At 49.5% G+C, this 60,948-nt stretch overlaps 1 protein-coding gene and 1 pseudogene across 1 annotated transcript; one reads left to right on the forward strand and one right to left on the reverse strand.

Annotated features, from left to right (window-relative positions):
* Positions 1–18,178: 18,178 nt before the first annotated feature.
* Positions 18,179–19,669, reverse strand: LOC144168572 (uncharacterized; annotated as a pseudogene).
* Positions 19,670–27,744: 8,075 nt separating this feature from the next.
* On the forward strand, positions 27,745–59,249 carry LOC144168573 (arylsulfatase B-like). Its single transcript, XM_077697526.1, has 13 exons — positions 27,745–27,920; positions 29,616–29,753; positions 32,717–32,822; positions 33,641–33,742; positions 39,939–40,098; positions 41,614–41,726; positions 47,789–47,899; positions 48,142–48,267; positions 48,575–48,698; positions 49,908–50,201; positions 52,015–52,285; positions 56,955–57,132; positions 59,083–59,249. Exons 1-13 carry the CDS (start codon positions 27,745–27,747, stop codon positions 59,233–59,235), a joined length of 2,052 nt encoding a protein of 683 aa, XP_077553652.1. The 3' UTR covers positions 59,236–59,249.
* The last annotated feature ends 1,699 nt before the right edge of the window (positions 59,250–60,948 follow it).

Here is a 60,948-nt window from a genome sequence, read left to right on the forward strand (position 1 = left end):
CTATGCATGTTCATTCTGTTACCCTGCAGTGGTCGACCCACGTTAGTTCATCTCGTGGTCAAAATTGCGAGGTTGAGAACTACCATATATGCTGTCATAATGATGATGTTTCTTTCACTTACTTTGGTGCGGGTAAATTTGTGGTGCGACAGGCTCTGCAATACTCTAGGCATGATCAGTGGTTACATGAGACTTATCGTTTCTTTTCTCTTTTTCTTGCTCTTCTCTTGGTTGGACGCTTTGTTTATAGGCAATTGGTTAAAGATTGTCTGTTTTTGGCGATTGTGAGTGTGTGGAACTACGCTTGTCTCAGGACCCCCCCCCCCTCTCCCCCCTTTGGCGATTGTGAGACTGTGCTTCGTACGCGCTTCATTCGGGGACGCCGTTCGCAAGCCGCTAGTCTCATCGTCTATACACGATAAAGCACAAAACAAACAAAGAAAACATTCCGCGCCAGTGTTTATCAGGACGCGAGGAGGAGCACTTGCGCCAAAGCCCTCGCAATCGTCACGTTAGGCCCCAAATGTGCCATCGGGAAGACAGGAATGCTACAAAGGCGTCGCTATGCGGTGCTTGAGTGACCATTGCAGCACCGCTGCAGGAAGCGAGAAAATCGGCGTGCCTGCGAGTAAAACAGGACGCGCATGCGCGCCGCGCCGGTCTCGACAACAGGCGCTGGGCCTCCAGAGCGCGCATCGGTGGCTTTTGCCACGCGCTCGCGTGGTCTGCAAAATTAAGTCCCCGACTGTACGTCCGTGGATGCCTGTCGAGCACCGGTGATAGCGGACGGCTAGGAGCCACGAGGGAACCGAAAAATAAGCCTAATAACGCTATCACCTTCAAAAGTATCCCTCTAGCAACCATTCGTTTATCCACAGATTGCAGCGAACTAGCCATCATACGTGCGAGCAACTACCAAAGTTGCTCGCACAGCGTTGCGCACTTGTAAAAACAGAAGGCTGGCTTTCATATACACTTAAACGTAATAATAAGGTCAGCTGCTTCGTTGTAAATATGAGCACTTGTAGAAGTAAAAGTAACGCGAACGTAAGCCTTATTTTCTGCCTTTTCTGATTGTATTAGAACAAACAATATTCCTTATTCTTACTAGATACTTCTTTTGTTCTAGAACATTACGTCCACATTTAGATACGAAGTATTCAATTTAAGGGAAGATGTCGATCGAAAATTTTAATATTTCTCGCAAATTTTACCTTTTGTGTTTTCGATTGTATTATCATCTTTGAGCATTCAGGTGTGCCAGTAAAATCTGAAACAAGAACCTAACAGGAATCTACCGAAAAATGCGTCAGTTACTTGCGGCGACATAAAAAAATCTCCAACCACGAAAATCCGAGTATCTCGACTTCTCGAGGCAGGGGTGCTGTCCGCCACTGGCAATCGCTCTGGTGAGTAGAGTTTTCCATACCCTTCTCAGTGTGCTTTTAGAGAGAAACATCCGTCATGCGCTCTAAGGCCTGTTAGCATCTCACGCCACGTCACGTGGCGCTGTAGCTACTGTAGCGACCGCGCCATTGGGTAGTGCGGAGTCCGCCTGCCGTTTCGGCGCCGTGCTGTATCGCTAAGGCCGGGTCACGGTGTAAGAATATTGGGCCGGGTTCAAACTGTTGCCGCAAATGTCGTAATATCTTTAAAGAATTGCGTCATTTCACGTCTCAGCCAACCGAACTGCGTGCCATGCCCTTTTTTTTTTTTTTTGCGTCCATAGACCACATATGCTTTTTGCGTCGGTAGTATAGCCTAACCGATCGAGTTGCGCGACTGTTTTTGAGATTATTATTCGCGCGGTGAATAGCACTTGAAAACATTTCTGCAAGGCTCGGAAACACCGAATCATGCAAGAATGTATAAGGGGAAGGGCGTCGTAGTATGACAAGAACTCAAAACCACCTGACGGCCACAAGGCCAAACCGGAGCCATCTGAGCATCGGCGGAAATCGCAGCTATGGCTCTGGCGGCGAGATCGATGCCACTAGGGACTTCGTGAGCGTTTCTCGAAATACGGATGGAGTTATTGAAAAACAATGAAAGGCGAGTCAGTGATCGTCATTCCTGTACAGTGCTGTGGTATTTCGACGCGTTGACGTTACGTGTGGATGATGTAACCGAAACCTCGCCTTTCGGTGGCTGGCTAACTGCTGAGCCTTTGTCTTTTAAAAACTCGAAAAAATATGTTCACAATAGGAGAAGTGCTCGAGGCCCGAGTTTGATTTCTGGACGTTCTTTTTGTGCACTAAACACACTTTAAACCGTATTCAAGAGCGCTCTGATTAATAAACAGGCCTCAAACTTTCGAATGCGCCTCTAGTTATTTTTACATTGAAAATATCTTTTCTTGTAACTTCACGTGGTTAAGTGTACTGTGTGGTTCACACGAAGCATAATGAGCTATTGCACGATGCTGTACATAAATGCTCTGTTGTTGAAACTGAGAATAAAAGAAAACATTTGTTTTGATGTTGCATATTATCACAAAGAACCAATGCAGCTGTTTAAAAACCAACTGCAGATTTGAAATGCACGAGGAAAGATCTGTGTGGTAAAATTAAATAATTTTCAGGAGTTGAAAAATAAAGAGATCGTGTTTCTGGCGAATTTCATACTCAAAAGGGAATTCATATTCCAGTAATTCGTAATATTTATTGCATTTGCACATAGACTGCTTTAGACCTGCATGCGTGAATCTTTTTTTCTATTGCGATACTATGCCCGTTGGCATAAATACTATGTTACAAGGCATAAATACTATGTTACAAGTGTAGGCAACCACCGTTTCGCGAAGAAACGCAAGGAGGGGGCGGTGGTGGGGTCCCAATATCCACCGATGAAAGTCAGGTGGTCTGCCAGGGTGGAGGCCCGTGCCTCGAAGGTGACGTGTTCTGGCCGTTTCCAGTGAAGGGCACGTCCACAGCAAATGTTCTGTTTCCGGATCTTCGGCTGGAGCCGTGCAAAAGGGCCAGTTCCGTGTGAACGGGGCATGGTAGCGTGGTGGCCACCCCCTGGTAACAGCGGGAGAGAGGGCTACACCAACACGAAGTCTTCGCAGCAAGACCTCCTCCCAGCGAGCGAGTCGACTAGGGAGGTCCGTTCCACACGGTGGAATTAGAGCTCGTGCGGCCCGACGAAGATTTTCTTTCCTTTGGAGAAACTGTCTTGGGGTATCCAGTGTCAGTAAATTCAATGGTCGTAGAACAATTGCAGTGTGGCAGGCACCATCCAATGTGTATATCAGTAACTGATCCTATATATGGCTGTATTTGGTGTCGTACAGACACCTGATTGGGCCGTTAGGTTTGTTCATGCCATATATCGAAGCACCCAGCTTCATATATGGCTGTACTTCGCGCCGTATATGGGTTGGAAGAGTATATAGGGCTGTACTCGGCACGATATATGCGTTGGCCGGGCTATACATGGTTGTAAGTGGCGCCATGTATGGGTTGGCCGCGCCATATTGGGCTCTACGTGAGGCCATATTGCCCATATCTAACGCAACATACAGGCTGACTTCCTGTCTTGAAAAATCAGATGTATGCACTCAAAGACAAGCAAGCCAATGTCATCACAAATAAGGATAAAATAGTCACAGTATCCGAGGAGTTCTATAGGGATCTGTACAGCAGCAGGGACACACAGGATAATGCCGAACGAGAAAGTAGTTCAGAGGAGAAAGACATCCCACCAGTAACGACCGCAGCAATAAGGAAGGCTTTGAACGAAATAAAAGAGGGCAAAGCACCTGGTGAGGATCAGATAACAGCAGACCTCTTGAAGGATGGAGGAGAAATTGTACTTGAAAAACTGGCAAACATGTATACGCAATGCCTAATTACCGCAAGCGTACCGGAATCTTGGAAGAACGCGAACATCATCCTAATCCATAAGAAAGGTGACATGAAGGACTTGAAAAATTACAGGCCGATCAGCTTACTGTCAGTCGTCTACAAGATACTTACCAAAGTAATCGCTAACAGAATTTCTTCAACCTTAGATTTCAGTCAACCTAAAGAACAAGCAGGGTTCCGTAAAGGTTATTCAACAATGGACCATATTCACACGATCAATCAGGTGATAGAGAAGTGCGCTGAGTATACTGAACCCTTATATATAGCCTTCATAAACTATGAGAAAGCATTCGACTCGGTCAAAACCTCAGCAGTCATTCAGGCATTGCGGAATCAGGGGGTAGATGAGCATTATGTAAGAATACTAGACGATATCTACAACGGGTTCACAGCTACCATCATCTTCCATAAGGAGAGCAGTAAAATACTTATAAGGAAGGGCGTCAGACAAGGAGACACCATCTCTCCAATGTTATTCACAGCATGTTTACAAGAAGTATTCAGAACATTGGATTGTGAACAGGTAGGAGTAAGGGTTAATGGAGATTACCTCAGTAACCTCAGATTTCCTGATGACGTTGCCTTGCTAAGTAACTCGGGGGACGAATTGCAAAGCATGCTTTCCGCACTGGACAAACAGTAGAACTGTGGGCCAGAAAATTAATATGCAGAAAACCAAAGAAATGATCGATAACCTCGGGACAGCACAGCGGTTTCGAATAGGTGGCGAGGCAGTGGAAGTGATAAGCGAATATATCTACTTAGGGCAAGTTGTGACCCCGGATCCCAACCATGAGGCAGAGATAATTAAAAGGATAAGAATCGGGTGGAGTGCATACAGACATTCTCAGATAATAAATGGCAGCCTACCATTGTCCTTGAAGAAGAAAGTGTATGACAGCTGCATCTATACCGGTACTCACCTACCGGGCAGAAACGTGGGGGCTCACTAAGAGTGTTCAACTTAAATTGAGAACGACTCAGCGGGCAATGGAGCGAAAGATGATAGGTGTAACATTACGGGACAAGAAGAGAGCGGAGTGGTTCAGGAAATAAACGAGTTTTAAGGACATATTAGTAGAAATTAAGAAGAAATGGACGTGGGCAAGGCATGTAATGCGAAGGCAAGATAACCGTTGGTCAAAAGGGTAACAGAGTGGATCCCTAGAGGAGGTAAGCGTTGCAGGGGGCGGCAAAACGTTGGATGGGCAGATGAGATCAAGAAGTTTCCGGGGATAAATTGGTCGCAGTTAGCCCAGGATCGGGGTAATTGGAGATTAATGGGAGAGGCCTTTGCCCTGCAGTGGGCGTAGATAGGCTGGTGACGACAGGCTGACCCCGCCATATATGACCCTTTTGTCTGCCGTATATGGCAAACAATAGCCATATATGCGGACATTTATATTTATATATGGACACGTAGAATTTATATATGGGCTATATATGGCATTACCATAACGACCCACTCGCCCAAGCTCCACCAAGATATTCAGGGGGGTCAGAGCGAGCTGCCCAGCCATCTTCTAACACCGCCAACTTACGGCACGTTGCGGAGTTTAGGTACGTCCTCACTTGCAGAAATAAGAGCGCGAAACGCCTCACGCTCAAAAACGCGGCGCGGAAAATTCGCTTTCACAGCAACATTCCTCTACTGTGCAAGAAGGGGTCCCAAACCCCATAGAGCTTTCTGTTCGAAAGCTCTCGTTCATCTGTGGCTTGTTTGGTTTTCATCGGGGAGATCGGGTATTTGCAATAGCTTTTTTTTAGTTAAATAAGGGAGCTCTGGCTACGTCGCTTGTAGTATTAGCATGATGGAGCTTGGCTGCAAGATTGGTGCATGACGACCAAGCCTTATCAACGCCAGAATGCTAGCGCCGCATGCCATTCCATTCGTTGCTACCGTGGCTTGCGTAGGGGAGACCGAGGTTACGCGATAGCTTTTCTTGACTCAAATAAGGGGGCTGTGGTTACATCGCTTGCAGTAATAGCATAACTGCCCTCGGATTAAAGACGGGTGCGTAAGAAACAAGCGTTACCACGGCTCAAATTTCTCAAACACGACCAAAGCAAATCACTCGACAATATTCGTTGGCAGCCTCTTTTAGTGTACCAAATGATTGGGACCAGTGTCTGTCGTAGCGGCGCCCGCCGCTACCAGTCGGTGATTGGCGAAAGAAAGGAGGCGACGGCAGTCCCGGCGATAAGAAGCCCGGTCGTTTATTTCGCAGCGGTTTAAATGGCAACTGTGACGTCAGTACCACGTGTTTCCATACATGGACCAGGCACGGTGAATCGGCGCGCCGTGCAGGAGCGCACTTTGAGTAGACGGGAAACACATTCCGGCACCCCCCCCCCTTTTGCAAAATAACAGGGGTTTTGCGCGTGGAATTTAGAACATTCAAACATGAAGAAAACCAAGAACCCTATCGTGGTAACGAACCACGAACAAAAGCTTATTCATCAATACCGTAGCGAACCGGTCGCTTAACCACTCTACCAGACCAGGGGCCCAATTCTCTAAAAAACGGGCGTCGCTTTGAAACGACGGGGTAGGGCCATGCAAATGCATGTGTTCTGGGGTTGGAGCCGTCGCTTTGAGGAGGTGTGCAAGGGCTGTGAGCCGCAGAAAAGCACTGTGGAAAGGGCGCGAAGCGACAAGTGAAGCGATGGGGGCCAGTGGGTGTCACTTCACACCCTCGCCACAGTGCTTTTCTGCGGCTCACAGCCCTTGCACACCTCCTCAAAGCGACGGCTCCAACCCCAGAACACATGCATTTGCATGGCGCTACCCCGTCGTTTCAAAGCGACGCCCCGTCGTTTTAGGGAATTGGGCCCCTGGTCACAGTCACGGAAGCGGAAGGTACTGACGTGGAAATCACAGCCTCTGAATCTGAAGGCACTGAGGCTGCAGTTGAGGCGGTGGATGGCTCCCTTTCCGTCGGAACCAATTCGGCTGACTCGCTTTCGTTTGCAAACTCGTAGCTGCCTTCACGCTTCCCCTGTTGTGGCAAGCGGTTCAGTATTCGTCTGTTACATCGCAGCGTAACCCCTCCCTCGGTTCGTATTATGTAGGAACGTGGAGTAGCGGCTGTCGCTAGCACCGTTCCTCTGGCTTTCACATCCGTTACCCAAACAGAATCACCTGGTGTTAGTTTATCCAACACTCTGGCTCTGTGGCGTTTGTTGTAGTACTGTGCTTGCAACTTTTTGTTGGCTCTGTCTTTGGTCGCAAGAGTAAGCAGCGGTGGCTGCACTGGATCACGGAGCTGCGGTGCCATTGGAACTCTTGTCCGAAGACGCCGGCCCATGAGGATTTCCGCTGGGCTAGAGCCGAGGATGCCTGGAGTTACCGTGTAGGCAAGCAGAGCCAAGTATGGGTCCTTGGATTTGAGTATCAGACGCTTAATCGTTTGAACCATGCGTTCTACTACCCCATTAGCCTGAGAGTACCTATGGCTCGCAGTGACGTGACCAAAGCCATAATCATGGGCAAACTTCTCAAACTCGGTACAAGAAAACTGTGGTCCATTATCTGTCCCCACGGTCTCCGGAATGCCATGACGTGCAAAAATGCTTTTTAGTATTTCTATAACCGCACCGGTTTTTGTTGAGGGAAGAAGGGCTACTTCCGGATACCGCGACAGGTAGTCGACCACGACAAGGTAGTGACAGTTGTTGACAAAACACAAGTCGACCCCAACTCGTTCCCACGCGAAACTCGGCGTTAAGGTTAAAGGGACCCTGCAACAGTTGCCATCGAATACAAGTAATGTATTTTGGGATAAAGTCTATTGTCCCAGACAAGTAATGTATTTTGGGATAAAGTCTATTGTCCCAGAAATCTCCTCCCGCAAGAATTATGAAAATCCGTTCACAATTAACGAAACTACGCGCGATGAGAAATCGCGCATAATCATTCCCTCTCAACTCGACCGCGGACAACGCGACGAAAGCTGCGCGCTCTCTCCCGGAGAGGGGAGCGGCTCGCGGCGTTCTTTTCGGCGGCCTTCGAAATATCACATGCCGGGTAGTTTTCTCCTTTTCTCCGCAACGCGAAGGGGCCTATTTCCGGTCTGGTGCCACAAAAAAGCAGGCATCGGTGCCTGCTCGCAAGTGCGCGCTCGGGCTGGTAGGGCGTTTTTTAAGCAATAAACGTTTGTAGTCGAGTGGTCCCGCTGAAAGGGAAGTATTGAGCTCATCACTCAAACTTCGCGCGCACTCAAAACACAAAAGAAACGGCAAAACTGTGCCTACAGGTTCAGGCATAGAAGAGGTTCGTACACAGCGATGACGACGACGGAAATGGGAGAATCTAGCCGCGAAGTTGACCAGTGACAGCCGATGGGGCAGCCATGGCCTATGTGACGTCCCTTAGGCCATGCCAGGGGTTGCATAATAAGGACAACTGAAGAGAGAGCGGTTGGTTTTTCCGCGTCTTTCACATCGATTTGCACGCTCACCGCTTCACGTGCACGTGTAATATTTGGCTCAAGTATTCTTGGCAGTGTAATCTAAACGACGCGCAGGTTTACTTGCACTGCTCAAAGAGTGTTGCAGGGTCCCTTTAAGATCAACGGCTCACAGTTCTGGGTGACGAATCACGCACAAGTAACACATTCTTTTACTTGCCGTGCGAGTTGTTCGCCGAGGCCTGGCCACCAGAATAATTCTTTCGCCAAAGCTGTTGTCTTTGAGATGCCCTGATGCGCCCACATCCAGCCACGATGACCAAGTAGTGGAACGCTTCTATGAAGATGTGGAATCGGCAATGGTTAAAGTAAAAACACAGTATACCGTAGTTATGGGGGACTTCAATGCCAAAGTAGGCAAGAATCAGGCTGGAGACAAGGCAGTTGGGAACTATGGTCTGGGATGTAGAAATAGCAGGGGGGACCTACTAGTTGAGCTTGCAGAACGGAATAACCAACGCATAATGAATACCTTCATGGGCGTCCGGAAGGGGGGGGGGGGGCAAGGGGGGCAACTGCCCCCCCTTGGAAATTTAGGTATTTTTATACACTACAAAAAAGCTGCACAGCTTGGTTGGCCCATAATTAAAACTTTGCTCTGAAGGACGGAAGAGAGGAGAGAACGACACCGACGTTTTCTCCTTTGTCCCGTCCTTTAGCGCAAAGTTTTTTTAATTATGCACGTGAACCTACTAGCGCAACAATCCACACTACTCAAATGATTAGCACACTCAGGTCCCGCGTATCCGTATGGACCGCCCTTCAGGACTGCGGTCAAGATTGCACTTTAGACACTGACTAACATTGCCGGTCATATGACGGCAGTGAAACAGACTGCCTGTGCTGGCTACTGAAGATAGCGAACAATACTGAGAGGTTTGACGTTTTTTTGTTGTTATTTTTCTAAACTCTAAATTTATGCAGTCTTACCGCAAGAACTTCAGTTTTCGGACAAAGTTGCAGCTATATCTAGCAAAAAATCTTCACCGCTACACCTAGTAGGGAGAGTGTAACATCCTCCCGTGCCGTCCCATCACCTTGTACACCATTTCCTTCGAAATTGCGAAATGTCGGCGCCACCCAAGCCCTGAAACAAAACCTATAAATCAGCCCCTCAAAACGCTTGTATGCCTTTACTGCATTGAAAGCCAGGGAGGCGAGTAGTATCTTTATTGCGTGAGCCATTTCAACAGACTTCATGACACATATCATCTCGCAATTTACGCAGAAAAACCCGAGGCGTCTGCAGCTGCTATTCAAGGAAGATTGACGGAGTGCAGTTCTATGTGTGTGAATGTATTGTACCGTGTGCTGGTGAACAGTGCGCGTGAGTTGAGAACCCTCACGCAGCGAGACTGGCCACTCTTCTTTACAAAGTGACAGTAACTTTTCGCATTTTCTTTAACTTTATTTCTTTGTTCGGTAATAAAATCCAATGTATATCCTCCAAGTCTGGTCCTAATTCGCTGTTAGTACTTTTTGTAACCACAAATAGCGCCTTTTTAGTGCTATCCAACCGTACCCCCCCCCCCCCCGCCCCCACTGCTTATGGATGCCCCCCCTTGCAAAAAGTTCTGCGGACGCTCTTGAATACCTTCTTCTGTAAACGGGAGAGTCGAAAGTGGACCTGGAGGAGCCCGAATGGGGAGCACAAAAATGAAATAAACTTCATATTATGCGATAACCCTGGCGTAGTGCAGGATGTGGAAGTGCTCGGAAGAGTAAGGTGTAGTGACCACCGTATGGTAAGATCTCGAATTAGGCTAGATTTGAGGAGGGACCGCAACAAGCTAGTACGAAAGAAGCCGATAAATGAGCTAACAATAAGACGTAAAGTAGAAGAATTCAGGATCGCGCTGCAGAACCGATATTCCGCCCTTAACGAGGAAGCCGAGCTTACGACACAGGAAGCCAGCGACAACCTTACTCGCATTATCACGGAGTGTGCAGTAGAAGTCGGGGGCACTATGGCTAGACAGGATACTGGCAAACTTTCACAGGAGACGAAAGATCTAATCAGGAAACGGCAAACTATGAGAATCTCTACCGCAGCTGACAGAATAGAACTAGCCGAGATCTCGAAGTTCATCAATAAGCGTAAGACAGCTGACATACGAAAGTATAATATGGAGAGGACCGAATACGCTGTAAAGAATGGAGGTAGCCTGAAAGCAGTGAAGAGACGTCTTTGCGTGGGGAAAAATCAGATGTATGCACTTAAGGATAAGCAAGGCAATGTCATCAATAATAGGGATAAAATAGTCACAGTGGCCGAGGAGTTCTATAGGGATATCTGTACAGTAGCCGGGACATCCAGGATAATGCCGAACGAGACAGTAGTTCAGAGGAGAAAGACATCCCACCAGTAACGACAGAAGAAGTAAGGAAGTATTTGAAAGAAATGAAAGGGGGCAAAGCACCTGGTGAGGATCAGATAACAGCAGACCTCTTGAAGGATGGCGGAGAAATTGTACTTGAAAAACTGGCAAACCTGTATACGCAATGCCTAATGACCGCAATGGTACCGGAATCTTGGATGAACGCGAACATCATCCTAATCCATAAGAAAAGCGACATGAAGGACTTGAAAAATTACAGGCCGATCAGCTTACTGTCAGTCGTCTACAAGGTATTTACCAAGGTAATCGCTAACCGAATCTCTGCAACCTTAGATTTCAGTCAACCTAAAGAACAAGCAGGGTTCCGTAAAGTTTATTCAACAATGGACCATATTCACACGATCAATCAGGTGATAGAGAAGTGCGCTGAGTATACTGAACCCCTATATATAGCCTTCATAGATTATGAGAAAGCATTTGACTCGGTCGAAACCCTAGCAGTCATTCAGGCATTACGGAACCAGGGGGTAGATGAGCATTATGTAAGAATACTAGAGGATATCTACAATGGGTCTACAGCTACCATCATCGTCCATAGGGAGAGCAGTAAAATACCTATAAGGAAGGGTGTCAGAGAAGGAGACACAATCTCTCCAATGTTATTCACAGCATGTTTACAAGAAGTGTTCAGAACGTTGGATTGGGAACAGGTGGAAGTTAGGGTTAATGGAGAATACCTCAGTAACCTCAGATTTGCTGATGACGTTGCCTTGCTAAGTAACTCGGGGGACGAATTGCAAAGCATGCTTTCCGCACTGGGCGAACAGAGTAGAACCATGGGCCTGAAAATTAATATGCAGAAAACTAAAGTAATGATCAATAACCTCGGGACAGCACAGCAGTTTGAGATAGGTGGCGAGGCAGTGGAAGTGGTAAGCGAATATATCTACTTAGGCCAAGTTGTGACCCCAGATCCCAACCATGAGGCAGAGATAATTAGAAGGATCAGAATGGGGTGGAGTGCATATTGCAGACATTCTCAGATAATGAATAGCAGCCTACCATTGTCGCTGAAGAAGAAAGTGTATGACAGCTGCATCTTACCGGTACTCACCTACGGGGCAGAAACTTGGAGGCTCACTAAGAGGGTTCAACTTAAATTGAGAACGACTCAGCGTGCACTGGAGCGGAAAATGATAGGTGTAACACTAAGGGACAAGAAGAGAGCGGAGTGGGTCAGGGAGCAAACTGGTGTTAAAGACATATTAGTAGAAATTAAGAAGAAGAAATGGACGTGGGCAGGGCATGTAATGCGAAGGCAAGAGAGAGATAGAATAAGTAAAGGAAAGGCAGGAATGTTAACCAGGCTACGGCTTAGTATGCTATCCTGCACGGGGGAAAGGGGAAGAATGAGAAAAAAGAGGAAAATAGAAAAAGAAGGGGAAAGGTACTTACAGAACCTTAGACAATGTCTATAGTGTCCTACCGCTGGGCCCACCACTCCACGCTCTGTCCGAAGACAAGATAACCGCTGGTCATTAAGGATAACAGAGTGGATCCCTAGAGAAGGCAAGCGTTGCAGGGGCCGGCAGAAAGTTAGATGGGCAGATGAGATCAAGAAGTTTGCGGGGATAAATTGGTCACAGTTGGCACAGGACCGGGATAATTGGAGAATCGTGGGAGAGGCCTTTGCCCTGCAATGGGCGTAGATAGGCTGATGATGATGATGATTATTATTATTATTATTATTATTATTATTATTATTAATATTATTATTATTATTATTATTATTATTATTATTATTATTATTATTATTATTATTATTATTATTATTATTATTATTATTATTATTTCTTGCGGCAAGATGGCGCCCAGCAAGGATTGCTGTATTCTATGCTCTTGTGTTTTTTATGGTAAACAAAAGTTTTTCCGCTGCCTTTCCTGTAAAAAACGCGTGCACGCGAAGTGTGTTGTGTAGCCGGACGCTGAGCTTCAACTCCTGTGTTCTGGCGCTCGGCCGTTCAAGTGCAACATCTGCGAAACGGCTGAGGCGGCGGCTAGGCCTAGCGGAGCCGGCGACGACTTCGGCACGTCCGCAATCGGGGCTCCTTCCCCCTGCCCCCTTCGACGAGACTCGCCGCCTGTCGTCGAGAAGGCCCCGGCCCCGCCGTCCCAGCCGGTTGACCTTGACGCTGAAGCTGCTGGTCTTCGCGCACTCCTCATCGACGCGCTGGACGGAATTTCTTTCCTCACCGACCAAGTGGCCCGGCTGCGGGAGGACAACGACCTCATGCGCCGGGAAAACGCGCACTCTTTCGACCGTCTCCGTCAGGAGAGGGAGGGAGACCGCGCCCATTATGCGAAGGTGGTCAGTTCCCTGCGTGCGGAGGTGTGCTCCTTGCGTGCCGAATTGCTTCGTCGCCCCCCTGCCTTGCAGGATGAAGTACGTCGCAGCTCGGAAAAGCCTTCTTTCACGCAAGTTGTCTACAAAGAAGTGTTGCCGTCGGCTACGTCGGCTCCGCTGCAGTCGGTGTCTTCGGCTTTTCCGGCACTGCCTCCCACTGCCTCCCCACTTTCCCCGGTGCAATCTGTGTCTGTGCTTGACCGTAACCTTCCTACCATTGAGAAGAAGCGCCGAAGCCGGGCATGTGTAGGTGCATCGGACACATGTGGACTCGTCGTCGTTCCGCAGCCGAAGCGCCCCAAAGCTATGTTCGTCTCAAAGCTTTCCCCATCCACCACCTCTGCTAGTCTTAATGCCCATCTGACAACCTTAGGTGTCTCGTCCTTGAGCTGCCGACGACTGAAGACTAAGTTTGACACGTACGCATCCTTTTATATATCCGTCAGTGAAGAGTTTTTCGTGCGCTTGAATGACCCCGCTGTTTGGCCGAAAGACTGCCTCTTTAAGGAGTTTCGAGGCATGTTTCGCGAAGGCATGCTTCACAGCTCTGAGCTTATCACATAAGAAAAGCAATGATGACTAGTACTTTGGATGTGTTTTATCAGAATGTGCGCGGTCTTCGTACCAAGGCAACTGAGTTCTTTGGTAATGTTCTGTCTTCTTGTTTTCCGTTAATAGCTATCTCTGAAACTTGGTTGTGCCCTGATATCCTGTCCAGTGATTATTTCCCTCAAAATTACCATGTATATCGTAGTGATCGTGCCTTGACGGGAAGCAAACAAAAAGGGGGTGTGGTCCTTCTTGCCGTCGACAAATCTCTCCCGAGTGTGCTTTGTAGTGATATTCAGAATGCAGATGAGTCTGTATGGGTTGAAATTCTTATCTCTAAAACTGAAAAACTTCTTGTTGGGGTTTTTTACATTCCCCCTGATGTAGCTCCTGACGCATTCAATCAGTTAATCTCCTCCATTGAACAGGAGCTTATTACTCATTGCAATCGCAAGGTCCTCCTTCTTGGAGACTTTAACGCTCCTGGCGTTCAGTGAAGCCATTTATCCTGTTCCCACTATAACCACTACATTGAACAGAAGGGTAATAGATTACTAGATTTTTCGTCTTTCACTTCTATGGCACAGCATAATCCCATAGAAAACTGCAGTGGAAACATTTTGGACCTGTGTTTTTCGAATTTTGCTGATGTTAGTGTGTCACCCTCTACTTGTCCTTTAGTTAGACCTGACAGATTTCATCCTCCTCTTTCTATTTCCTGTTCCCTTCCCACAATGCTCCACCATTCCGTAAGTTCCTGCAACACGCAACCTCGCTACGCTTTCGCCCGGGGAGATTACGTTGGGCTGTATGATTACTTTTCTGCTGCCCCTTGGTCGACAGTCATTGACGAAACTGATGTCAATGAACAGGTTGACCGTTTTACTGAGATTGTACTTTTGGGTATGAAGAAATACATCCCGCAATATTTACCAAAGAAGTTCAAATTCCCACACTGGTTTTCTTCTGAATTGCGGGATGCCCTTAAACTCAAAGAACGTGCGCACAGAAAGATGAAGCGCTCTGGTGCGAACCCGTTCGCTCAGGAGTTTCGGCGCCTACGTGCCTTATGCAAAATATTGCACAAGCGTGATCATGCTTCGTACCTGGCGTCAGTAGAAGCTAAAGCAACCCATCAACCGGGAGCCTTCTGGAAGTACATTCATTCAAGATCTAGTAAAACTAAAGAATCTATTCGCTTACTAGACTCCAACGGCAATGAGGTTGCGGAGGTGGCCGACTGCTTTGCTCGTCAGTTTTCTTCTTTTTTTGGAATGAGCGGTGGCAGTGATAACAGTAGCGCCCCTTGTCACCAGGGTGGTAACTCTGGTTGTTTCCAACTGGATGAGAACATCGTGCGGACCAGTATCAAGCGGCTAAAGCCCTCGCTTTCTTGTGGACCAGATGGTATTCCTGCCGCCATTCTAAAAACATATGCAAACATATTCGTTCCTGTGTTGACTTCAATGTTTAATAACTGTCTCCGGTCTGGCACGTTCCCTCGCTCATGGAAAATCTCTCGAGTATTCCCTGTATTCAAGTCAGGCCCAAAAACTGACGCCATAAACTATAGGCCAGTCTCGCTCCTTTGTTCTGCCTCTAAAATATTCGAGTTATCTCTTCATATGGTCTTGTCTTTCTCACTTAAACACGTCCTCATTCCTAATCAACATGGCTTTATGCGTGGTCGTTCAACTTCCACAAACCTCGCGTGCTTCATGGAGCAGGCCGTCCCAGCAATCGTTGGTAGAAGCCAGCTTGATGTGGTCTACTGTGACATGAGCAAGGCCTTTGATGTAGTCAACCACTCGTTATTGCTTGCCAAGCTCATTCTGTTAGATGTCCACGCTTCTTTGGTGGGTCTTATACGTTGCTATCTCCAGCAGCGATATTGCTATGTAAGTGTTAACGGTCAAACTTCATTTAGGTACAAAGCAACCAGTGGTGTACCCCAGGGATCTGTTCTGGGTCTCCTTCTTTTCTCCATTTTCATTAACGATGTTGCTTCTGTAATTCACAATTCTTCTTTGAAATGATATGAAAATCTTTAGAGAAGTGCGTAATATTCATGACTGTAATTATCTTCAGGATGATATTGCGTCATTCCATCGTTGGTGCACCAAAAACGACCTAATTTTGAACCCCTCAAAAACGAAAGTTGTCTCCTATAGTAGAAAAACTCAACAGCTGCAATACTCTTATAAAATTGCAAGCACTGCATTGCCGAGGGTGACTGAAATTCGAGACTTGGGAGTACTATTTGATTCTTCTCTGACTTTCTCTTCCCACGTTACACAAATTACCCGTCACTCTCTTCGATGTCTGGGTGCTGTTTGCAGATATTCTAGAGAGTTTAAAGGTCATCTTCCTTTCTTCAAGTTGTATTCGGCTCTCTGCTTACCTCTTCTCGAATACGGCTCTGTTGTTTGGAATGGAACTTGCAGGTCCAATAGTGACCGTATCGAAAGAGTTCAAAATAAGTTCCTTTCTATCTTTAGGCACCGTTTCCGTCATGTACAAGACGACGTTAACGGCAGCGTGCCTTTTCTGAAAAGTCTTCCTTCCCTTCGGTGTCGACGAATGCGAGCTGATATTACCTTTCTTTATAGACTTCTTCATGGGGATATTTTGTGTGACGACTTGGTTACACTTATCAATGTCAACTTGCCGAACAAACTTTTCCGAACATTTCGAACTTTTAGAACAGATGCTTTAAGTAGAAGACGCTCGTCCATCTGCAGAATACAATGTGCATATAATGAATATTCTGATCGTCTTGATATTTTCCAGAGCTCTTTTTCTTTGTTCTCAAACGACTTGAAAACTGTTGTAGCTTAAGTGCCTTTATGTCATTGCAAATTTATGTGCCGTATTTATTTTAGGCAAATCATGTTCTTGTTTGTTTGGTTTTCACATTTCCTGGTTTTGCGTTGCTTGAATTTCTGTAGGTTTGAGTGCCAGTGCTTGTAATGCTGAGCTTCTTTCAAAGTTGAAACTTCCGAACATTTTGTTATGAAACCTTCGTTTTATGCGTATAACTTATCTCTGTCATGTTCAGTGAGTATTTCCTGTTTTTCACGTGCCTTGAACATTTCGCTGTCCGAGTGTCATGGCTTGCAACGCTAGGTCTCCTGTTTCTTTTCTTTTCTTTTTTTTTTGCTGTTTTGCTTTCTGAGATTACTGTAACTATCTTTACTGTATTGTTTCTTTCATGCATACGGTTTTGGGTGTTGTGTTGTCTTGATTTTAGTTTGTTTTTATGTATTTTTTGTATATGGTGTACCAGTACCAAGACCCTAGGGTTGTTCCTGGGCACCGCAAATAAAGGTTGATTGATTGATTGATTGATTGATTGATTGATTGATTGATTGATTGATTGATTGATTGATTGATTATTATTATTATTATTGATATTATTATTATTATTATTATTATTATGACGCCCATCATGTAGCTTGTATAGTACATCTTTTCTTAGGCATTGAGGTACTACCAATATAGTCCCCTTTAGCAACACGCCATTGCATTTGGCAATTACGGCACGTTCCTGCCAGTACGGAGCTAGGTAGCAAGGAAGTTTTGGTTTTTTTGGCCAGCCTTGGCGACACAACTTCAGCAAGGCTTGACAAACAACATCAGTCTTTTGAGCATCAGGTACTCTGTTAACGAAATTGTCGCCCGTTTGAAGCCCTTGAACACAAGATTTAACAAATGACAAGACTTCCGAGACGGTCAGTTCATCTGCTTTCATCGGCGCTCGTGAAAGCGTCCGCCGTAATCAAGCTTTTGCCGGGAACGTACACAATTTGAAATTGATACCGCATCAACCCCATTCTGAAGCGCTGCACCCTTGGCGTCAACAAATCGATATGCATTTTACCGAGCAACGAGACAAGAGGTTTGTGGTCTCTTTCGAACGTCACATTGATACCTCGTATATACTCGTCAACTCTTTCGGCAGCCCATGTTAAACCTAGTGCTTCCTTTTCGACTTGCGCATAGCGCTGCTCGGTTTTGGTCAATGACCTTGAAGCGAAGGCTATCGGGCGGCGCTCGCCATTACGTTGTTTTTGGAAAAGGACGGCACCGAGACCAAACGAGGAGGCATCCGCCGAAATAATCGTGGGAAGTCGTCGATCTTACATGGCCATACACTTTGCCGAGCAGATAAGAGCTTTCAAGCTATCGAAAGCTGTGTTCCGAGATGGACCCCAAACCCATTCAGTCTCTTTCTGCAAAAGCGTCCGTGTGGGCCAGTGGTTTGCGCTAAGTTCGGCAAAAAGCGGCCTAGGTGATTGGCCATGCCCAGAACACTGCGCAATTGTGAAATAGTCGAGGGCGGATTCAGCTCATTAATGGCTCTGAGTTTGGCCGGATCAGGCTGTCCGCCTTCTTCACTTCGAAAGTGACCCAAAAAGCCCATGCTTCGTGCTCCAAATACACACTTTGCTTTGTTAAGCGTAACGTTAGACTGGACCAGCCTAGCTAAAGCATTCGATAGCCTAGAATCATGTTGCTCTTTGCTGTCGCCAAATATGAGAACATCGTCCATCAGGTTAACGACGCCAGGAAGGCCTACCAGGATTTCAGAGATCTCCGTTGAAAGTACTCTGGGGCTGAAGTAGTTCCAAACGGCAACCGAGGGAAACTACCGCCCAAACGGCGTAATAAACGTGGTTAGTTCTGAGGCCTTGCTGAGTCGCACCTGGTGGGATCCAGAATCTGCGTCTAGTTTGGAAAACCATTTCGCGCCGGCAAGTGAGCCTATAGTGCTTGGTCTACAGTGGGCAACGTATAACTTTCTCTTAGGACAAACTTGTTCAACTGCGTAAGGTCGACACAGATCCTTACGTCTCCCGAGGGCTTTTGTACGGGAACAATGCCGGCACACCACTCGGTGGGCTCTTCGACTGCCCGAGTTACGCCCATTTGTTCCATCTTATTAAGTTCCCGCTTCACAGGTTCCTGAAGCGGTATAGGAATCCTGCGTGGTGCGCTTATTGCAAATGGAACTGCGTCTGGTTTTAGCCTGATTGTATACTCCCTGAGGGCACAAAACCTCGTAGTCAGACTTTTTCTGAACGACAGAGTCAGCGAACTTAATAACTCCTAATGCTTCAAGAGCTGGCAAACCTAGCAGTACATGGTGCAAAGGACTGACGACATAACATGTTTGGCGAGAGGTTTGTCCCTTCCAAACTATAGCGGCCTGAAACTTGCACAGAACATTTAGTCGGGCACCGCTAGCACCTGTCAAGATGTCGTCGGCCTTTTCTAAGCTCGTGGGAAGTCCAGGAAACGATGCTGGAATTACGGACACTTCTGCCCCTGAGTAAACCTTTGCGAAAACAGGCACTGCATTAACCAATACCTGAACGTAACGCGCCTTGGCGCCAGGCGCCTCCACCACGCCTAGAAAAATTTCCCCAGTGTCTTTTTGTACGGACGACACTCGTACCTTTCTCTGGTTGCTGGGAGAAGTCCCTTTGAGGCACACCTTGCAAAAATGTCCCTTTGCGCCGCAGTTGAAGCACTTCTGCGCTCTAGCTGGGCGGTCTGTTCTTAGGTGGGAGTGGCCGCCGCAGAAGATGCACTGTCTTTCGGAACGAACTGCTGGCGGCCGGATGTCCTCACTGCGGTGCGGTTTCGTGCGGTGACCCACTGCGTCGACGTTGACGTCGTCACATGGCTTGCACGGAGTGCTGTCGCGAACCTCCTTGGAGTTGCGAAGCTCTGCTTGTTGCTGCTGAACTGTCTCTTTCAGGCGGGCCTTCACTAGAGCTGTCGCGAGAGATAGCTTCGGGTCCATTTGGAGCGACTCGGAAAGTTTTTCGTCCCGCAGTCCAACGATGAACCGGTCCCGCATGAGGCGCTGTTTTAATTATCCGAAGTCGCATTTTTCCGCCAAGACGTCTAGAGCCGTCATGAACTGGTCAATAGACTCGCCCGGCATCTGGTGCCGCTTGTGAAAGCAAGCGCGTTCGTAGACGACGTTGGTCTCCTTGACGAAGTATTCGTCGAACTTCTTTTTGACCAGCTCAAACTTCTTCAAATCTTCTGCAGAAAGATTGAAGGTAACGAAGATGTCCCTTGCTTGCCGCCCGATGATGTACAGCAGAGTGCGCACTTGCGCCTCCTCCGAGCGCTCATTCAGGCCCGACGCATATCAATAGTCGTCGAAGTGCTGTATCCATGCCGGCCACTCCGAGATAGTCAAACTCCAGCGGTGGTGGTTGCTGAAGGACTTCTGACACCATGTCGTAGCGGCACCCGCCGCTATCAGTCGGTGATCGGCGAAAGAAAGGAGGCGACGGCAGTCCCGGCCACGTCTCGGCGATAGGCAAGCAAGAAGAAACCCCGCCGTTTATTTCGCAGCGGTTTAAGTAGCAACTGTGACGTCAGTACCACGTGCCAGGCACGGTGAATCGGCGCGTCATGCAGGAGCGCACTTTCAGCAGACGGGAAACACATTCCGGCACAGTGTCGCCCCCTGGTGTGGTCGAGCGGTTGCATGCTTGTGTGCTGGCGTTTTGTTTTGAAAGTCCATGGTTCGAATCTTGAAAAAAACCTCGTTTTTTTTGCTATGAGGGTTTCACCGGCTTTCTTTTTTTACAAGGCAAACAAAGGGGGCCAGAGTGCCTTGCCGTTTAACCTACAAGTGACGTTCGACGATAACCTCAGTATCAAGGCAGCCCCGAAATTTGCTTTGGTCACACTTCGAATTCATGAAGGTGCAGTCGGTACATAACACCAAGGTTAAATCAAGTAGCAAGTAAAGTTGTGCTAAGTGCGTCTTCGTTCATCATCCTATCTTATTTTGTTCAGATTTGACGGTAATGACTTGAAATACATTTCGCAGGATGCCACCATTTGCCCGCAAATATTTTTTATAAGGCTAGGGTCTTGTTAAGAGCAGTTCAACAATCGACAATAACTGATCATAAATGACTTCAACTAATGGCATGTTTAATACAGGGGGGGGGGGGGGAAACAACATCTTTACTCGCCGGCTAAAAGGTCACGGTGGCTCTCACTCCCTCGCTAGGAGGGGGGTGCCGGCCGCGACTGCTGGCGTGTGATCGCCGCCAGCGCAAACTGCGCGGCGGCTTTCTGTGTGTCCTTGTCCGTCTCTAGCACCGCACGCGCGAGATGGGGCGGTAGTATATTCGTTCCCGCTTCCGCGTCGTTGCAATCCCACATCATGTGGGTCATGGTCGCCCTCGCGGCCCCGCACACTGCACACTGGTCCGTGATGTATCGTTCGGGCGTGACATGCACGGCCCACACCGGGGTCCACGTCGCTCCCACTTGGAGTTGTCGGAGGAGCGCCGCCTCCTGCCGGGTGAGGTCCGGGTGCGGCGCAGGGTAGCGTTTACGTTGCTCCCTGTGCCATTCCAGGACCCCTCCATACGTTGTAATCGGGGCGGGCTCCTGTTCTTCCACCCCCTCGTCTTCTGCGTTGTCGTTGTCGTCTCTGGCGTCGTTGTTTTCTTTGGCCGCACGAGGTGACGCGGCGCGCCGGCCGACGGGGCGTCCGGTTAGCGCCCTCGCCGCCCTGTCCGCGTCCTCGTTGCGGTTGCGAACGGGTCCCACGCTGCCCATGTGGGCCGGGAACCATCGCAAGGTTATCGGCATCCGCGAGTCCAGGGCTCCGCACACCCTCACTGCGTTCACACACACTTGGTTCCTCGCGAAATTGGCGATTGCCTCCCTCGAGTCACTTAGCACCGTCGTGCATCCTCTGGCGGTTGCCGCCAGCGCTATGGCCGTTTCCTCCGCCTCCGTGGCCGTCTCGACACGCACGCTGCACGCCGCGACGACTCTGCCGGTGGTTGCTTGCACGACCGCCGCCGTGTAGGCATGTCGGCGGTTGTCGGGGTATCGGGCCACGTCGACGTACATGGCGCCGGCGTCGTCATCGTACGTCTCTGCCAGGGTGCGAGCCCTGGCCAGGCGACGCTCATGGTTCTCTGTTGGATCCATGTGCCGTGGGATCGGTGCGACGCGGATGCTGTCGCGGGCCTCGTGCGCCAGCGGCAGCCGCCTCTTGCTCTCCCGCAGCCTCGTTTCGTGTCCTACCGCGACAAGGATGGCCCTGCCCGTGCGCGTCGTTTCCAGTCTGGCTATCTGCGCCGTTGCTTGCGCCTCTATGATCTCGCTCAGCGTGTTGTGCAAGCCTAAGTCGAGCATGTTCTGTGTATTTGTGTGGGTGTATAAGCCCAGCGCAGCTTTGTATGCCCGGCGTATGAGAGCGTCGAGCTTATTGCGTTCGGCCGTGGTCCAGTTGTGAAAGGCGGCCACGTACGCCAGGTGGCTTATGACGAACGACTGGACCAGCCTCAGCGTGCTGCGTTCCTTCATGCCGGCGTGCCTGTTGGCAATCTTCTTGACGAGGCCGAGTGCTCGGCTTGCTTTGATTTGCAGTAGCTTGACGGTGTGAGCGTTGCGTCGGTGTTCGTGGATGTGTAGTCCGAGGACTCTGATGGTCTCTACCTCGGGTATGGCCGACCCGTCGCCTGTGCGCACTTGGGTGTTTGCCGCCTTCCCGTTCTTGGGGCTTCGCGGGGCCTTCAGGATTAGTAGTTCCGACTTGGCGGGGGAGCATTGCAGCCCCGTTCCCTCGAGCTGGTCTTCGACCGCTTTCACCGCGCACTGGAGCGAGTCTTCGATCTCTCCGTCGCTGCCGCCCGGCACCCAGATGGTGATGTCGTCGGCGTAGATTGTGTGGTTGACGTTGGGGGCGGTGCCGAGGCGTTCCGCAACCCCGATCATCACCAGGTTGAACAGCGTCGGAGAGATCACCGCTCCTTGCGGCGTGCCCACGCTGCCCAACGTTTTCGTTGGTAGTTCTAAGTCTCCGGCCACGATGGTCGTTGTGCGTGCCGTGAGAAAGTCTCTAATGTAGGCAAACGTCCTCCTTCCCATGTTGAGGCGGGACACCTGCCGTAGTATGGCATCGTGGCGAACGTTGTCGAAGGCGCCTTTTAGGTCCAGGCCCAGGACGGCGGCGTTGTCGACGGATCTCTTATTATCAATAATATCGTGCTTGAGAAGCAGCATGGCGTCTTGCGTGCTGAGGCCCGCACGGAAGCCGAGCATCGTGTTGGGATAGTGCTCGCCGTCCTCGAGATACCTTTGCCATCGGTTAAGTAGTACATGCTCCAGCACCTTGCCCACACACGACGTGAGCGAGATGGGACGCAGGTTCTCGATGTCTGGCGGCTTGCCCGGCTTGGGTATTAGGACCGTGCGAGCCTCCTTCCACTTGGGGGGTAGGGTGCCGCTCCGCCAGCACGCGTTGTAGAACGTCGTGAGCGCGGTGATGGCCTCGTCGCTCAGGTTTCGTAGTTCCTTGTTGGACACGCCGTCCGGGCCGGCCGCCGACTTGCCGTTGAGCTTTTGCAGGACCGCACGCACCTCCCACTCTTCGATGTCGGCGTCGAGCGCCTCGTTGGGCTCGCCCTCGTAGTCCGGTAGCGGAGTCGGCGGCGTGGCCGGCAGGTACTTAGCGTCCAGTCTGCGCCGCACCTCGTCGTCCCCTAGCTCCCTGCGAGCCTTGAGGAGGGTGCGGGCCAGGACGTGCTGCTGCTCCCCTTTGGTCTTACTCTCGTCGAGGAGGTGGCGCAGCAGCTTCCAAGTCCTACTCTTGTGTAACTGTCCGTCGGCCTCTTGGCATACGGCGTGCCAACGTTGGCGGTTGAGCGCTGCGCAGTGCTTTTCGATTTCCTTGTTAAGGAGCGCCACGCGCTTGCGAAGCGTTTGGTTGCGCTTCTGAGTTCGCCATCGGTGTTTCAACGAGTTGCGCGCCTCGATGAGGTGCGCGAGCCGGCTGTCTACCTCGTTGACTTCGTCCTCGGCTTCGAGCTCGGTGGTGGCCCTCTTTGCTTCCCGGCGGATCGCCTCCGTCCACCTCTCTATGTCGTCTATGACGCTGGGTGCGTTCGCGAGGTTGGTCCGGAATGCGTTCCAGTCTGTGTGCTTGTGTGTGTGCGTTTGGGGCTCGCCCTGCCTTTTAACGGAACGGTTAGCTCGAGGAGACAGTGGTCGCTGCCGAGCGTCTCGGTGGTGTTTCTCCACTTCACCTTCGCGTTGTTACTGAAGGCGAGGTCCGGGTTGGTGTCCCGGTGCACCGACGTCGGGGCGTATCTGGTCGGGATGGAAACGTCGTTGACGAGGTGGTAGCCGGCCGCTTGCGTTTCCGTCAGCAGACTCTTTCCTTTTGCCGTGTCGTGGCCGTAGCCCCATTCCGTGTGCGGCGCGTTAAAGTCGCCGCAGAGCAGCGTCGTGTGGTCTTCGGCAAGCCGCTTGAGCTTCCCCACGATTGTTCCATATCGTTGTTGCGCGTACCGGGGTTTCGCGTATGCGTTGGTGACGTAGACGTGCTCCTTCTTGCTGCCGCGGCCTACCACCAGCTCCACGGTTAGGTGCTCGACGTTCGCGGTGTGCGCGAGCGTATGCTCCAGGCTTGTTATGCCTTTCTTGACGAACGTGCAGACCCCGCCGCTCACTCGGGCTCCGCGTTCCGGGCCCTTGGGGTGTGCTAGGGCGTAGGTGCGGTACCCCGGCAGTGTCGGGGCGTGTTCGCTGTGAGTCTCTTGCAGCAAGATCACGTCCGGTCGGCGTTCCGCTTGCGTTACGTATTGCGCGAGCGTCGCCTTCCTCCCTCGCAGGCCGTTGATGTTCCACTACCATACGAGGAGGTCGTGTTGTTTCGGTTGCGTCGTCGTCGTCGTCATTACGGGGACGGTCTGGGTGACGGTGTTGTTGAGCGCGATCGCGACGTGAGCTTCTTGCACAGGGCCGCTAACATGTTCTCTATCTTGTCGGACCGGGCTTTGAAGCTCGACAGCATCTCCGCCTGGGCCGCTTCCACTGCCGATAGCCGGGTGTTGAGCGTATCAAACTGTCTATTGGTGGCGTCTTGGTAGCTTTGGAGCTCTTCCCTCGTTACGTACTGTTGCCGCGCGTCGTCTCGCGCCTTCGACTTGAGCGCGCGCCTCCTCTTGACGGGCTCGTTCTCGGCTTCCATGTCGTCGTGCATTGCCTCGACGTTTGCGCCTTCGTTTGCGGAAGGGTCGTCATCTTGTGCGTCCTCGACCGGTTCGAGTGGTATCCTCACGCGCGAGCGGGCGGCCGTCGGTGGAGTCGTCCTCCCCGGAGAGGATGTCGGGGTGCTCGTCTCCGGCGACGATGACGGTTGCCATTTCTCGAACACTTTCTCGAGCTTGCGGCACAGCTCCGCGATGGTATCCTCTTGGCGTTCCATTTGGGCCCTTAGTAATGCGTTTTCACGCCTTACACTTTGTAGCTCTCTTTCGAGCGCGGAATCGCGTCCGAGGCCGTTGTTGCCATCGCGGGTCGGCTTGCCCATTGTTCCCGCTCCCGATGTCATCGCCGCCCACGTCACTTCGGTTGGCGGGTGCAGTTGCACTCTCCTATTTTCCATTGTTCCGCTCGCTCGCGTTGACGCGGACATTGGCGTAGCTGCTGACGTCGTTGCCTTAAAGTTGCCGCCCCTCTGGCCCCGCGGTGTCACGAAGGGGGCGTTCCCGCTTTGCAGCTCTGGAAAGTTCTCCGCCGTTTTGCGCGGGGGGGCTTGCTTTTGTTGCTTTACTGCTTCTTTCTGTCGTTGCGCGCGCTCCCCGCGACGCTGCGCCACCACGTGGGGAAGCTTGAAACGGTTCGTGCAGCCCGTGGCGCCCGTTGCGTGAGCCCCGTCGCAGAGTTTGCAATGGGGTCTGCACGTGGCCTCGTGGTTCGGCTCTGGCTCGCGCTTCCCACACGCCAGGCATACCCTGGTCTTCGGGTTGGGGCATACGTCCGCGCGGTGTCCTAGCTTGCCGCAGCAACGGCAGAACTCGTGGTGTTGGCGATATAGGCTACATTTGACTATCATAGCGCCGTACTTGACGGAGTTGGGCACCTTGCTTAATACCTTGTTTAATACAAACGTGTCCAGCAGCGCACCGACGCGGCGGCTAGCGCATGACTATACTAGTACACTATAGCGTGACTTCGCAGGTCTCATGCCCCTCTGACACGGCCGCTTCAATCGCGATCGAGCTCGATCTCGCTCGAACTCAATCCTGGTTTCTAAAGCGCGATCAAGGATTCCGAGCGCGATCGAACGAAAGCGGTGATACTCTCGTCTCACTCAGTAATGGCACAGAAGGTGACAACTTCAACTAACGCCACAAATTGTGTCAAATAACTTGATCCAAATGAGCGTGCGGTAACATTTACATAGTTACGTATACCTACGGCCGCACGTAGTTACCAGACGCCGGCCGCAAGTACATTGTTAGCGCCATCTGGCATACACGAATTCAGAAGGACCGATGGACGCGAAGGCGGTCGAACGTAACAGCGCAGTGTTTTAAAGACGATAGTCTTTCTTGGGCTCCTTAAACCCAGAAATTTTGGTCTGTCTGTATGTCTGTATGTCTGTATGTCTGTCCGTCTGTCTGTCTGTGACTCGATTCGGCCACCCGGCCAAAGCAAAACAATGCCTTCCCATTAGTCTTATATAGTCACAGCTAAATCTACCCGTCTATGTCCGGTGTAAGGTTCATACTTGTCAACATTGTTGAAGAAGAACAAGACATTCCGCAAATATGAGACAGCAAATCAATACAGAAGTGATATTTGCAGTGTTCTTTTATAAAAAAAATCAAACATGCTTGCTTTAGCGAAATTAAATACTTCATCAACTGCAGAAAAAGAATTCACTTCGCCGTCGCCTACTGTCGCTCGCGCCACTATAGCTTCTTGCGCCATTTTAAGAAATCAACCGGCAACAGTTACGCAAGGTTCCACTAGATAGGTTCCACGTTCTGCTTGCAACGCACGTGGAGTAGGGAAACGCGGTTCTATAAAAGTTGAAGTAGGGCGCCTCGATTAACGCGCGTCTTCGCCGTACAGCAGCGTTCGCATCGAGACACCCGGTTTGGAGCAGTGAAACGCGGGAAATTTAAAATGATTTAAGCAAACCTTTGGCGTCTTTACCTTGGGAGGAGCGCGACGCAAGAGGAACAACATGAGAGGTGAGCGGCAAAGCGAAGGGAGGCATTTACTTCGCAATAGCCGATAAAGACTATCGTCTTTTGACGACATTTGCAACGAAAGGAGCAGATACGCGGCCAATTTTTTTTCTTATTTCTCTCGATAGAAGTGCCTAATCTGATTGGTTTTTAACCGAGTTTACGCAAGTAATGTTCAGGATCACACTGGATCCAGCCTTCCCGGGTGCCTGTGATCCCGTACATCGTGCGGTCGAGCTGCAGTGTGTGTCGACTGTGTACCCGGCGGAGCTCCGCGCCGGGATACCGATGGCCGTTGTCATCGCCCTGGTCGACGCTGGCCTCACGGCTGTTTTTTTGACATCTAGAACCGACGCAAGCCACGGTAGCAAGCGACGGTAGCAACGAATGGAATGGCATGCGCCGCTACCATTCTGGCGTTTATAAGGCTTGGTCGTCACGTACCAGTCTTGCAGCCAAGCCCCATCATGCTAATACTACAAGCGATAGAGGCAGAGCTCCCTTATTTAACTCAAAAAAAGCTATCGCGAATACCCGATCTCCCCGATGAAAACCAAACAAGCCACAAATGAATGAGCGCTTTCCAACAGAAATAGCTTGCAATTTGTCTCAAGGCAGCCGATAACCGGAAGTTAAAAAGAAATTGATTCTCTTCTGCTGAAAGGAATGACCCCAAAGGACGAGAAGGACGTTAAATCCGACCGCTGCTGCAGCTTTCCGCTGCTCTCTCGAGCTGCGTCGACGCCGATATCTGGCGAGCGTAGACATCGGCGTTGCTCGCGCGTCAGCTCGCGTCGCCACGCGAGAAAACGCGGAAAGTACGCTGCATGTGGTCGGGCCTTTAACTTCTACTAAATGTGCGTCAGCTCCCCAGCGCCGCAGCCCCCGCCTCGCGCACGGAGTGAAACCATCGGCCGCCGCCCAAAACGAGGAAAAAAAAATCCACGTCGCATGAAGTCACGCACGAAGAGAAAGTGACGTCATGCTGTGACGTCGCCGTTTGAAGGGGGTGTGGTCGGCCTGGGCCCCTACGGGATATGGTTTGGGAATACGCTGCCCGGCGAGGCGTCCGCTGTGATGGCCCGCTTGCAGAAAGAGAAGGCGGAGGACTACGAGAAGGTGGAGTCGAAGCTCCTGCGTAAGTACAGGTTGCCTGCTGAGTCGTTTCCCCAGAAGTTCTGTGAGGCCGAAAGAGCTAAGCGCGAGTCATTTTCGGAGTTCGCCTCTAAGCTGAGGGCCAACGAATGCTTTCGGCGAGCAGGACGAGGTGGTTGAGTACTTCGGTCTAGAACTGTTTTACCGCTGACTACGGGAAAACGTGAGGCACGTGGGTGCAGGAACGGCCGGATGTAAGCACTGTGGGGGCAGGGAAGCTCCGCTCGCCGACGGGTTTGTCGCACATCAAGGCGCACAGGAGCCGAAGAACGGCCAAAGAGATTTGAGGCGGAGGTCTAACAAGTCAAGGCCAAAAGGCGGAACCTCCCAGGAAAACGGCGAAGTGAACGAACTCGTAGACTCGGATAAAGAAACTGGCAGAGAAGACGAGAAGGGCGCAGACCCAGAGGCGCCGCGCGAAAATAAAGTTTTTGAAACACGCAAACAGTCCGCGTGTTATAGGATGTATTCACTGGCGTGGCTCTCATGGGCCAACAATGCGTTTGCGCCGCCAAGAATTTATGCTGCTAAAGCGACGCCGCCAAATCACGTGTCGCCGGTGACGTCGGGAGTCACGAGATGGAGCTACTTGTCCGTGCTGGCCCCCGATAAAGCACAGCACATAAGAACAACAAAAGCTGTTTAATGTTCCAAAACTGTGCCCCACCGTGGGCAAAGGAATACTTCAACACCACATACCGTTATGTCCAGCACCCTGAGAGCAACATATCGTCAGACACGTTTGAAATCGACGCACGACTAGGAAACTTCGGAGCCTACATACGCGTGCAACTGCGCTGTGATGAACCAAGTCGCGCGCTTATGCTGGTGAATGCCGATCGCCCCATCAAGGTCTGTCACCTGTTCAAGTATAACGAGAAAAATATTGATGCCAAAAATTTTGCCGCGTGGAAGCCAAATGCAAATTGTTTGTTCAAAGGTCGCTTGCGATTCGCCGGCGCTTGTGCCGACTGGGGAGTTGCGAGCACGGCACGGCTCGGGAGACGGCTTCTCATGCCGGGTACGCTACCATCCTATCTAAATCGGCGTACACGTGAAGCATTTCTTCAAAACCACTATTTGGTTTTTGTACCCAACCATGGATTAGAGGGCACTTGTGCCGACATCCGTGGTCACAGGCGACTGCAGCGTCAGCCTCTTGCGCGCCGTGTCGCTTTCATTCGAAGCAGCGGTTTCATTCTCCGGTGTCGCGGAGTTCTCGAGCAAGCAGAGCACCACCACATAATTTGAGCGCGATAAATAACATATCTGTTGACGCCACGGTCGAGAATCGGTTGAAACAGGGCAGACGAAGCACGCCTTTTCTGCGATATGCGCGCGCAATGCGCAGGCGCAGGCACTGTGTGCACAGTCATGGCGGTTTCCAGTGTTGCCAAGCAAAGATATCGTCCGTAAACTTTTCATTGAATACCATCTATAACTGTGGCAAGCGAAGACACTTCGCTGCGAGTTGCAAGAACGGCAATCTTTTCTTCTACGTGCTAGACCAGAGTGAGGACAGCAGGCAACTTCCGGTGCCCTACGTACGCGAGCTGATAGTCAACGGCAAACAAAGCCGAGTTCCTCGCGACTCCGCAGCGACGGGTCCACCATTCGAACGTCGCGCCAGATCAGTTGACGGGACAAAATGTTTGGGTTAAACAGGCCGTAGCAGCGCGAAACGTGCGTCTGCCGATTGCTATAGTTAGCATCGGAAGTCCGCTTGGTGAACGGGTCATCCAGGCGGCGGTTTCGCCACGGCTTCTAGAACACTCGTACCTATCCTCGAACAGGTCTGATCAGCTGTTCCTCGAAAAGGGCCTCGTTTTCGAAGAGTTCACGAAAACGCCGGTGAACGAGCGCGCAGCGGAATCTGCAGCCGCCGGCTCGCCGAGCGCGGACGCCGAGATAGCGCAGACGGTCACCATCTCGTAGAGGAAGGGAATGATAGAAAAAGATAACCACGACTCATTAGCTCAGGCTCTCGACATAGGGCAGTACGAGTCCACTCATCGCAATAAAGTATCGGCACCTGTTTCGGCCATCGCAGCGGTCTCAGTAGAGTTCAAATACCCGTGAGGCCTTGGAAACGGCTACCCTCCGGAAGGAGAACCGTTCGCGAGACGACGAGATAGGGCCACTTGAAAGTAACGATGTCTCTACACAGCGCGTCGATTCCGTCCTGCCACCAGCTCACGTAATCGACATCGGCCAACAACCGACGGAGCTCGTAGAGATTCCGGCGTCCCGTGCGGCTGAGCCCAAGTTGGAAACCCAGCGTCAGGCGCCTAGGAGAGAGAACGATAATGCCTTTCAGTGTCCGCTGTCCGATAGTGTTCGTGAAAGGGATTGACGGCAGCAGAGTAAAAAATTCTGCAGAAATTCGGAGAATTATCTACTAATGCGTAGCATCCTTATGCCGCTTGTCTCGAGTGTGAGTTTTTACAGTCAAACTTTTTGACTTTTCTAAATCCTGTCCGACCAATTATCCCCATTTACGCTATTACAACGATTCGAAGCGGAACATTAGCGAATTCTGTATTATTGTGGAAATGCAGGGCGTTATACGGATTGCGATTTTCCGTAATTGCTTAATATTTTTTTCTATTTTTCAGTGTTTCGAAATTTCGTTCCACCAATTATCTCCATCTACGCTGTTATCACAACTACATTTGGAACTTTCGGGGAATCTGCATTGTTGTGGAAATGTAGGGTTTTGCATGGTTAGCCATTTTCGGTATTTTTTTATATTTTTCTTATTGTTTTAGTGTTTCAAAAATTCTTTGTATTATTTATCTAATTTACGATAATATAAGGATGATAGGTGGAACTTCCGCAAAATCTGCATTATTGTTGAAATGCAGGTGGTTATTCTGTTTGCCATTTTCCGTACTTTTCGTATTTTTGTTATTTTTTTAAATTTCGTTCGACCAATATCTCTATTTACGCCATTATAACGACTACAGGTGGAACTTTCTCTAACGTGCCTTATTGCGAAAATGCGGAGCGGTACATGGTCCGCCATTTTTCGGAATTTTTTTTGTATTTCCTAATATTTAGTTTTTTTCAAAATATCAGAATTTCTTTCGACCAATTATCTCCATTTACGGTATTGTAACGATTACAGGAGAAAATTTCACGAAATCTGCATTATTCTGGAAATTCCATGTCTTATACGTCTTGCTATTTCCCGTCATTTTTTTATATTTTTCTTATTTTTTATATTTCAAAATTTCTTGCGACCAATTATCTCTATTTACATTATTACAACGATTACACTTGGAACTTTCCCGAAATCTGCATTATTGTGGAAATTTAGGGCGTTACACGGTTCGCCAGTTTTCGTAATTGTTTTATATTTTTCTTATTTTTCTAGTTTTCGAAAATTTCGTTTGACGAGTTATCTCCATATATGTTGTTATAGCGATTACAGGTTGACTTTTCGCGCTATTTGCATTATTGTGGAAATGCCATACGTTATACGTTTTGACATGATCCGTAATTTTTAAATTTTTTTTTTTTAGTTTTTCCAAATTTCTTGTGACAAATTGTCTCCATTTACGTTATTATAACGATTACATTTGGATTTTTCCCGAAATTTTTATTATTGTGGAAATGCAGGGCGTTACACGGTTTGTCAGTTTTCGTAACTGCTTTATCTCTTTCTTATTTTTTTAGTTTTTCAAAATTTCGTTCTACCAATCATCTTTATTTACGCTATTATAACGATTGGAGGTGGAACTTTCGCGATATCTGCCTTATTGTGGAAATGCTATGCATGCGTTATACGTTTTGACATTTTCCTTTTTGTTTACTTTCTTGTTATTTTTTAGTTTTTCAAAATTTTGTTCAGCCGATTAGCTCCATTTACGTTATTCTAAGGAATAAATTTGGAACATTCGCGAAATCTGCATTTTCGTGGAAATGCAGGATGTTATACACGCTCCTGGCTGTGGGGGTTCTCGGCTAAGCATGCTACGCATTAGAACATCCGGCCAGAGTGGCTGCGAGAGTTCCCGTGCGGACACGCCGAGTGGCAGCGCCAAACGCACTCATTGCGTAAGGCCTCCGCGGAACTCGAGGCCTCCGAGTAGGAATGCGCGCGCCTTACTCGAGCGGTGTAAATGGCGGCAGTTTTCTCCGCGCTCGAGATGTGCCTCACGGAATGACCAATGTCCTCTCAGCCGGTCGCAGCATACTTCAGAGAACGGGAGCACCTAATGTGCGATTGAAAAAGGGAAAGGTCAAAACGATGCCGAAGGCTCAAGTTACGGCTCTCTGCGTGAGGAGTGGCCTCTAGACGCCTGGCTTTCTGAATGGCTTTGTTTTTCCTCATATCGGTTTTGCCCGTTACGGCTGACTTTCTTTTTGTGTTCGACATTTCCACTGATGCGAAATGTCAGCGTTTCAGATTTGTGCGCTTGGCTAAAGCACTGCTGGAATAAAATATAAGTTAGATTAGTTAATTATTCGCGTTTTATTTTTTGTCGCAACCAAAAGCGTTGTAAAGCTGCAGTGTGTATTTGCCTTCGCGCTTGCCGGAGATGTTGTGTTTTGGATGTTGTTCTGTCGCTTGCCTCCCCAGGCCAGACACGTCATTGGAGAACAACTGTTTGTCCAGTGACCGACGCGGTGAAGCTCTAGCACAGTGTGTTCGGCAGAGTCACCTGAGACTGGACGGGCACAGGGTCGGTCGGCCCAAGTCTGCAGCACCTTTTTTCAAGAGCATCCCTCCGGACAACGGTTGCTAGCCCTTATCCATCGGGATCTCCAACCCCCGGTGGAGACGCTGTTACAATTCACAGCGCCGCTACCCTGTGGGCGCGCGCTTAAAGTTCGGTGTAATGCGGGGAAGTAGTCCTGTGCTGCACCAAAGCGCGTCCTTTTAAACAAGTTACGACAAGGTGGTCACCAACGCGTCGGTGCGCACGACGGACCCGGCCGAAGCAGATGAGGTGGCCGCGGCCCTAGCCTTCGCTACGCCTGAAGCGAAGACCGTGGTAACCGACTCCAAGACGGCATAAGCGCGTTACGCGTATAGGTGTTTCCTACTCAACACAGCCAAGCGACGCGTATACGCTTCCCAGTCCACATCCGTAGCTGGACAGACGAAAGCAGACGATTGTTCGTCGCATGCAAGCGGTGTCGCTAGCGCATCCCGTGCTCCTGAACAAGTTGTACCCGGCCGAGCACGACAGCTTGTGCCCGTCCTGCAAGGAGACAAGAAGTACTCTCGCGCACATCTTAGGGGAGTGCACGACGCTCAAGACCCCCGCACCTTCCCTTCCCCCACCCCTATCCCCAACCCCCTCGAACGATACCTTGCTGTCCAGCCATGGCCTCGCCACTCAGTACGGACTCATGGCCAGGGTCCAGGAGCTGCTGGACACATATGGGTCCCCTGACTAGGGAACCGCCCCATCTGTTGCCTGCGCGCACACACCTTCTTTCAGGGTCCAGTAAAAGTTGATTCTCAATCTCTCTCTCTGAATTTCTGCAGAATTTTTTTTAATTTTAGAGCTCACCCCTTATGCAATGCATGTTGTGCAGGCATTGAGGTAAACTAATTACTAAAGTAAATGAATGAATAAAAAAAAATATTTAAACTGCCAGAATTATTATCGCCGAAGGTACCGTAGAACTACGGCGAAAAAGGCGCCTTACTAAAACGTAATTTTGCTTTCATTCCCGTAGTCGAGTAATATAGAGCTCACGAAGCTATCTGCGGAGAAACTACAATAATACTACACCATATCAAAGCTAAGTTTTCCGCTCTGCCATAAAACTCATCTGCGTGTTGTTCCTGTTGTTTTTTCAGATGACGCTCGCGCACAAACTGACCACCTTGCTAGCACTAGGAACATACGAGGCGCTGACCAAGCCGCCACCGAACATCATATTTATTTTCGCCGATGACCTGGTACGTGTTTTAATTCTTCACATATACAAAGAATCTTCACGCAGGTATAGGTAAACCACCACTCCAGAGCTTTGTGTCATTACATTTTACTCAGGGAACTCCCAAGGGGTGTTAACAGCGAGTATTCCCATTCAAAAATACATTGCAGTCCCCAGAGTGTTTTCTGCACATCTTTCGAGATCCACAAAGAGCTTTTTAATCTATTCTAACGCACGCTTCGCGCCAAATCGGCCTCCCCAGCATATACTGGGCTCTCCGCCTTCAAGAATACACTTTCTCTGTGCTCTACAAATCTGGCCGCCTACACCAATCCCGTGGACCATCCAGACCTGAGCGGAGCAAGTTCTGATTTCTCCCTTTTTGCCATCTCCTACCTCCTGAACGCTGGTGAAGAATAGCGCCGTGACGCATCATTACGCCTTACCTTCGACGGTCTCGAATGCGTAACACATGAACCTTCTCTACGTGCCTATACGATTCGTGATGGAACCCTCTATCGTCGCAACTTCCGCCCCGATGGTCCCGAATTGCTCCTTGTTATACCTGAACACTTGCGTGCGGCCATCTTGCACCAGCTTCACGATGTTCCCACGGCTGGCCATCTCGGAATAACCCGCACGTACGACCATGTGCGGCGTCGCTTCTTTTGGCCCGGCCTATACAAATCCGTGCGACGATACGTGACCGCCTGCGACCTCTGCCAACGGCGGAAAACACCGACCACGCTCCTTCCGGTCAGCTTCAACCTATCGAAATTCCCATTGAGCCATTTTTCCGTGTAGGTTCGGAGTTACTAGGTCCTTTTCCTCCATCCAGGTACGGAAACAAGTGGTTGGCCGTCGTGACGGATTATGCAACACCTTTTGCAATCACTCGTGCCCTGCATACGTGTTGGGCGACCTTTGTTGCCGATTTTCTCCTTGCCAACGCCATTCTGCACCACGGATCTCCCCGTCAATTGCTCACCGATCATGGCCAATATTCCTTATCCAAAATTGTTGACGACCTTCTGCGCTCCTGCTTTACTCAGCACAAATTTGCCACAGCGTATCATCCGCAAACAAACGGACTCACCGAACGACTCAACCGGACCCTTACGAACATGCTCTCTGCCTACGTCTCAGTGGACCATCACGATTGAGACATCGCCGATCCCTACATTACATTCGCCTGCAATTCTTGGTGTAACGACACCATGGGATTTTCCCCTTTCTATCTTATTTAAGGCCGTGAGCCTGCTTTGCCACTGGACACCTTACTGCCCCCTTGTGCCCCCTTGTCCACCGAATACTCTCACGATGCGATCACCCGAGCTACTTTTGCAAGGCAGCTCGCCCGCGACCGTCTTCACTCGTCACAAGCCTCTCAGAAGCATCGATACGACCAGCGCCACCGGCCAATACACCCCCCTCCTGGATCATTGGTCCTTCTCTGGACACCATCCCGTCGCGCGGGTCTTTCCGAAAAATTGCTTTCGCCCTATACTGGTCCTTACCGTGTTCTCCGCCCGGTTACGGGCGTTACATATGAAATCACCCTCGTCGTTTCTTCCCCTTCCGGGAGAACCCCGCCTACAAACATTGTGCATGTGTCCCTCCTCAAGCCATACTTTGCGCCTTCGTCGACTGTAACTTAGCGTCGGAACGACGCTTTTCCAGCTGGGAGTCATGTTACAAGGCGTAGTTATGTTGTTGGCGAACAGGACACATCATTTAAGGTGGACAATCTACTAGACTAACTGCGATCGTCATCATTTGACCCGGTCATTGTCATCTCGGCTCTCTCGCACTCAGCCTTGTTCGTCTTGCCCGGGGCTTGTATCTAGCTGTACGAATCCTCCAAATATAGTCTATTCCCCGTAACAATATAATGGCCCACCCGGGCACCACCGGGTGCTACCTCTAGTATATATATATATATATATATATATATATATATATATATATATATATACTATGTCACGAGAAGACGATGAGGAGGGCAGTGCAGCGTGGATCTGTAATCCCAGCCTACGACAATGAAGAAAATCTGTGGGTGCGCGCTGCCTGCGCGGGCTCTGGCTTGGCCGCCATGTAAATAAGCTGTAAATAGATCGTTCGACTGTCTCATCGTTCATGTCGTCTGTCCTGCCGCCACGTTACATTTTGGTGGAGAGTGCGGGTCCCTCCCCGTCCTGGCCCCAGCTACGCACCTCATCGGCCTCGTCGGAATCATCGAGGGGGCGTGACCCGCGTCGGCAGCCCTAGCCCCGCCTTTACGAGCACTCGACAACGTTCCCCCCGCCCCGTATCCCCAGCCCGTGACGAGCCGATGCAGCACCGCCAAGACCCGATGACGTGACCAGACGACGACGACGTGACCCCAGCCCAGTAGTCCGACGTGGTTCCGCATACCTTCGACGTTTCGTCGGTCCCTTGAAGGGGAAGTGTCGCGGGACCAGGCATCGCCCACAGCATCATCATCCTATGTGGCGGCAAGGGCTCCATTGCACGTTGTCATCTCATCTTTCGTCCTCACCACATCGGGTATCATGGCGGCGTCGACCGCGACGGTCGCTTTCAACCGGGGGTCATGTCACGAGAAGACGATGAGGAGGGCATCTGTAATCCCAGCCTACGACAACGAAGAAGATGTGTGGGTGCGTGCTGCCTGCGCGGGCTCTGGCTTGGCCGCCATGTAAATAAGCTGTAAATAGATCGTTCGACTGTCTCATCGTTCATGTCGTCTGTCCTGCCGCCACGTTACAATATATATATAGAAAGTCCTGTGAATGAAGACCACTGTCCACGCCAAATATCGACAACGAGCTCAACTTCCCCTTCCTGCTCGGAGGACGTGTTGGGTGAAAAACAGAATTTAGGATTGCAGGAAGGTTTCAGTACCTGCTGTAGACTGTCCTTTTGGAAGGACGTTTCATCGGTGCTGATAAAGGCTGCCTCCTCTTCCTCGGGCCTTGAAATACTGCCAAATCATATGTTATCGCCGGAGTATACGGCATTTCACGATGAGACCAACGGATACCTTTCGGGATCTCCCCTTTGCTTTACGTTGCGCTTCTGTCTTAAAGTGACCATCGAATGCCTTTATTGCGTCCACTGAAAGGAAGCCGGCCGGAAGCGGAAATATTGCTTGTGTGAAGTCAAAAATTAACACGAATAATTTCGGAACTTTGACGAATGCGGAAAAGAGTGTAAGAAATTTCGGAGCTAGTTTTTTAACTTATTAAGCCCTTCTGCGTTTAGTGAAGGACACACGCTTGGACGAAAGACTATAGTGCCCACGAAGGGACTGAAGCGTATGCGCGACCCAGCTTTTATCCCCTCTTTGTCGGATGCCCTCTCCTTTACCCCCTGAACACCCCTTCCCGAGTGTCGCGTAGCAATCCGGGCTCTAAGCCTGGATAACCTCTCGGCCTTTCCTTTCGCTTTTCTCCTCCTCCTCCTCCTGATGCGCGTAGAGCTGTAGTTCTGGCTAAGGTATTGCGTGTTTATCTACTTTCATGACTGAATACCCTTTTCACGTGGTCGTAAATGGTTTCCAGATGTTGGAAAAGGGTGATAAAAGTGGGCTGGGATCGTATATAGACACGTTGTTGACGCCGTCATTCCAACGCCATAATCCCGATGCACCCCCCCCCCCAATATTCTCTACTAGGTCCTCGTTACAATAGCTGTAGGAAACGTTCTCGTCTGAGTCAAAGCACTTGATTTTTATTGCTGTCCCATAATAAAAAACGCGGAAATGACTAAAGTTGGATTTGAACTTCCAGACGGCGCTATAGGCTGTCTGGTGCGTTGTTTGATAGTGATTGTTTCGGCTGTTCAGTCAGTCACTCAGTTCACATATATTTACACATCGTCCCTGTTGTTTCAATTGACGTCTTCTCTCTCTCTCCATCTATCTATCTATCTATCTATCTATCTATCTATCTATCTATCTATCTATCTATCTATCTATCTATCTATCTATCTATCTATCTATCTATCTATCTATCTATCTATCTATCTATCTATCTATCTATCTATCTATCTATCTATCTATCTATCTATCTATCTATCTATCTATCTATCTATCTATCTATCTATCTATCTATCTATCTATCTATCTATCTATCTATCTATCTATCTATCTATCTATCTATCTATCTATCTATCTATCTATCTATCTATCTATCTATCTATCTATCTATCTATCTATCTATCTATCTATCTATCTATCTATCTATCTATCTATCTATCTATCTATCTATCTATCTATCTATCTATCTATCTATCTATCTATCTATCTATCTATCTATCTATCTATCTATCTATCTATCTATCTATCTATCTATCTATCTATCTATCTATCTATCTATCTATCTATCTATCTATCTATCTATCTATCTATCTATCTATCTATCTATCTATCTATCTATCTATCTATCTATCTATCTATCTATCTATCTATCTATCTATCTATCTATCTATCTATCTATCTATCTATCTATCTATCTATCTATCTATCTATCTATCTATCTATCTATCTATCTATCTATCTATCTATCTATCTATCTATCTATCTATCTATCTATCTATCTATCTATCTATCTATCTATCTATCTATCTATCTATCTATCTATCTATCTATCTATCTATCTATCTATCTATCTATCTATCTATCTATCTATCTATCTATCTATCTATCTATCTATCTATCTATCTATCTATCTATCTATCTATCTATCTATCTATCTATCTATCTATCTATCTATCTATCTATCTATCTATCTATCTATCTATCTATCTATCTATCTATCTATCTATCTATCTATCTATCTATCTATCTATCTATCTATCTATCTATCTATCTATCTATCTATCTATCTATCTATCTATCTATCTATCTATCTATCTATCTATCTATCTATCTATCTATCTATCTATCTATCTATCTATCTATCTATCTATCTATCTATCTATCTATCTATCTATCTATCTATCTATCTATCTATCTATCTATCTATCTATCTATCTATCTATCTATCTATCTATCTATCTATCTATCTATCTATCTATCTATCTATCTATCTATCTATCTATCTATCTATCTATCTATCTATCTATCTATCTATCTATCTATCTATCTATCTATCTATCTATCTATCTATCTATCTATCTATCTATCTATCTATCTATCTATCTATCTATCTATCTATCTATCTATCTATCTATCTATCTATCTATCTATCTATCTATCTATCTATCTATCTATCTATCTATCTATCTATCTATCTATCTATCTATCTATCTATCTATCTATCTATCTATCTATCTATCTATCTATCTATCTATCTATCTATCTATCTATCTATCTATCTATCTATCTATCTATCGTCACCACCTCAACCTCAGTAGCCTCAGATTTGCTCATTACGTTGCCTTGCTAAGTAAATCGGGGGACGAATTGCAAAGCATGATTACCGCACTGGAGAAGCAGAGTAGAAGCATGGGCGTGAAAATTAATGAGTAGAAAAGTAAAGGAAAGCCTAATAACCTCGGGAGAGCACAGTGGTTTGAGAAAGGTGTCGAGGCAGTGGGAGTAAGTGAATATATCTGCTTAGACCAGTAGTGACCCCGGATCCCCACCATGAGGCAGAGAAAATTAGAAGGATAATAATGGGGTGGAGTTCATTCGGCAAGCATTCTAAGATGGCAGCCTAATATTATCCCTGAAGAAGCAAGTACTCACACCGTTACACACCTGTACAGGGCAGAAACCTGGAGGCTCACTAAAACGGTTCAACTTAAATTGACGACGACTCAGCGAGCAATGTAACGGAAGATGATAGGTATAACATTAAGGGATAGGAAGAGAGCGGAGTGGGTCAGAGAACAAACGCGTGTTAAGGACATAGTAGTAAAACTTAAGAAGAAATGGGTGTGGGCAGGGCATGTAATGCGAAGGCGAGATAACCACTGGTCATTAAGGGTAACAGAGTGGATCTCTAAAAAGGCAAGCGTGGCAGGGGGCGGCAGAAAGTTGGGTGAGCAGATGAAAGCAGGAAGCTTGCGGGGATAAATTGGTCGCAGTTAGCACAGGACTGGGATAATTGGAGATCTATGGGAGATACCTTTGCCCTGCAGTGGGCGTAGACATGCTGGTGATGACGATGACCATCTCAACCGTGCACGTACACATCGAAAACTGCATGCAGGGCTGGGACGACGTGAGCTTCCATGGCTCGGCTCAGATTCCGACCCCCAATCTGGACGCTCTGGCTGCGGACGGCATCATCCTCAACAACTACTACGCACAGCCCCTGTGCACGCCTTCGCGTGCTGCGCTCCTCACGGGCATGTACCCCATCCACACGGGTAAGTGCAATGGCGCTGCAGAATCATACAGCCCCCGTTTTGGACGGGGACACCCTGCAGGCAACGTTGGCTGTCGCTACCTGCGAAGGTTATGATCAACATAGGTGGTCGTTTCTTTTGACATCTTAAAAAATTCCGAGGTGAGAGTGAAAATTTAGTGAATACGATTGTGAAGCGCTGATCAGGATAGCCTGCAGGGCTATCGGGGCTATCAAGGCTATCAGGGATAGCCTTCCGGCACATTTCGTGCCTCAAAATGTGAGTATCCTTGCCATAGTCGATTCTTCCGGCTATTCTAGAAAGATTTCACGTAGTTGAATTGGTGGAGCCTAATTTTCGCGCCTGCATGCACTGCCGCGACGCCACGATGACACTGGCTGATCTGTTGCATACACAGGATCCTATGTCAGGACACGCCTGTCCGGTGCTCTGATCAATCATGGAAACAGAATTGAACACGCACGTAAACGACAGCTTTGAGCGTTTAAAAATCTTTAGAAATATACGGATCTACTATATGTCGGCGCAGGAACAATTCTCTAGGAAGTGCATTCAAACCTTTGTACTGCTTATTTCTTGCAATAACTTTTCATTTCATAAGTCGCCAGAATGTTCCCTGCGACGAATCTATAGAACGACCGCCCACCATGCTTTGCCGCATTTCCCTACCATGAATCCCGGAATGCAGAGGGATCAACTTTAATGTTACTTCACGAAATTTCAGATACAAAATAGCGACATTGTAGTCGAACTGTGTGGGGGGCATAGTGCGCTCTTAAATAGCATGGAGGCTTGCGAGCCAGTGTATACGACACAGTGCTGGCTCGGGGGAAATAAACGAATTCCTCGACAAGAGACCTAGAGAGAGAGAGAGAACTCTTTTTTTTTCTACTATCGCCATGGTGGAAGCGGCCCCTGTCAGCCACCTCCGTCCAGGCAGCTGCCGGTAGCACACCGGATAAAGGTCACCAGGTCCCGCTGATCTTGGTGATTGCAGGCGGTAGCCAGCCCCTCCTTAGTATGATGTGTTCTGAGTGCTGAGGTGTATATGCATTCCCGCAATATATGTTCTCCGTTAAGTCTGGAGTTTCAGTGACTGCACTGGGGGAGGGGGGGGGGGGGGGCTAATGGTCTCCTGCCTTAGGCGGTGTAGCCATTCCGGTGTTTGTTGTGTGTTTGTTTGTGCGCTTGTCTGAGTAGTGTCCCTTCTTTGTCCAACAAAAGATGTGGAGGTGGATACTTCATCCTGTCGTCAAGATACTATCTTGATTTGATAATACGGGGGGTGGGGTGAGTTCAGGGTACATACATGGTCAGCGTATGCCCGGATGAGCGCTTCACAGGCGAGTTGATTTGCTTGTTCGTTCCCTCCTAGTCCCATGTGCTCAGGTACCCAGTGAATTCTGCCTGAGAGGCTTCGTAGAGTGGCACTGTCAAACGGATTGACGAATGGACCGACCGCTGGTTTGGTGAGCGCCATTTCTTCCCCCCTTTTTCTTTCCGCGACTCTGGCAGGCATGCAGCAGTTCGTGATTCTAGTGGCCGAGCCATGGGGACTGCCCCTCGATGTGAAGCTTCTCCCAGAATACTTAAGGGAACTTGACTACGAGACACACTTGGTTGGCAAGGTAAGCAGAAATCTCTGACAGCATTGAAATTTTTTTCTGAGCCTTCTCCATTGAGCGATTCAGTAATTATACCTACCTCATCGACCCCAGTTATAGATATGGAAGCCGGGCCTGCGTAACTGTCACACGAAGCAGTGTAGACAACGTCATTTCCTTGGTGTTGGATATAAACAGGCAAAAAAGGCGAGAACCTTACTATGAAGCTTTTTTCTTCAACAGTGATGCTGTATAAGCTGGCAATTAGGCCGGCGAACGTGCGCAGAAAAACCTCACCGAGCGATGACGCCAAGCAACCGGCTGGCTTGGCGCATGCGCTCTCCGTAGCTGGTGTAGAAAATAAAGGTGGAATGGGCGGTTGAGACAAGCGAAGGCAGAGGGCGTGGCACAATCAGAAGAAGAAGATCGGCCGCACTCGCGTGCTCGAGCTTGAGTGTTCCGTGACAACCACGAGAACCGGACGTCTGGGTCCTGCTTTCATTGCTTGATCCGCCACACGCTGGTGCCGAAAACCCGCCCAGGCTCCCGGTTTCTCCCTTCATAGAGCACGAACGCCGAGTTCTGGGGTCCCTGCGCACCGCCATCACGAAAGCGATCGGCACGCTTGACGCTCTCCTCGAGGATCCCGCTGCCCCCGAGACCCAAATTCAGGGCTACGTCGCCCTACTTACTGAGAAGTAGACAGAGCTGCGCGCCCTGGGCGCCCAGATCCAGGCTCAACTCTCGGACGAGGCCTTTCAGGCGGACTACGCCACAGCATGGAACTACGAGCACAGCATTTGCGAAATTCGGGCCCGCGTGAACACCACCCGATCATCGCCTTTGCCGTCTCCGGTCCCTCGAGCTCCGCTGCTGGTGGACATACGCAAGATCGAAGGGTGAGCGAATGCACGGCTCCTCCCGCCGTGCCAGTTCCCTGCGTCGCCCTCTCCAAGCTGCAGATTGCACCGTTCTCTGGGGACCGTCGCGATTGGCAGGGATTCTGGGAACAATTCGACGCCACCATCCATGCAAACCAACACTTGACGAAACTCGATAAGTTCACGTACCTCCGCTCGTACATGACCGGCCCCGCTAAGACCGCGATTGAGGGCATCAGACTTGCGGAGGATGGATACGACGCTGCGATCAAGATCCTTAAAGACCGTTTTGGCCGCAGAGACCTATTGATGGCGGATCATGTCGATGCCGTCCTCACCATAACTCCGGTGAAGACCTCTGCGGACGTCGCGGGGCAGCGGCGCTTGCATGACGACATCGGCTTTCGCCTAAACGCTTTGGAGGCATTAGGCATCACGCCCGACCAGTACGCCGTCGTAATCCACCGGGTCCTGCTGAAGGCGTTGCCGCATGACATCGCTCTTCTTTACTGGCAACGGATGAAGGAATCAGCCGCAAATCAGGTGACCGGTGATGCCAAGCAAGTTCAGGAGATCTTGGATTTTCTTCATATTCAGGTGGAAATTCGGAAAGAAGGGCACATGGACAGCACCGGTCCTCAGGTTCGACGCCCTCCAGCACCCCGGCCGACACCGCATGAGTTTTCTCCACCGTCAGCCACAGCGCTATATGCGGAGTTTTCACCGCCTCCTCGTCGTGACTGTTGCCCCCTTTGTGACGGGCGAGGCCATGGGATCGCGCGATGCACCGCGAATTTGCCACCAGAGAAGAAGCGACGCCGAATGCAAGCAGAAAGACATTGCTTCCAGTGCGTCAAGCAGTATCACGTTGCACTTGCTTGCCATACTGCTAGAACGTTGTCCTGCAGCCGCTGTTCACGTCAGCATCTAATGTCACTGTGTGACGTGGCTCAGCCAGGTTCCACGCACGCTACCAGGTCTGCCCACTCGGCTGGTCAAGAAGGCCTGACCACAGTGCCCAAACCGTCCCACGTGGCATCGTCGGTGGTTACAGAGTCAACTAGAACCACACGGGCCACTCCAGTCTACCTGCAGACTTGCCGCACATGGGCGACGGGTCCCAACGGTCAGCTTCTGGTGAGGGTTCTGCTAGACACGGGAAGCCAGCGGACGTTCGTTCGGCGGGACGTTTCGCGCGCTCTGGGCTGCTCCGTTGAAGGCGTTCAGGACCTCAAACTGGTCACATTCGGCAAGAGCCACCATGCAGCCGCTGAGAAGTATCCTCGCGTGTCAGTCATGGTGGCCAGCCAGAACAACGGCAAGCAGGTGGCCATCGACGCCCTGGAGGTCCCAAGTATCTGCGTCGTTACGAGTCCCCCAATCACCGATGACACGCTTAGAATAATGCACGACCATGGTCTTTTCGCCACAGACACTTCGCCCGCGTCGGCTTACATGGACGACCACATCAGCATCCTAATTTGGTCAGATTTCTACTGGCAAGTTACCTCGGGGAACATTTCACGGCTAACTCCGCACCTGACCGCCGTCGAAACAATGTTCGGCTGGACTCTCTAGGGTGCACACTACGACGAATCTGGCTGTACTTCGGGATTATCTAGTGCTTTATTCCTGGCCCTCGTGGAGCCCTCGCTGGATGACGCAGCGGCAGATAACGAGTTATCGTCACTGTGGCGACAGGATGCTATCGGAACCAAATAAAGACCTGATGCGTCAGTGCTGGACCGCGCGCCCGAAGAGCAATTCGAGAGTGACGTGAGGAAGAATGGCGGGCGGTACGAGGTTCCACTCATGATCCAGGAGCCAGGGCTGGACGCCAGCGCTGATAACTATAGACTCGCAGAACAGCGGTTGCGTGTGCAGATGCGGCACTTTCGTGGTCAGCTTACCGTTTGATGGTGCCTCGGCATTCATCCGTGATTTTATGTCGTTGATCAGTGTGGTGCCGTCGTTCCGGATTAGGTTTCTTCGTTCGCACAGGGCCTCCATGTCGGTGCTCGGCGTCGTTAATATCTGTAGGTCACCGAGAAGAGTCCTGGTAGGCGAGAAACCGAAGCCGTTTCTTCCGTTGGTTCCCGCAGGGATCCGTTCGGTAGCGTTGGTGAGAGTGCCTAATCGTTAGTTGCTTTGTGAGCCCTCATTTGATCCGTGGGTAGTCACGTCCGCCTGCGGTCCGTGGTCAGAGGTCACAGTTCAGTCCCATCGCTGCCGTGTCACTCACATCATCGTTGATGGCGGTCCGCACACTCCGTTCTCCAACTGTGTAGATCTTCCCATCCTGGTCACGGCACCATTTCTGTTAAAGAACCGAGGCGAGGACCCCGGGACGTGGGTAATTCCTTTTAATGGCGGATGGAAGTTTTCAATGATGGTGATAGTAGGAGGCAGCTGCCAAGCTACCTCTTCTTTTTCTGCTATTTTTAACAATATAAAACTATTACCCGCCCCGGTGGCTCAGTGGCTAAGGCGCTGCGCTGCTGAGCCCGAGGCCGTGGGAGCGATTCCCGGCCGCGGCCGCCGCTTTTCTGATGGAGGCGAAAAGCAAAAACGCCCGTGTGTACAAGGTTTCGGCGCACGTTAAAGATCCCCAGGTGGTCAAAATTAATCCGGAGCCCTCCACTACGGTGCGCCTCATTGCCTGCGTTGCGTCGGCGAGTTAAACCTAACCATCAATGAATATAAAACTATTCCACAGACTTCTTTTCCCTTTGGCCGGGTGGCTGAATCGAGTCACAGACACATATACAGACATACAGACCAAAATTTCTGGGTTTAAGTAGCCAAGAAAGGCTATCGTCTTTAAAAGAGAGAGAAAGAAACACCCTAGCTGCTGACACCGGCGGTACAGATTATAAAAATTACATTTCAACCTATGCCAAGATACGCAATCTATTTTTCATGCAAAAGAACAGAAGGCTAACTGACACAATCCGTCGACCGTTTAATAATCTGCGCTGCCTCGACCAGCACCCTGGCTGTCTGGTTCATATGAAAGAACAAAATCCAAGTGTCGGCAAAACGAGGTGTGCAACCGCACTGCTTGCAATGCGCCGACAAGTGAGAACTTGTAGCTCCTTCGATTGAATTGCAATGTTCTCTTAATCGCAAGTTAAGGCAGTGCCCCATTTGCCCAACATAGACACGTTTGCAATGCAGAGGAATGGAATAGACTACGGAACTGTAGGAGGGTTTGTAACTGGGCTAGTTGGTTCATTGCATGAAGTTGAACAGTGCAGGGACGGGACTGAGTGCAGAGGCGTAAACACGGGCGCTGACTAACAACTGTTTATTTTTGGAAGGAAAGAAGATTTATACGGGTACAAAAACTGGCATGGTTATCAGAGAACGGATTGCAGAACGCGGGAAGGCATGGCAAACAGGCAGGGAAGATCTTATCCAGCATGCGTGCGAAGATATGGGCGAAACGTGAGCTCTTTCAGGTCCCGCAGCAATAGTTTCAGTTCGGCCGACTGGCTGAATCGAGTGACAGACAGACCTACAGACAGACAGACCAAAACTTTCCCGTCTAGGTAGCCCAAGAAGACTATCGTCTATAAAAACAGATGTGAGTTCGTATGGGAGTAGAATATGGGTCTCCAGGGTAGGATCTGAATGCTTTACTACCATAAATCAGTAAGTTGCCAGCGGGGGGAAATAACAGTTAGCCTAGCGCACGGGGCGACGGCGTCATGTCGCGGGACAGGTGAACGCGCCAGCACGGGAGTACAACAGGTGCACACGAGCCACGGAGAACTCTGATTCGGAAGGCTGTGTGAGGAAGTGCATTCGCTCTGACCGTTGCAGTAATACGCCCAAAATAAAAACAGAGAAAAGAAAGCAAAGGAATGGACGCAAACACGATGTAGCAGTTGTCATGTCTTCGATAACTATCACCACGGGATGTCATAATGCTAACACAAAAATTTTGCATCTTGTTTTTGTTGTTGTTGTTGCTGCTGTTGTTGTTGCTGCGATAAGTAGCTAGTGACCTACTTATCCCCTGTAGAAACCACATTTGCTTCAGCGTGCGACGGTTGTTTAATTAGAGGCATTTTCAATGCGGCCAGTCGCAGTTTCGGTTTCAACGGGCGCCGCGAAGCGATGGATTTTGTGTGAACAAAGCTGACCACGTGACCGTCGGAGGGATATCACAGAGCCGTCCTGCCGTAACACTGTCGAGTCCACGTCGCCGGCAGTTTCTGGGAATGCCTCTACGTACTGATCTCGTAAGCCGCTTAATTGAAAAGCGACCGTGGATGTGACGCAGGCGCTGCGAGTGCAAATGCTGCCGCGGCTAGAGAACGACGCGCGACGCTCGAGACAGTGGGTGGCAAGACGCGCGCTGGGAGCAGCCGGCCGGTCTGCCTACAGGTCCGCCTACAGATGTGTTCGGCTTAGCACTGCGGCGGATATTCCAGTGCCGCTCTCGTAAGCGGTGCAGATGACAACTTTTAATGCAACCGCCATCGCATCATTAACTCCTTTCAAGCTGCGATGGCTGGGACTTGGGTACAAAATCGTGCACCGGTAACAAGCTATCACTCGAGCTACCTGCGCCGGCCTGTGTCACTTCGCGGCCGTGGCCGACGCCTGCACAGCGACCGTACGGCTCGCTCAGTATGCTTTTCGAGTCTCCAGCGCGTTTTCGCGTCCAATGTAAATAAAAACTAATAAAAATAGAGTGCCTAAAATCGCTGTACAACTTTCGTCGCGGCCAGCTGCCCCATGAACCGACGGAATCACGGCGCCTCCGCCGGCGTGATTCGTTCTCGAGAGCAGAAGCTCCGCCCTCCGATTGGAGCGGCGAGCCGGCGAAAAACGCCAGCAGTGCGGAAGCGGCAAACACAAACTCGTGACGTGTTTGGATGTTGTTTATTTACAAAATATTCAGGGGATGTCGATTGCGCGAGGTCCTCTGCTGGCTGCTCGGTTGCATTTCGCACATTTATAGGCTGTATTCGTCGCTGATATTTTGCAGATGATGTATGTGTGTTCACACCAATCTATCTCCGAAGTTATCTCGCCTTCAAAATTTTGTGTCAGAAGTGCCCTGAGAAATTGTTTTTTGTGTGTCTGCTTTCTTCGTCATTTTTTTTCTCTCTCTGAGGCTATATTCTTTTCCCATTAACGTGTCACTTTCCGTTTCCTAAACTTAGTATTATGCTCTCTCTCTCTCCTTCGCAGTGGCACCTGGGCTGGTTTTCGAGAAACTACACACCAACAAGGCGGGGATTCGACACCTTCTACGGCTTTTACAGCGGTGAAATGGACTACTACAACCACACGGCCATAGAGGTAGGGTCATTCTTCTTGTCTAAAATCTAACTGGGTGCACGTTGGGTGTGTTTGTTCTAATTTTACGAGCTTGTTTTTTCGCTCTTCGATGGAAGTCACATTCTTCGGACATCCTTCAAAATGGATCGGCGAAAAATTATTGTTCCTTATTTCACCTCCGCCTTCTTTACCTAGACCAAAGTTTTCAGAAAATTCGCACATGAAACACGCCTACCCTTCTCCGTATCTCTCTGGGCTAGTAGCACGGCCACGTGGGTCTGGACTTCTGGATCGGCACAGAGCCCCTTCGGAACGAGACGGGACGCTACTCGACGACCTTGTTCACGGAGCGAGCGATAAACCTCATCCATGGACGAAACAAGACCAAGGTAACTAAAAGGGCAACACTGACTGTCCGCTTTGTCGGATGCATGCTGAGGAACGTAAGAAGCGGGAATGTAATTGTCGAGCGTGCGATAGGAGTATTACACGGCATAATTTGCGAATATCCTGGCAGGTAGCTCCCTCTATATAGAAACATGGAAACGGCTTAGAGCGCGGATTGTGCTCATGTAGTAGCAGCCGACATTCCTCCAAAACCTTAGACTCCATATCTGCTAGCTCTCCTCTACGCAAATAAAATGGCTCCAGGTGGAGAGATTTTCATCACTACTGTTTTAACCGTGCACCTTTCAGCCTTTTTTTCTGTTCCTGTCTCATCAAGCGGTTCACGCTGGCTCGGTGGTTCCGTTTGAAGCTCCGCAAGAGAACATCCGGAAGTTTCCTTACATCGGTGAAGAAAATCGCACGATATTCGCAGGTAAGAGGGAAAATGATTCACTGAAGTGCTAACGCCTTCCGGGTCGATTATTTGCGAGTGCCTCAGCTACCTGCCAGAAAGCAGAGGGGAAAAAACGCGACAGCTGGCCTATTCAATGCATAAAAGAGGAAAATCAAGCAGAAAAAATGACAACACACACGCGCTCTAGATAAGGTTGCTCAAAAAAAGTCATGGGCTGCTTGGCTGCTCGAACCACGGAATACCACATGAAAGCAGCATACATTCCGCTTTATAAAGCGTTGTTCAGCACACCATCGCCTGTATGTGCTACTATGTCGGTATGTAGCACTTTTCTACGGTTCGGAGTACGCACACAGGATTGAGAGTATGTGCTCAGATTTTGTTTTAAATCAACGCTATTTATGAATTTCTAAAGAATACGTAGACATGGATACACAGACGAGGCTCTCTAAGACAAAAGGCTGTTGGCCCTTCTACCCTATAGAGCTCTGGCTATGATTAATTGATTGATTGATTGATTGATTGATTGATTGATTGATTGATTGATTGATTGATTGATTGATTGATTGATTGATTGATTGATTGATTGATTGATTGATTGATTGATTGATTGATTGATTGATTGATTGAGCCGTTTTCTCAAATGTTGTCCCATACATCTCCGCGCTTATTTTCGAGGTGCAGGGGACAACTACAGCTGTGTTGCTATCATTCTTCACTTGAGTCTCTTCCTTATTTTCTACTGTGAGTGGGAGCCTTGGCCAATTGACCTTGTAAGGTGTATATGTATTCTTAACGTTTTGACAGTTCTAACGCTAATCTTAACGACCTTCCAAGATGCATTAGACTTGTATACGTCAAGCTGCAGATTCCGTCTGACGACGTTAGACCTCAAAGCGTAGCGCTTGGCCTAACGCCAGCCTGGAAAATACCCTCATCCCCCACCCCTCACGCGGTGCCGCCAGCGGTGACGCCTTCGCTAAGGCTTCATCCTATATCCACGAAATTCAGGAAGGTATGGTGGAAGTGATCTCTCAATAAAAAAGAGAGCTACGCCATATGACTTTTGCTTCACCGCGTACTTTCATCACCATTGCTCTGCGCCCTTCTCAATCGAGGCATCATTTCTTACGCGCACCTGCAGCCGAAAAGGTGCGATTTCAGCCGCCCAAATGCGCACCCCGAAGTGGTAAAGCATCTCTCTTTTTTTTTTTTTTTTGAGTCCAGGCATGGTGGACGCGCTGGACCAGTCCGTCGGTGCCGTCATGGAAGCGCTGTACGAGGCCCAAATGCTGGACAACTCAATCGTGGTCTTCAGCAGCGACAATGGAGGTTCTCCGTTCGGCTTCCACGCGACCCGCAGCTTCAACTGGCCGCTGCGCGGGTCCAAAGGCACCCACTGGGAAGGCGGCACCCGTGCGGCCGCGTTCATTTGGTCGCCGCTGCTCCGCAAGCGGCGCAGGGTGTCGCACCAGATGATGCACATCACGGACTGGCTGCCTACGCTCTACCACGCCGCCGGTGAGTTCTACGTAACGTCAGTTACGTTTGTCAGTTGACGCACAAAAACTCGCTGAGTGTCGACTTCTAAGGAAATCTTCGAACCCGGCCAGGCTACACGTCGTTTTCCCGGTAAGGAACCGGCTCAAATAGTGTTTCTTTTCGATCGATTATGCATGGGTTTAGGACGCCGAAACTGCCGAAACTACACAGGTTATGAGGTGCGCCTTGGTGGAGGGCTCAGGATTAATTTTGGCCACCTGGGGATCTTTAACGTGCCCCGGAATCTCGAACACAGGATTGTTCTTGCTTTTCGCCCCCACCTGAAAAGCGGCCGCCGCTGCCGGGAATCGAAGCCGTGTCCTTGGGCTCACAGCATCACAACGCCTTAGCCACTGAGTCACTGCGACGGGTTAGTGTTTCTTTTCCATACGCGAAGTAAATCTTGACGAACCGAAGCACATTCGCGCGCGAATCTTTCGGAGTCAATTTTTTGGGGGGCACGGCTTTGTGGCCTAGCTTTGTTGGCATCGCTTTTTTAAACCTGATTTCGATTGCAGAGGCCGCGTTGTTGCAAAAAAACTGTGGTTGATTCCTCTGTCATAGGAATCGGTAAAACACGCAAGTGAAATGTGCAGCGAGATCTGGAGCTGAGCATGATTTGCGGGTCGGCGGCTGTCTTGTGGGTGTGCTTGGCGAGCGACGTCCTGCTAGCGCCTCGCTTCGGCAAAGGTGTACTGGCATTATTTCCGTGACGGATATGACGTCAGTGAAATCTTGGTTTATCCCGGCATAAAACACTTTGTTGTTTAAATATAAAACCCGTACACGAACAACCCGAAGTGTAACGCACTCTTTAGTTCTAAAGGTTGCTTCACCGCGAGAAAACCCCCTGTGCAGTTGTGCACCCTTTACAGGCCGGTTGCTGCGTTGTACTGGCGTCATTTCCTTGACGGATATGGCATAAGTGAAATTTTCTTGAATCTCGGAATAAAGCACGTTCGTGTTAAAAGACAAGACATTTCTGTAGCTACGTCGTAACGAAAAAATATCATCCTGCTCAGCATGACCAGACCATTTAGGAACACAGCAGCGCCTTGGCCTCTCTCATAGACTTCCAAGCACTCCTATCCCCAGTCTTAATTCTCAATTCATTCATCCTTTGCCCCCACATTTTGTTAAATCGTTTCTCCGCCGAGTTCCCTGCCTTCTACTCCTCAGTCCATCCCCGGTAGCTTTACTCTACACTGGCGGTCCACCTTATCCACATGGCTAGCCAAGTTCAGTTCTTTATTCTCGTTTCATGAGCTGGGGTGTCTCCTAGACGAGTTGGTGCACTGATAAATCACGCTCATTTCTCAACCCTGAACATTACGCCCTCCTTCCCGCTTTCTATCACATGGTTCTTTGAGATAACCTAGGCTTACCCGGTATGCGCTTTGTAAGACACCAAGGTTATATGCTACCGTACTAATTATGCCACTCGTTTCATTCTCGGGGTTCGGATCAGCACTGACAACGAATGTTCAACCACCCTTTGATGTATTTCGCTGCCTGTGGTGAACGGTTATGTTTTTCTGTATGTACATATTTAGCATTACTTCTGCATTCTTTATATCTAGACCTAGCCCTTACTATTTAGCTTGCAGAGGCAGTGTTGCTGAACTTGTTAACCCATAACAGCCCACTTAGGACAACTTTATCAACTGTTTTTTTTTTTATTGTGCAATTACTTGGTGTGTGAGGTTTAGCGCTCTCGGAGCAGAATTTCTGCGTCGAAGACATTGTGACTCCCCGTTTGAACGGACAATTTTATAATTTTTGCGCCTGCAAGGTGGCCACAAGGAGCGCCTTGAAGGACGACTCGACGGCTACAATATGTGGGATGTGCTGTCTCGGAACTTGTCCTCCCCGCGCATCGAAGTCCTGTACAACATCGAGCCTCAGCAGTCCACGGCCGCCCTGCGCTACTACGACTACAAGCTGGTGGAGGGCGTGTCCTTTGGAGGAGTCTGGGACGATCGCTTCCCAACGCCCGGGGGAAAGCGCCCTCACGCGGACCTCGACGAACTCATGGCGAACTCGACGGTAGCGAGGGTTCTCAGGTAAGCCTTAAGTAGGGCCTCGTTTATATATGTTCACTGCCATGAATTCAGCTCGAATGGGGGGTTTTTAATCTGCAGCGGCATTTTGTGTATACGTGTGCCGAGTATGACCAAAGCTTGTCTCCAAGAAAACATGCGTTCGTTCGAACGCCGAATGGGCTAGCAATCCCCTTGTCTTGAGCAACGCAGGATCGAATCACTCATTGCAGCAGCAAATCTGAAGGTTGGACCTTTCAGGGCGCAGCCCTTTGGCGCCCGTTTGTGGGCTGAGCCGCGTCGCCATCGTCGTTACCAAGAGAACGATGGCAAGACCGAAGAGTGAAAGAAAGCAAAGAAGGAGGCTGTCGAGAAATTGGGAGGGGAGGACGGTTCGCCGTGGCGGCGCGAGACGCTTCTTCGAAAGTGTGCGGCGGAGGGAAGGGGGGAGGAGGCATGCTGTGCCGCGCGACGCTTGGCGAAAACAAGAGGAGGGCGTGCGCGTGACGATGATGTGCGTTCGCTTAAGACGCAGTTCGCGGTCCCTTCCTGAGAAGCACTTCGCGCCGCCGACACAGGGGCTCACCATAGCTGCCGTCGAGAGAACCCACGAGTGAGTGCTGCCTCGGCGCACGGCAGCCATCAGGAGTGAGTGCTGAACCGCGAGTGAGGCAACCGGTCGTGCGCTTTGTCAGCCGCTGCAGCTAAACGAGCTGCCAGAGCGGAGGCCCAGCACCGCCGACGCCAGAACCCCTAGTGAGTGCTGAACAATGAGAGAGGCAACCGGTGCATGTGCTTCGTCAGCCACTGCAAATAAAAGTTTTCTGTAACCACACAATTGTGTCCGTCTGGAATTCTTTTCCTCAACATATATTGCACAGTCAAAACAGCTAAAAAGTTGCGCCCAAATATCGCATTAGGAATATCGTAATCGCCCGCTAATTTTTTTCTAAAGATATAAATTAATCTATATACACCATAATAAGCATTCTGGGGTGCTGTTAAATGTGCGCGTGGTGGATGAGAAGTTGATAGAGGAGTAGAGCGACGCGCGGATGTCTCTCTTTGAGGAATGATATCATGACTCCTCTTCTCAAGATTATCTGGTCGTGAGGGTTAATGTGGGCCACCTGCTTCTGGCATCAGTGGGTGTGTATACGGCAACCTCCTGTCATCGTATAGAGCTTCAGAAATTAAAGGCAGATTGCACGACGGTACAAGCCTAATGTCCCAGCAAAGCTGTGTTCGTCGCACTTAGCTACAAATAAGTCACTAAGAACCACTTACCCTGTGGCACTCGTCAGCAGTACACCAAATCAAACGCAAAGTAAAGTATGCTTAAGGGCTTTATTTGTACAGTACCCTCTTCATTCTTCGTATACTTCATCTTCCGCCGCCGCAAGGTCTTCTCGAGCATTCCCTCGCCGTTGAAGACCGGCATTTCTTCTTCTTCTTCTTCTTCTTCTTCGGGGTGATTGCATTCCCACCTTGCAGCGTGACGTGCTTCCTAATACGCCTCCTTCTTTTCGGGAGTCCGGGTCTTCTTTGGTCGTCACATCCCCCCTGCGCGCGACACAAGGGCAGAGAGAGTTCTGCCGACTCCCCAGAGATCTGGAGCGACTCCTACGTGCCCTTCAAACGAATACTCCTTCCCCCCCACCAGAGGTCACATTTTGGCCCCTACCTGTTTCCCCCCGCAGTGCCGCTTCTGCGAGGCCCCCGGGACACTCTATCATATTGTAGGAGGCTGCGACCAAGCTCCGCTTCCCCGCCTCAATCCCTATCCCACCCATGAGCTTTGGGAGAGAGCCTTGGCCAGCTCCACCCTCGAGGATCAGCGTAAGCTGGTCGAGAGGGCTGTGGACGCGGCCCGAGCTCAAGGCGTCCTGGACTAGGGAAGCCACCCCGAAGACTCCATTTTAATTTTTTTTTCTCAATAAAGAAAGTTTATTCTCTCTCTCTGCCGCCGCCGCCTCCGCGCGGCGATACCGAGTTTTATGACCACAGGTGGTTGCCCCTAGCAACGCGGAGCAGAAGACAGTCGTTTTGTCGGCGACGCTATTTGCTCAAACGCTGACTGGCACGTGCACTCGGGATTTTTTGTTTTGTTTTTGCGAGCCCCTCACGTGGCGCAAGCCCACGCGCAAGGCTCGACGACGTCGGGCGCTCCTCACAAGACGCACGCTTATGTGCGCTCGGTATTTTCCTGGTATATTTTCTCTGTTCATGGACGGCGCAGTCAAGAGCTTAAACAGCTCTGCTGTTAAAAATATTCGACCCCTACGACAATTTGTATTTATTGAGGCGAAAGCCCTAGATCCCTGTGTTTCGTGGAACGTGTGAGATGCAAAAAACAGCTACGAGGTACACAGAATTATTCGAAAAATTGTGGTTGATTCCTCTGTCATAGGAATCGGTAAAACACGAAAGTAAAATGTGCAGCGAGATCTAGAGCTGAGCATGATTTGCGGGTCGGCGGCTGTCTTGTGGGTGTGCTTGGCGAGCGAAGTCCTGCTGGTGGGTCGCTTCGGCAAAGGTGTACTGGCGTCATTTCCGTGGCGGATATGGCGTCAGTGAAATCTTGGTGTGTCCAGGCATAAAACACTTTCGCGTTAAACTATAAAACCCGCAAACGAACAACCCTAAGTATAACGTACTCTTTGGTTCTAAAGGTTGCTTCCCCGCAAGAAGACCCCGTGTGCAGGGGTGCACCCTTTACAGGCCGCTTGCTTCGTTGTACTGGCGCCACTTCCGTGACGGATATGACGTCACTCAAATGTTTGTGTACCCCGGAATAAAACACTTTCGTGTTAAAAATTCAGCATACAAGGCGCAAGCCGGGAATCACGCGCAAAGAAACAGCGGTGTTGGAAGTGGGTCGGAGGAGAGCCGAAAAAGGGGGCTGAGAAAGGGCGACGCATGCTGCGGCAGAAATCGGGAAACCATAGACCATATTTTCAGGGAATGCACAGAGATACAACCGCCGCGGGGACGAATGCCGACGCATGCTGCGGCAGAGATCGGAAAACCATAAACCATATTGTCAGGGACTGCACAGATGTACGACCGCCGCGTGAGATGTGGAAATGACTTGGGCGGAGGCTTTGAGATTTGGGGTGAGGGGAAGCCTCAACTTCAGGGCCATATATGTGACAGAGAGGCGGCTCGAATGGTGGTGGAAGAAAAGTAGGGAAGAGATGGGTACCCAGGGGGAGAATTTAGAACAGCGGGGATAGGAAAAAAGGAGGGAGGGAGCGATGGGAGTTTAGAACAGGGGAGGGGGGGCAGCTGGGGGAGGCAAATCTATTAGGTTAGCTGAGGGTAGGGAATAAGGGGAATAAAATGGGCAAGTCGGTTGCTGACAACCGACGTCCCGGTTTGAAGGGAGAGCCACTAACCATCATCATCAGCAGCAGCAGCAGCGCCCACTGAGGAGGGTAGGTCCCAGCCGCACGAGCAAGAACGATCGGGCGAGTGCGCGGAATGAGCTTCGGAAGGTGCTGTCCTGTGCGCTAAGTTCAGCAGAAAGTTCAATGTTCAGCAGATCAATAGAACGTCCAACTATGCTTTCGCCTTCACATTTTTAGAATGCTGTAAGCGTACCCCGCAATTTTTCTTTCTAAAATAGGTGCCCGTTTCGCGAATTTTTGTCTACTTATTGATTTAGTGACGTAAGGAGTGGAAATCCGCTTATATGTGGAACGGTCGTTCTTTCTCCCGCCCTCGACTAACGTGTGAAGGGCATGCGGAGCAAATTCGTGAACACGCTGACCAGGACAAAGCGGCAGATCACGAATTTTTGATGGGTCATTGCGCAGCGAATGTTTCCAGATTTAAACCAGTCCTGCTGTGTCGTGCCTCAAATGCAAAGCGTGATGAAGCCGACGGATAAAGGCCAGCGTGTGCAATGCAGTATGCGCATGGAAGTTGTTGCTTGCCCCGCCAAACGACTGCTGAACAAAAGGTTGGTTGCACTTGATACCCTAATGGGGCAAGGAGTGGCGGCAGGCAGCCACCTCACGAAGTGGCGGCAGGCAGCCAAGGTGTCGTGTGCAGAAACACAAGTATTTGGGGTAAAAGTTTGGGAGTGAGAGTTTGTCTCAACTTTCAGGCTGCGCAAAACTGCGTCATTCGCTTTGTTGGTGGACTTGAGTGGTGGCGGAAGGGTTCTCCTCCGTCTTGCGTAGTGTTCTGTGTACGTACGTAAGAGATTCTGCAGCAGCCGGTGTTAATGTGTTTTTTTTTTATTCCCCGTCTGCGAATGCCCGAGCAGTTAGTTGCCCAAGAATCTCCCCGGGTGACCATCGGGTCAGCTCCTTTTTCATAATTTGGGCTTTGTGGTGATCCCTGAACTCTACACAGCGTGATCGGATAGTGCTGTAGTTGTTGCAATCCGATGCAGTGCGGCACCAAACGTTTAGTTTATCCCCGGGCCCACACCCGCATGCCCACACAAGCTTTCTGACGAAGGGAATCTGCTTATAATTTATATTACCTGCGAGCCACGTGCAACAATTTTATGTCGATCAGTTAAATCAATGACTCAATTTTTATTGACCAATCAATAAACCAATTTCTCTCCGTCAATAAACCCAATTGATAACTGCATCCGGAATAACCGACTCCACGGCAGTCTTCAGAGAGTCCACGCTATGGGCTCGATAACGGCCCGCAAACACCATTCTTCCCACAGGGGTTTCTACAACGTCGGGGCCTTAGAGTTTCCTCCCTCTTGGCGGCTCGACGCCACGCTGCGGTGCAACGAGGACGGAAGCAATGGTACTAACTTCGTCCCCGGAAAACCGCCGTACTTGTTCGACGTTGCCAAGGACCCCTGCGAACTGCACAATCTGGCGCCTTCCAGCCCTGAAGTACGTATATCCCTTGCTTTGGATGGTTACATTTTATTTGTTCCGTGACTGCAATACAATGTATTCGCAGATAAGTGACCAAAAAAAAAAATAGCGCGATCTGAATGCCAGTCTCTTGAGCATTTTGGCCAAGCTGGTATCTGTTTTCATCGTCTCGTCTTTTGAAGATGATTTTATACTTCGCAGAACGCTGACAAAGCTACAAAATATTACCCCGATCAACACGGTTACATTTGTCTAATTGCACAATTTCAAGGAACGAAGTCATAGTACGGCATTATTACTGTCCAACGTACGGTTAGTAGCATAGCTTTTCTGCTAGCGGAAAATGAGAAACAAGCAGTAAAGCGTCCAAAAAAAGAAAAGCTTTGTTCCCCACTGGCGAACAACTCATACCAAATGTACACTTGCTGCAGATAGCTTTTGACTCACTGAAAAGGCTAATACGGCCGGTCCGACCAACAGAGTCCTGGTCTGGGGTCCCGCCCACTAACAGTAACAAGTTCGATTTCACTGCTCAATAACTTGTCCTCCGTCTCCTTCTTGTCCTCATTCTCCTCTTCCACCTGCGCATAGGGGAAAGAGCCTCGACAGCGCGGTAAGGCCTGCCTTCGGCGCCACCACTGAGGGAATGACCCAACGGCCACCACAAGGGCGTCAAACTGGTTTTATTGGGTTCCAACTTGGTTAGGTGTTTACATTACGATGGACCGCTGCGGTGACAAGAATTTCATTCCCGCAATTACACTGAACGGGCACGGTTTCGATAAGAGCCTGTCGGTGACATACGGAGGCCGGGGGTAGCCCGTCATTGGGACCTGTATGCCTATTGCCGAATTAAAACAAACACAATGTTGTTCGACTAAAAAGGCACCGCAGGCGTCCACGACGCCGGCGAATATGTGCGTCAAGCCAATGCTTAATCATATTACGCAATAATCATACAAAGTGATATTCGTATAGCTTGTATTCACTGGCGAGGCACGCATTCAGGCAACCATGTGAGTGCGCCGTCACTGGTTAAGGTGGGCCCCGCGGGTAGGCGGTACTTGTCCTTGTTAAACACAGGATTTGTGTTGGACGTTCCAAACTCTACACCACCGAAAGCAAAGTAATGCTTCGAGTCCAATGTGAGTGCGATTAATAACATCTCTGTTGACACCACTGTTGAGAATCGGGTTGGAACGGAGCAGACGACGCACGCCGGTGTTTTTTTTTTTTTTTCTTATTCGGCGTACGGGTGCAGTGGCACAGGCCGCGCCATGTCCGTGGCGCAGCGGCCATGTCCGTGGCCGTTCCCAGTGTTGCCGAGCGAAGACATTGACACCTAAACTTTTCAATGAATACCACCTATAGTGCGCAGGTATACCCATATAAACAGTGGAAGAGTACTCAGAGCATTACGTATTAAACGAATGCGCGACATAATATTTACTAGAAGGCGCTGGGGCCCATTAATAATAAGATATCTATATCAAAATAAGTGTCGTTTAATTGAGAGCTGTAGGCGCTATAGAGTAAAACATACGTACATGTGTATGTGCGGAGTTTAGCCCCAGGAAATAATGCTAATTCATTATCTAAAATACTCCACTCTAGAGTTTGTGCAAACTTTTGGTGCGTGCTCAGGTTGCTGTTTCTATAGCGCCATCCACCTAGAATAAACGAATCATGTTGAATCCCGGAAATAAAGTCGCAACGGTATTTTTAGGTTTTTTTTTTTCATCTCAGCGGGAAGACATTCCCTGTAACTTATTATAGGAAAGTCGCTTTTCAACCGTGCAAACTTACCCTACCGTGACTCTGACTGAAAAGCGCATTTGTTTCAATACGTGGCATTCATTGCATGCCGAGCATCTACGCCTTTCTGCTCGCCAAGGAGCGCTCCCGCTCTCGGCTAATAGGCCAAAAGAGCCATACTCAGGGGCAGTTTTTGCCTTTTACATGCAGTTGCTGGACAAGCTCCAAAAAAGGCTCGACAGCTACCGGAAATCGGCGGTGGCGCCCAGGAACAAGGACGCCGACCCCCTGGGCTTTCCGGAATGTGACCGCGAAACCTGGGGACCATGGGTCGACCCGCCAAACGACTCTCAAAAGCTATAAATGGGGAGGTTTTTTATCCCGAACGAACAATGCCGTTCACGTGGTGTTTGAAACAAATCAGAACGGTCTTCTGCAGGTTATGCTTGCTTTCAGTGCCGTAGACAATGCAATATTCGTTGCAACGTATACTGCAGCGACTCTAGCAGCGAGGTTCTGTGTCCTTTCGTTCGCACATTCAAAATCTCGCCGCTATTTATGGAAGCTAACATTCTTTTGATGACTAACTGAATGATTGTGGAGTTTAACGGGCCGACGCTGTACCTGAGGATGCAGCGGAACTCAATCGGGAACATTTCCGGTGCTCCCGGGAGCATTTCGGGAGCATTTCGGGAGCAGTTCTTGAGAGGCAACGTTCACAACATCACTGTGAATTAACTATTTAAGACAAGTAAATAAAACTTGGCGTAGCACTAGAGTCGCTTTAGCGGCCAGTTGTCATTTGATTTGTTTTGGGGTGGTTTCGATAAAAGAGGAGTTACAGCCGTCTTCCGTTACCCCACTCCCTCCATAGACGGCCCATGTATGCACAGCCCCAGAGAATTATGCAGCGTTTACAACTTCTTTGTGAAGCGATTGCAACAAGCAAATTAAACTCTGCGTAATGATGAATCCGTCTTAGTGGTCAATTAAGTAACTTTTTTTTCAACCTTGCTACGTCAGATTGATAGCTGCAGAGCATTTTACACGGGTTCTAGAGCGTGCGCATGCGATTCTTTGTAAGCGCGACTTCCGTTGCTGCACGCTATATGGAAAAACCGAGGCTACGTAGCTTCGCTATAAAAAGAGCAAAAAGCGGAAAGGGTCGTCGGGACCGCAGCGGCAGTTGTTCTCCTGCCCCAGATCACTGACAACCAAACGCGAGACCATCGCAACGCAGCGAAACTTACGAATGGACAGCACATTCCAGGAGAGCGCATGAAACTGTGCTTCCTAAAAACAATGAACTTTCACGGAAGACTAGCACAAAAGACTACTCTCTATAAAGTCAATGAACTCTATCGTCTATAGTGTCGCAACGCTGGCCACATCTCCTTACGCTCTGTCCTCACCTTCCCCTTCTTTTACTGTTTTCATCTTTTTTTCCCATTGTTCCCCTTCCCCACGTTTAGGGTAGCAAACTAGGCCACAGCCTGGTTGACATTCCTGCCTTCACTTTCCCTTTTTTCCTTCCTTCATAAAAAACTGTGGTTGATTCCTCTGTCATAGGAATCGGTAAAACACGAAAATGAAATGTGCAGCGACTCCTGCAGCTGAGCATGATTTGCGGGTCGGCGGCTGTCTTGTGGGTGTTCTTGGCGAGCGACGTCCGTCCTGCTGGCGGGTCATTCAGCAAAGGTTTACTGGCGTCATTTCCGTGACGGATATGACATGAGTGAAATCTTGGTGTATCACAGCATAAATCACTTTCGTGTTAAAGTATAAAACCCGAAGACTAACAATCCTAAGTATAACGTACTCTTTAGTACCAAAGGTTGCTTCCCCGCAAGAAGACCCTGTGTGCAGCGCTACACCCTTTGCAGGCCGCTTGCTTCGTTGTACTGGCGTCACTTTCGTGACGGATATGACGTGAGTGAAATCGTGGTGTATCAGGGAATAAAACGCCTTTCGTGTTAAAAAAATCAAAGCCCTTTTGTTAAGAGAAAGATGGTTAAAACGCGAAACTTTCTGCCATGCAACCTGAGTCAAAAGGTCCAAAATCCAAACTGCTTCGAC

This window comes from Haemaphysalis longicornis, unplaced genomic scaffold (genome assembly GCF_048455015.1).
Source record: "Haemaphysalis longicornis isolate Haplotype H1 unplaced genomic scaffold, Haemaphysalis longicornis Haplotype H1 scaffold_2, whole genome shotgun sequence".
Taxonomy (NCBI): Eukaryota; Metazoa; Arthropoda; class Arachnida; order Ixodida; family Ixodidae; genus Haemaphysalis; species Haemaphysalis longicornis.

Excerpts from the sequence above, each read along its gene's own strand:
- LOC144168573 (XM_077697526.1), top strand. The coding sequence starts at position 27,745 with ATGGCCCGCTTGCAGAAAGAGAAGGCGGAGGACTACGAGAAGGTGGAG. Across the intron at positions 29,754-32,716 it reads GCGCAGACGGTCACCATCTC|TTACGACAAGGTGGTCACCA; the intron begins GTAGAGGAAGGG and ends CTTTTAAACAAG. Across the intron at positions 32,823-33,640 it reads CGCCTGAAGCGAAGACCGTG|ATGACGCTCGCGCACAAACT; the intron begins GTAACCGACTCC and ends TTGTTTTTTCAG.